Source organism: Boleophthalmus pectinirostris, unplaced genomic scaffold, assembly GCF_026225935.1.
Source record: "Boleophthalmus pectinirostris isolate CB_2022bp ecotype Guang Dong unplaced genomic scaffold, ASM2622593v1 HiC_scaffold_4, whole genome shotgun sequence".
NCBI classification, from domain to species: domain Eukaryota; kingdom Metazoa; phylum Chordata; class Actinopteri; order Gobiiformes; family Gobiidae; genus Boleophthalmus; species Boleophthalmus pectinirostris.
The window spans coordinates 6609612-6681700 of record NW_026571353.1 but is presented as its reverse complement, the minus strand read 5'-3'; the positions used below and the strand labels follow the sequence as shown (position 1 = coordinate 6681700).

General features: G+C 39.1%; 2 protein-coding genes across 4 annotated transcripts; both read right to left on the bottom strand.

Moving 5' to 3' along the window:
• Nucleotides 1-18955: 18955 nt before the first annotated feature.
• On the bottom strand, nt 18956-35160 carry zgc:64051 (leukocyte surface antigen CD53). Of its 3 annotated transcripts, XM_055161443.1 has the most exons (9): nt 34656-35160; nt 33786-33845; nt 33287-33372; nt 29625-29813; nt 27811-27885; nt 26836-26946; nt 24794-24901; nt 23044-23127; nt 18956-21392 (listed from the first exon to the last, which is right to left on the bottom strand). In XM_055161443.1, exons 3-9 carry the CDS (start codon nt 33347-33349, stop codon nt 21324-21326), a joined length of 699 nt encoding a protein of 232 aa, XP_055017418.1. In that variant the 5' UTR covers nt 33350-33372; nt 33786-33845; nt 34656-35160; the 3' UTR covers nt 18956-21323. The 3 variants fall into 3 exon arrangements, with proteins under 3 accessions (XP_055017418.1, XP_055017416.1, XP_020796459.2); XM_055161441.1 differs by having other exon boundaries at nt 33786-35116; XM_020940800.2 differs by lacking the exons at nt 33786-33845; nt 34656-35160 and adding an exon at nt 33463-33478.
• Nucleotides 35161-35244: 84 nt separating this feature from the next.
• On the bottom strand, nt 35245-58705 carry lman2lb (lectin, mannose-binding 2-like b). The gene is made up of 8 exons (XM_020940799.2): nt 58490-58705; nt 56546-56664; nt 53749-53866; nt 50591-50673; nt 45711-45872; nt 44821-44935; nt 43967-44080; nt 35245-40859 (listed from the first exon to the last, which is right to left on the bottom strand). Exons 1-8 carry the CDS (start codon nt 58686-58688, stop codon nt 40717-40719), a joined length of 1053 nt encoding a protein of 350 aa, XP_020796458.1. The 5' UTR covers nt 58689-58705; the 3' UTR covers nt 35245-40716.
• Between the last annotated feature and the right edge of the window lie 13384 nt (nt 58706-72089).

The following is a 72089-nucleotide window of genomic DNA, read 5'->3' as shown; positions in this document are numbered from 1 at the left end:
TAGCTGTATAAATTTTGATATTAATGGATGAATATAATCTCGGGCTCCAAGTCATAAAGGCACTCAGCACAGATAAACTTGTGAGAGTGACAAGGAGGAATTGGCTCTACATTTTAATGTTGAAAGTTAATAAACATGTTGCAGAGCGGTTAGCCTTTCAAAATGTCAGATAAAAGGAGTTAGAGCGTCTAGACTCTTGTGTTTATAGGAATTCTGCTGCTGAAAAAAAGGTTAACAAAATACAATCCAAACCCACAATGCAATGGCTTTTGATTTCTGTAGGTGATTTGGATCTTGGATAAAGGTGCACTGTGTAGCTTTTCTGGCTCCATGGAGATGCAACAATCTATCTCCATGCAAACAACTGGAATGCACCACCTGGCCAAGTTACAGTTCAGATCTGTGGATAGGCAGATCTTGTCAATGTATTATAATGTAGTTTAATCAATCAATCTAACTTTATTTCTATAGCACCTTCCAACGACTGAAGCCTACCAAAGTGCTGTACAACATTAAAACAAGATAAAAAACAATGAACATCATACAAACAGGTCAACAAAGCACATTACATCATTAAAATAAAGAAAGTGTCACAGGGCCACTAAGTGTTAAAAGTCATTCTAAATAAGTAGGTTTTAAGTTTGGCTTTGAACAGAGGCAGGTCAGGGATGAACCGTAACTCAATCGGCAGAGAGTTCCAGAGTTTTGGACCGGCTCCTGCAAAAGAACGATCACCCCACTGTTTGCACCGGGACCGGGGGAACCTCCAGCAGATGTTGCCCAGCAGATCGTAGAGCTCTGCTGGGTTGGTGAGGGGTCAAACTCTCACACAAGTAGGAAGGTGCAAGACCACTGAGTGCATTAAAAACAGTTATACAAATAGTTTGAGCAATGAAAACATCTTTAATTGAATAATGCAAGATAAACAAGTTCATTGCAAAGTGATCATATGTGGATCCTGTTTGGGGACTCTGCTCTGTTCCAGGACAAGTCTCTCTGCTCAATGTGCCTGGCTCCCCCTGCAGGTTGGTCACTGACTCACGGACCTGAGTCAGCGTATTTGGCTGGGGGAAAAAGTCCCATTGTCCAAGATAATCAGCTCAGGGAGTCCAGGGGGCTGTGTACTTTCCCCCCTGCTCTTCTCCCTGTTCATCAACTGCTGCACATCCAACCTGCGCTATAAAGCCGAAGTTTGCAGATTACTCCACCTACATCAGGCTCATCTCAGGCGGCAACCTGGAGCTGAATGCCCAGAAGACAGTGGAGAAAAGGAAAGTCACACTGTCCCACAAAGTCAAAAAACCTTAACTCACCAGAGTGTGAAACTGAGAAAAATTACTTCAAAGTTTCTGTTTTGTCCAGACAAAAGCTCCCAAAATTTGACAGCTAGTTGCTGTAATGATGAAATATTTGTATGTGAAAAATATTGTGCTCAAAATTGACCTTTGATCCTTATTTGTCAGTTGCTGTGCTCTGCCTTTGTATCATGAGTCAAAAATCATGCAGAGGCAAAAGGTAGTCACTGACATTATCATTATTTGCTTGATTTTGTCCAGATTTTTATCTATTAGAAGAACACCTCACCAATTTCAAGTCATCATAGAGTTTGTCTGAAATGATACAGAAGAGCTTTAGATTTCCTGTTTAGTTCTGATCAGGATCGTGCGGCGACACTTACACAGTTAAAGAGTTTGACACACAAGTGACTTTACAGTATAGTAATGTACAGTATGAATAAATACACCAAATACTTTCACATTAAGAATCATTTAAGTATATTTGAATACAAAGGTATTTTTATTTTATTTTTTATATTGTGTTAAGACCCTGTGCCAAGGCCTCAACAAAAAGAAGGAGGTGAGAGGTTGGATTTTAAAATAAAATCTATTTATGAACTAAATCACAAACTAAACACACACAGTTTCTGCCTTTTGTCTTCACACGACTCCTAAGTTTTGGTTCATGATACAAAGACAGAGAACAAGAACTGACAAATAAGGGTCAAAGGTCAATTTTGAGCTCATTATTTTTCACGATATTTATTCACATGATAAAGGAGATCTCAAATACAAACAAATGACATGAACTCATTTTTGATGTTTGAGTTCTGCCTTTGTCGGGCAGCACAGCCCTCCTGCCCCCTGACGCCCTGAGTAACACCCCCATCACCACCGTAGACTCCCACCACTTCCTCGCAGGGGTGGGGACTTGCAGGTCGTGACTTGGACTCGAGTCAGACTGGAGTCACTATTTTTAGGACTTGAGACTTGACTTGATCAAATGGAGTAACACTTGGAACTCAACTTGGACTTAAAGGTCAGTGACTTGGGACTTGACTCAGACTTGAGGCCTGTGACTTGAGAAGACTATAAGAACACTCTTAAATCTCAATTATTTCTGTTCTGACCGTAATGATTCACACTAATATCTTGTCAAGACATTTAAAAAGGAAAATATAAAAAAAAATAAAAAAAATAAATAAATAAATTCTATATATAATAACTATGCTATATTTGGTACTTTGGAAAGACTTGAAACTTGAAGCTCAAAGAACTTGAGGTCTCAAATTGACTTGAGACTTACGTGAGACTTGCAAAACGACGACTTGGTTCCACCTCTGCTTCTTAGGCACCACCGGGACCTCAAACTGGACCCCACCATCAGCTCCCTCATCAAGAAGGCCCGGCAGATGACGTACTTCTGTGGAGGCAGCTGAGAAAAGCCAAGCTGTCAGTCCTGATGACGGTGCAGTGCTACAAGTCCATCCTCACCTCCTCCATCTCCGTGTGAAACGCCGGGGACACAGGGACAGACACAGACTACAGCAGATCATCGTGGGTCTGCTGTGAAGGTGATCTGCTGCAACCTCCCATTTCTCCAAAACCCGTCTCCAGCTGACCCTTCTGAATCTGGACATGGGCTATTTGAGTCACTCCCTTTGGGCACGAGGCCGCGATCCATTTCTAATTCTGATTTCAGTTCTTCGGACGCAAAACACTGAGATGAAAATGCCCTTACTAATTTCGTCTTGAACCTAATCACAGCTCTGTATCCAAAATATTCCATTAAAATCTGTCCTGTTTTTATTGTAATCACTATTATACAACTACTTTGTGAAGTACAGTCCAATTATTTTAGAAACAAAAGAGAAAGAAAAGCCAAAAATCCATCAAAAGTTAAAACAAACCACACTAATTGTTAAGCCCAAGAATTACATTATGTGACCAGGTTCGGAACAGCTATACCCTTTTCTCTATTAATCTTAAAATAGATGTCCAAATGCGGCGAGGATGGCTAATACAATCCGCAAGTCCATTTGAGCATATCAGAACTCTGCAGCTCTGTGAAGCGATCAGCGTGTATCCAGGTCCGGACACATTTGGGTCTGCTGAAATTAGTGCAGCTCTGATTGGCTTTTGGAACTCCGAGGAGGTGATTATTGACCCATGCGTGCGTCACTGCCCCTGTCACACGTCTAAAAACAGAACCATCCTTTGCTGACCCCACCAGCGCCGGTCTGACCACAGCTCGGAGACGTCGTTAGGAGGGTTTTCAAATCGCAGAGATCGCCTAAAGCTAAAAACTGAAAATGAGAAGTAGCTCCAGGCTTTTTATAGATTTGGACTCTTAGGCGGTTTTAATGATGCTGCGCCCCAAAAGTGGAATATACTGTTCTCGGGGTTACACTGGCTCCACGGTTAAAGCTTTAGTCCACAAACCCCAAGGTGAAAGGTTTGATTCCCAGTCAGGCCAAGCTCTGTTGTTGTGGAAAAAATGATATATCTCTTGATGATAAATAATTAATCCATTTACAAATTTGATGAGTTTTTGAATCCGTGTGTCATTCATTCATTAGTTTTTATATATATAAAACCAAAAATAAGAAAATGAAAAAAACAACAATTTTCTTCATTATTTGTCTCCAAAACCAAAATGAAAAATGGATAACGATTAGTTTTTTTTTTTTTTTCAGTTTTCTATTTTGTGTTTAAATGAAGAATGTAAAAAACGAATAACGGCCATTTCCCGTTTTAGTGACTTCCGTGACTGCGATGCCGAACTTTTGCACTGCATATGGACTGAACCAGGACTGATCCAGGTCCAGGACCAGACCAGGACCAGAGTGGGACCAGAGAGGGACTGAGACCGAGACCAGACCGGGACCAGACTGGGACCAGAGCAGAGCGGGAGCAGAGTGGACTCTGAGCTTTGACACTGAGCCTCCGCGGGGTTCGAGCCTCAGCTTCGAGCTCTGACCCTGCTGTGGGCTCTGAGCCTCTGGTCTGATCCTTGACCTGGATCAGTCCTGGTTCAGTCTATATGAGGTGCAAAAGTTCGGCATCGCAGTCACGGAAGTCACGGAAACGGGAAACGGCCATTAACCGTTTGTTCCATTCTTCATTTAAACACAAAATCGTAAACTGAAAAAATGAATCGTTATCCGTTTTTCATTTTGGTTTTGAAGACAAATAATGAAGAAAACAGTTTTTTCATTTTCTTTTTGGTTTTATATTGAAAATAAACGAATAAACGAATGATACACAGATTTTTTTTGAATACAGACAAAGGTTTATTCGTGCTACAGCAGATATGGACAGGACCTAAACCTGCACCGGCCACAAAGCAACAATCTCTTCCTCCAGAGCATCTGAGCTCTCTGTCTCTACCACAAGTCTCTGCTTCAGAGCATTTGAGCTCTGAGTATTTATACAGAAATACAAGTTACGTACATATAAAAGCAGAGTGACTTGTTTCACAGACTTGTGCTAATCAACTCAACGTATGTTTGAAGACAGGTAAGGAGGAGACAGTTGTGTCTGCTGACCCTTTACACATGTTAATGACCGGTCTGGTTACGTCCACACGACAACGCTCCTGGATTTTTTTCTTTGCAGGCTGAAAAAAAATTTCGTCCACACATGTGCCAGATCAGTAAATATTCATGTCCACACGACAACGGAGCACTGAGTGAAAACAATGTAATACATATGCCACACCTGTACTGTATTTTCCGGGCTATTAGGCGCTCTGGATTATAAGAAGCACTGTCATTAAATGATCTATTTTCAAACTTTTTTCACAAATAAACCGCACTGGACTTTAAAAGAAACACAACAGTTGGATGGGTGAGTGAGACTTTGTTTGGTGCGTTCACGGTGACTCTGGGCTTTGTTCAGTTGTGGCGTGTAGGGAGGGTGCTGTCTGGGACCAACGGATTGTCGGCGTGTTCGCAGTGACTCAGTTGTTCAGTTGCGGCTCAGCGTGACACATTGGACTCCCTTTTTCGGTTCGTTCCTCCGTTCCGTTCCTCGTCTGCGTGGAGTGATGAGTGTGGCTGCGGATGTTTTTTGCTGTGCGGTCGCTGTCTGCTCCATGTGTGTTTGCGTGCGCTGTGGGTGGTGCGGCTTTGTAGTTTACTGAAGTCGTGCTGGGACACCCAAGTGGATTCGTGTATAGGGCGCTCTGGATTGTGGGGCGCGCGGTCATTTTTTGATGCGGTTAGAGGCTTAAGAGCGTGTCTAATATCCCGGAAAATATGGTATGTGGCGCTGTTAACAATGATAATAATATCTAATAATACATATGTCATCACCATTAAACTTTAAGGTAATTTAGCCTATTTTAGATGTATCCCAGAAATATAGCTGTTCTGTTTTGCAAAAGTTAAACATAAGTCACAGAAAGAACCCATATATTACACTGAGTCGTGTCCTTTAATCCGACAGAAGCTGAACCGCATCAGCGCACAATAGTGAGCTGTTTTTTGAGCTCCTAGTTTATGCAAATTAGCCATGTGGTTTTAAGTTTCATTTCTGTAAAAGGTAAACAAATATGTACAAAGTGTGTGTGTGGATAGGGAAGGATTGTGGACCCAGAAATTACGTGTCTGGACGCAGATCGTTTCTCATACGATGATACGCGGATTTGTTTCAGTGTAAATATAGTCTTTGTTATTGATCCGTGTGTGTAATTTGTGGTGCGTGTTGTTAGTATTGGTGCTAGCAGCATGTCTCGGGTGCTGGGTGATGTGAGCAGCTCCGTAGGCTACACCTGTCCCATTTTGTCAAAGCTCTTGCGTCTGTGGAGGCCAGTTCGAGGGCTGCAGGCTTCGCTCCCTGGCAATGACGGGATCGTGATGTCATCGTTTTCCAAAAGCTGCGGTTTGCTTGTCCACATGAAAACGCGGCGCCTGAGTTCTCCACTCTGGAACCTGTTCTCAAAAAACTCCCACCTAAAACGCCGGCTCCGTGTGGACAAAAGACCAAAAGGAATACAAACTTCTCCGTTTTGACCAAAAAACGTTGTCATGTGGATGGCCCCTAAGATAGAAATAACATTCATTTACACAAGGATAGATTGAGAGAAATCTTTCCACAGTATAAATTTCACAGTGTCCTTAGGTAAGACAGTGCACCTTGCCAGTATGAATGTGGTTTGTGAGTACTGATGGTTGTCTGAAGAACTGATGGCACAGATTAGCAGCATCGCTTCCATCAGTCTGTCCCAGGGCAGTGCTTGACAGGCCTGTAAAGCACAGTACAAGTATAAGGCATTATTATTATAAACATATACAACACTAGCAGCTATGCATTTGTCATAAATAAGAAATAAGGTGGACTCTTCCAGGAGAGCATCGAGCCAAAAACAGACAGCAAGTGTTTTTTATTAGATTTTCATAACCATTGTACTTCCGAAGGTAGTATGTTGACACCCTACTTTTACTTAATACTATATTTATTGAAGTAAGAATACACTGGGGAAAAAAACACAATATCTAGGAAAGTTAAAATGAATTTAAATTAAGAACATTTTACTTTATTTGAGCAGATTCAACTTGACAAGTATAATGATCTACCAGTGGAATGTGTGTTGAAGTGTGTTTTTCTTAATTCAAGCAACATTTGATTTTGTTACTTATTTTTAGAACCAAAAGTTGTTGTTTTTCATAAGCGTTAAGTATTTTTAAGTGTAGCAAGACATTTTGAAATTTTAAGAACAAAAATCTTATTCCACTGGTAGATGATTTTAGCATAATTCATGAGCCAGTTTCACTTTGTGGAAACCGTCTGACCTCGCAGCATTAGGATTCGTTCGCTCACCAGTATGCAGGTACTTTTTTAAATTTAATCAGTCGCTGCTATTTGGTCGTGATATATGTAATGCCCCGCTAACGGAGTTAATTGGTATATTATGCTTTTCCCAAATCCCATAGGAAGAAGGACAATAACGTCTTTCCCCTTAATAAAATTCACCAAATATTCTCTTTGTTCCAGCTTTAAATCCTCGACCTCGGTAATCGCCAACACAGAATATATGGCTCTTCACTAATTGGCTGGTGCCCGAACTCACACTTCTGGGTCTTGTCTTCTGGGTCCTTGTCTTCTCACACTTCTTGTCTTCTTCACACTTCTGGGGTTCTTGGGTTCGTCTAGTGCAAAACTCAGTCAAACTCATTTTGGTCCGGGGGCCGTATCTAACCTACTTTGATCCCAAAGGGACCGGATCAGAAAACTCATGACATATAAACCCCAAAAATAACAATAAGTTCAAATATTTGTGCAGAGAAACACAAATCTATTACAGAAATCTTTTTTCATTGATGAACTCTTTCCATCCATCCATCTATTTTCTTCCGCTTATCCGGGGTCGGGTCGCAGGGGTAACAGCCTGAGGAGGGCCTCCCAGACTTCCCTCTCCACACACTTCCTCCAGCTCTTCCGGGGGGATCCTGAGATCCCGATGAACTCTTTCTTTCACAAAATATTATAATATTATGAACAACCTGAAATTTTTAGAAAAATGCAATTTCAACACAATGTTTTAACATTAACTTGTATGCAAATAGGAATAAGTAAATTTTTCTTGAAAAATCTTGCACTCGGCTCCACTTTTCTCATGTTGGACATTTTGTTGATGAGGGTGTCACAGTCAACAGTCAAAACGATCGTCCTTTAAGAGTGTCTGGAAAGAGACAAGTCTTCATTAGTGCTGCTCTGGTGGGAGGGGCCACGTACAGAGACACTGGAGACGCTGCTGTGATAAACACCACAGAAAATTAACAATATTATAATAAAAAATGTAATTTAAATATTTCAGCAGAAAATCAGCCAAAGGCCAGATTAAAGGTCTTATGTCTTATGCCGTATGTTTGACACCCCTGATCTAGTGTATTTTGATTCCTGACCTAGTCACTGGAAAAAAATGAAATTGAGTGGAGGCACTAGGCTAGCTCTCTCCCCTTGACTTTAACAGCATACAGACATTTTTTACTGGATTCGTTTTTTAATTTACATTTTTAACAATAATCAAGGCACGGGACAGTACAATATCACGTGTACATGTATTTTTCCTGCCCGTGTTTGTCTCCATAGGTAAGTTTAATGTCATATTCCCATGGGGACAAGCAGGTCACAGATCTTCCCACAGAAAAGTTACATAGCGCAATTAAGTACAATATTTGGCTATTGTGCCCATCTGTATAATGCAGTACTTGAAACTGTGATACCCTGATTTGCAGTACAGATCATGTGCAGACTGAGCAGGGAGAAGAAAGGCAATCAGGCGGGATTCAGCGAGGATTGGAGTGGGTCACCGGAGTCATTGATTGAGTTTGTGTCAGAAGAAACGTGCGCGCTCTCCACATGTCACCGTTGGCATCGTTAGCGTGCGCAGACCTCCCACTGCCCTGACCTACTTTCCACCTGGGTACGCCGCATTATGTTTTATGTGAAAAATAATTAATTCAACAATTCGAGATGCGAGCTATACAGGAAGGAAGAACGTATTCTCATTTTGATTTGCAATGTACACCGGAGATATACTGAGAATTTTCACTTTACTTTTACTTTTACTTCACACTGTTTTACTTCTACGAGGTCTTAACTGCTGACACATGACATATTTAGATCCTGATGGTACTTTTTATTGTTTTGAAAATGCTGTATTTGCCGTAAACAAAGTATTAACATGTTTAATACGTTTCATTTAGTTTAAGTCCCTCAGGGGGTGAAGTGTCTTGCCTAAGGACACAATGAATGTTTTTGCCACCGGCGCCCCATTGCCATTTGCTCTTTGAGCTAAGTCACTCCCTCTTCAGAGCACTATCACGACACAGTCAGCATACATTGTGCTAATGAAGCTACTGCACATCACACCAGGTTTGTCAAGTTGTTGTGTACAGTTTTGGATCATGTTTTTGTATATTTATGGAGAATTGTTGTGTGGGAGCATGAGTGATGAAGGCACAGAATCTTACAGCTAAACATAAGGACGGTTTGAGTAGGGCCCGGGAGAGATCACTAAATTACTGAAACATGCATGAATGATGGTCATGAGCTCTGGGTAATGATCGAAATGACAAGATCGAAGACACAGGCGGTCAAAATGCGTTTCCTCTTGCAGGGTGGCTGGGGGCTCCCTTAGGGATAGGGTGAGGAGCTCAGTCACACGGGAGAAGCTCGGAGTAGAGCCACTGCTCCTCCACGTCGAGAGGAGCCAGCTGAGCAGGCTCGGGTATCTGTTCCGGATGCCTCCTTAGCGCCTCTCTTAGGCGGTGTTCTGGGCATGTCCCACCAGAAGGAGACCCAGAGAAAGACCAGGACACGCTAGAGGGATTATGTCTCTGGCTTGGGAACAACTTGGGGTCCCCTCGGAGGAGCAGGAGGAAGTGTCTGGGGTGAAGGAAGTCTGGGGGTCCCTGCTCAGACTGCTGCCCCTGTGACCTGGCTCTGGATAAGCGGAAGTAAATGGATGTATGAGTGGATGGGTGGATGGATGAATGACTGATCTGAAACCTCTTCCGACATGTTTTTGATGAGGAAACAAGGAACATAATCCCCCCTTTTTAAAGTGCCTTCATTTCTGTAAAACACAGTTAACATCACAATATTTAAGACACTACAAAATATCTTTCCTATTTTTTTTCTATTATATCTTTATAACTTTTTTTTTGGTGAAGTTGATTTGTTGATTAGTTATAATTTGATCAATAAAAATAAATATTATATTATATATATGGTTAAATGAAGGTTTAAACGGTCAGAAAAAAATGTGTATAAAGTGTCCACTACCACAACAACCACTACACTATATTTTCCAGCCTTTTGTTTTCTACTTTTCTTCACAAAAGGTACTATCCCACCAAACCAAGTCACAATTATATCAATGTATTTATCAAGAGTGCTTTTAAACTGGATGCCCTTCCAGATGAGACCAGCTACATTACTGTGATGGGAGTGGGCAAAGTGAATTAAGTGGCTCATCCAAGGACACAATAAAATGATGCACTTACAGAGAGTTGAACCGGCTCCTCTGTGGTTTAAAGGTGACTGCTTATCATGTATGCCACTGACAAGATTATGTTTCCATTATCAGGGGTGGAGTGATTATTCTCAGGTTCAATGGGCTCTGGTACAGTCGCTTTTCATTATCACTTTTCAATTTTTTTATTTCTACTGATTCTTTTGCTACTTTTATTTTTAACATTTGTATCTTTTACATCTTTATGTACGCACAGTTGAGTTGCTTATTACCATATTTTCCAGGCTATTAAACACGCTCTTAAGCCTCCAACCCCATCAAAAAACGACTGCGCACCCCACAATCCAGAGCGCCCTATACACGAATCCACTCGGGTGTCCCAGCACGACTTCAGTAAACTACAAAGCCGCACCACCCGCAGCGCACGCAAACACACACGGAGCAGACGGCGACCGCACAGCGAAAAACACCCACAGCCACACTCATCACTCCACACCGACGAGGAACGGAACGGAGGAACGAACCGAAAAAACGAGCGCAATGTGCCACTTCTAGACACGACTGAACAACTGAGTCACTGTGAACACACCGACAATCCGTTGGTCCCAGACACACCCTCCCTACACGCCACAACTGAACAAAGCCCAGAGTCACCGTGAACGCCACAAACAAAGTCCCACTGACCCATCCAACTGTTGTGTTTCGTTTAAAGTCCGGTGTGGTTTATTTGTGAAAAAAGTTTGAAAATAGACCATTTAATGATCTAATAGCACGGAAAATATGATATATGAAATGTGCTTTATTAAAGGTCCTATATTAAGCAAAATGGACTCTTGTGAGACTTAAGCCATGTTATAATGTTGTACTTCTTCAAAAACAGACCTGGAGTTGTGTTTGGAGTTGTGGCAGGTAAAAATATCAGCTCTAGGCTTACTTACTATAACAGAAGGGTGATTTCCAAGGCCCAACGAATGCAGAACCCTGATCATCTGCTCTGTGAGGAGTTTAATCTCCTTCCTTCTGGGCAGCGTCTGAGCATGTCCCAGATCAGGACTCAGAGAGCTCAGACTTCCTTTATTTCTGAAGCCATAACTAGGATGGATGCTCTTATAGCTTGGATCAGTCGTGGTGAAATGCGGTTACATGTCCTGTATCTGTTTTTAAGTGCATGTTTGTCTGTATTGTTGAGCTAAACTTGTGTATTATTGAATTGTTTTGTATGTCTGCTGTATGTCTGACACTGCTGCACAACAATTTCCCTCTGGGACAGTAACACAATTGAATGTTGAACGTTTTGTTTCTTTCACACATTTTTGAGCAATCCTTTATTATTAGTCTGTCTGCATCTCCAGTGTTCAAAATGCTCTGCTCCTTTTGATGTCATGAAGCGTTAGTTAGTCAAGTCCATTGTTTCCCAAAGACTGAATTGTGACCCTCAAGTGGTTCAACAAATGTTTTTTTATTTTTATTTTTTTGGGTTGCCTTGTCAAGATCTCCATGTAGGTCTGCAATATACAGTTCTGCCATACGCCTGATGTGCTGCTGCGCTCTCCTCCTGCACCCAGACTGGAACACACTACAAAAACACAGACAGGCCCACCTAGCTCATTAGAAATGTTAAGACATGTTTTGTATCATTTCTAATCTTTTTGTAATTATTTTACTGATTATTTTGATCCAATATTGCTGGTTCAGTTGAATGTTGCAAAGAAAAAGAAATGTTCTACATTTAACGTCCAAATAGGTGACTTATGAATCCTTTTATTGCTGATTCAGTGTTTCATTGTTTAAAACTTGAGTAATACTAATTGTTCAGCGACACGATCATTAATGTTGAATAATGGTCAAATCCAACTTTATTTTTTGATTTATGAATAATGTCTATTGACTTGGGCTGCAAAGGTTTGGGACTTAAAATATGGGTCCCCAGAAAAACAGTTTGGGAAACACTGGTCAAGTCAATAGCTGCTTTTTACCTTTAGTTCAGTAGAGATTGGAAATTCTCCAATAGAAAACTACTCAAATAACGGGAGAGCATTGCTGCTTGTAGCTGCCTCCAGTTGACGTAGTGGTCACTCAGTGGTACTTCAGCGAAAAAATCCCTTTGACTGAGAAATTATTTTTCTCATAGAGCACAATGTAATCACAAACTGCTCGTGTTCAGCTGACAGGGACCTACAACTTTCAAAACTGTCGGACTTGTTGGCGATTTTTAGATCATAAATTTTTTCTCGGCTCAAAATCCTCTTAAATAACACTTTATACTTGTTCGCTCCGGCTCCACTCTAGCTCCTCTCACTCTGATTGGTCAAAGCGATCACATGATACATGAGCCCGCGCTCCGTGCGTGTGCTCACGTGTGCCCGAGGGAGAAAAGACACTACTGCACATGCTCACTCGGCCCAGAGCTACAGGAAGTACCTTGCCGGGCTAAAGACTAATCTGAAATCATGCGCCAATGAGCTCGGCCCATTGCTTGAATGGGTGGCTATTTTGAAACCCCGGGGCTTGATTATATATATATATATATATATATATATATATATATATATATATATATATATATATATATATATATATATATATATATATATATATATAAATGTAAAATAAAATTTCCATGGCAACAAGAAAGTGTAGCTCCTCCTCCAAACTTCATTTGAGTCAGGTCCATGGAAGCTCTCACACAGGAATAATGTTTTTTCAGTGCACTGAAAACACTCAAACTGAAAACACTTTTTTGGCTAATTATCCACAAGTGCACTGTTAGCATTCTAGCTGTTGTTAGAATTAATGTGCCTGCAGTTGAGTTGTGAAAAGTGCTTACAAACTCATCATGGTGAATAATTAGAGTGCTCAGAATGCAGAAGGTAAGTGTAAAGTAACACTGGATCACTGCAGACCATTTAAAATGAACAAGTTCTGTTTTTTCACTTTTTTAAGACAGTAAAAATCAGGTACAGAGCATTTAACTGTAGGTACATGTGATCATAATGTTATGGCCGATCTCCACTGTGCTACATCCTGAATCTTGATCCACTTGCCGCAGTAAAACCAGCCTCATATCTCTGTATTACCCGCACGCTGCCACTGAACAGCCAATCACATGCTCCGATTCCCCTGCCCTTTGTTATAATGTCTCTGATCAATGTATAATAAAACTAAATCCAGGCTAAATGCGCTTTGAATCTATACAAATTGTAGAGTTTATTGCGTATTGATTTGGAGAAATGTTTTACGAGCAGGTCCAGCGGTGTTATTTTTAATCAAGATGTGATGCTCTGGTGGGTCTGTCTACGGCGCCGCGTCAACCAACTGGAAATATTCAGGGTATTAAAAAAGACAAAAGCAATCATGTTTTTGTTACTAGAATTTCAGCCATTCATTTAGCAAGTACTCTTTTTTTTTTTAAGTTATTCTCTGTGTCACTCTCACCAATCGAAAAACACGTCTACAAAATGAATAGAACTTAAAACATGGAAAGTAGAATTTGTAACTGAAAGTGTAATTTTGCACAACAAAAACACAGACGGGCCCAACGATCTTATTAGAAAAGTTGAAATGTTAAGACATGTTTTGTATAATTTCTAATCTTTTTGGAATTATTTTATTGACTATTTTGTTCTAATATTTCTGGTTCAATTGAATGTTGAGAAGAAAAAGAAATGGGCTACATTTAATGTCCTTTTATTGCTGCTTCAATGACTTGAGTAATAAAAATAATAAATAGAGTAAATAGTAGTAGTAGTAAGTAGTAATAGTAAATAGTAATAAAAACTTGAGTAATACTAATTGTTCAGAGACATGATCACACAGTCAACAATCAAATATCCTCATTAATGTTCAATAATGCTCAAATCCACCTTTATTTTGTGATTTATGAATAATGTCTATTGACTTGTGTCGCGAAGGTTTGTGACTTTTAAAATATGGGTGCCCAGAAAAAAAGTTTGGGAAACACTGGTGTAGTGGTTAGAGATGATGTTGTGTCGTTGTTGTGTCTGTGCACGTGAATGTTTGTCCTGTCCACTGTTGGGCAAGTTACTTCAAAACTGTAATGTGTTATTTATGACTTGTTACTGTCATTTCAAAGTCATTTGTTACATTACAATATTACTATATTTAAAATGTAAAACATTACACGACTATTGCAGCACTTTAAGTTACTCTCACCAAAATAACTGTGCGAAGATTTCAAACTTTTGTGCCGTGACTGAACCAGGACTAAACCAGGACTGAACCAGGTCTAAACCAGAGCGGAACCAGGACTGAACCAGGTCTAAACTAGAACTGAACCACAGGACGGAGATCGGGTCATTGGATCAGAAAACAACATGTTCAAACGCTAGATCAAGGAGGCCATTGAAATCAGGAAACGAGGCACTAATAGCATTAACCGTGATGATGGCGTGTTCCTTCTTTCACACACCTGGGACACCCTCCTCCAGAGAACACCGGGCGACGGGAGGCGTGGTCAGTCTGAGCGACCTGCAGGTCCATCAGGCTGACCACGCCTACAGGAAGTAACAACAGCTGATATACGACACATCACCACCAACACCGGGGACAGTTCTGAAGATGGCTTGCAGCTAGCAGCCGAAACATGTCAACAAGGTAAACACACTTTACTGGACTGTCTTTAAAAAAACCCAAGAAGTTAAAGTATATAAAAAGACAAAATTAACATCTTTGTCTTAGAACTGAACTAGGTTTAAACCAGGACTAAACCAGGTCTAAACCAGGACTAAACCAAGAACAAACCAGGACTAATCTTGGACTAGAACTTGGAATCTAGGACCGCAAGGCGCAATCAGGGGTCAGCTGCGATTAGCCCCATGGAGCGCGGAGTTCTGCGCCGGTCCTTTCAACCACTGTTACCTGACGGTCTACACGGGCACGTCTCCAGCGTTTCACCACTGCTGATATCGCGGTGATTTTAGCAAATTTGTATGAAGAAAAACAAAAAAAAACCCACCACTTCAATCCAGGTTAAAAATTCATTGTGATGCATGTTACTTGTACCAAGTAAAATATTAAATTTTTTCCCCTGTAATGCCACATTACTGTGTTACAGCAAAAAGCAACACAATACAGGAATTAGTTACTTTTATAACATGTTACTCCCAACACTGGTCCTGTCTTGTCTCCTCATGGGATAGAGAGAAACGTAATTTCAATTCCTTTGTATGTCAAGCAATAAAGATACTTTGAACTTTGCACTTTGAGAAATTGGCAATTCCAGGGCTGAAATGATCCACATGATCCTAGTAAAGGTGTGTGGAGTGGAAAAACACAGTGGAGCATTACCTGTGTGAGAGAAAAATATCCAGTTAAACACGTGTGAATGAAACAAAACACAACTCCAGGTCTATTTTTGATGAGGATACACCATTAGAACAGATCAGAAAATACTCCGGGCCCTTCCCTTTAGTGAACAGGTCCAGAGCCAGACGCATTACACCAGACCTGGACTTTTGGGACACATTCGGCCCTCGGCTTGTTTTAACGCAGCTGCAGCCCCTCGCAACTTTTTGGTGATGATTATTATAGTGAAATAATGGATTCTAGTGGCCACATGCCTGGATCCAGATATGACCCTGAGGAAAAATAACTGCTCACGTCTGAATTAAAGAGTCAGTGTTAGGGGAAGACTACGCTAACAGTACATTTAATATACTGTTCTGAATTTTTGCAGTAGTATACTAAAATTTCAAACTTGATTTCAATACGACGGAAAAGGTTCGATACTCGGATAGCATAGTGATATTAAAAACAATCTTTTAGTTGGAAGGAAAGTATCCCGTCCACTCATTCACTATTCCTCAACAACAAATAAAAAGAGATCCAATTTAAAATTTTACACAGGCAGCACAGACACCGGTTTTCCTGAGCAAGATAGACCCCAGTAGATCACCTTTGTGTCTTAAATGTAAGGCAACAGATGGAACTTACAGTGGTCTCTTGTTTATCGCGGGGGTTACATTCTAAAAATAACCCGTGATAGGTGAAATCTGTGAAGTAGTCAACGTTATATTTTACAATGCTTATATCTGTTTTAAGGCTGTAAAACCCCTCAGCACACACTTTATAGGCTACACTTTTCTCAGACAGGACACTTAATTCTTTTTGCATCCTTCTTAAAACGTATTGCTGCTATCGTACTTTGTTATTTTCCTCTTTTATGTAACGAACTGAAGATTCATTTATTCCATAATGGAGTCCTACAGCGCAGAGTCCTGCACAGGTCCATTTTTTGGAGATCCGCACCTAAGCATTGCAACACCGCACCCGCCCGTTAACCCGAGATTATATCAAACTTTTGCGCTGCATACGCCACTGACTGAACCAAGATTAAACCAGGACTAACCCAGGACTAACCTAGGACTGATTCCAGGACTAAAGAGAAGGACTAAACCAGGACTGAACTAGGACTAAAACAGGACTAAACCAGAACTGAACCAGGACTCACTGTCGGGACAGGCTCGGAGGTGACCGCAGGAGAAAGGACCGACGGAGAGCTCCACACCTCACGGTAAGCGCGGCTATTGCCTGATCGCGCTGCACTTCAGAATCACACTGCTAGAGATTGAACATTTATGTAAATTTGTCAAGCTGAACACATTTTGTACTGTACAGGAGACACAGCACGGAGGAGATTGATTGACAGTGGGCTACAGTCCCTTAGCCAATCAGAAGGCAGAGGGAGGAACACAATACGCTGCAAAAACATGCAAAATTGCACTAAAAAAATCCGCAAAACAGCGAGACCGCGAAAGCTGAACTGCGATATAGCGAGGGACGACTGTATTTACACTGTCTGTGGACTTCAACAAAAATCTCCAAATTCTGGTTCTGTATAACTAAAGAAATAAGCAGCATAGTGATATATAAACTAGGGAAGGATCTGGGTTGGTTTCTGTTCGGGCTGCCACCTTTAAACAAAATGACAGACAAAAGTAAATAAAAATCGGTGACTAAATTATTTCTATTTCTAATAACTACTTCTGGCACGGTAATGTGAGCTGTTTAACTGGACACATGAGAAGCCACCGATTGTCACCCAGTGGTATAAAGAAATGTTTAGAGTCTTACCCGTGGAAAGAGTCAGTGCAAAATTGAAAGGTAATGACGATTTCTTTATGTCAGTGTCATTATACAGAGAGGTACAGGCTCAGTGTCGGAGCAGCTGTTGGTTTGCCTGTTTGACCACTTTGGTGTGTCTCACTTAATTGATTAAGATTTATGTAATGAAGAAAACTCAAACATGTGTTCAGACTGCTCTGTGTTTTGTGTGTTGCAGGGATGTCAAACTCAAATTCACAGAGGGACAAAATAAAAAACTTGGACTATGGCTACGTTTATATGATGACGGTCTGAAAAGAAGACACAAAAGTGGCGTCGCGTCTTCACTTTTTATTCTGAGATTAGACGAGCGTTTTCAGGAGGAAATCTGCGTGCATACGGTGACGCTAAAGTGTGTGGAATTCGACTGGGTATGCATGCCAGGTTTGTTTACTGTATGTATGTGACGTAAACACGCATGCAACGTGAGCAGATCTGACCAGAGTTTTGCGTCTTGGGCAGTGTAGACAGAAACGTTACGGTGGAGCGTTTTCAACTTTTCCACTCTGGAGGGTGGTTTCAGATTTTTGCATTTTTAAGTGCCAAAAACGCTGTCACCGTCTAAACAAAAGGTACTTCCCATAAAATATTTAGTTGTTTTTACCTGCAAGCGTTCTGGTGCAAACAGGCCCCAAGTCGTGGGCCAGACTAAATATTTATTGAAAAATTTCAACAGCATCTGCATGTTTTTCTCTTCTTTCGAGATATGAATGTTAAACCTTTTCTTATTAAGATAAATGTTTAATAATAGTTTTGCTTAAACATTGAATCCAGAACAAGCAGAATATAAAATAATAAACACATTTAAAATAAATAATGTCTCTATAATCTGTCTGTAGCCGGCGGGCAGCTCTAATACATGATCTCGCGGGCCCCTGAGCCTGAGGTTGACATATCTGTGTTAAAGTGTTGAAAACTTAATAAAATATGTAAAATAAAATAAAAAAAAAAAAAAAAAACTTTAACAGACACTATTTTGTCATTAGAATCATTTTAATTTTCAGCATTAAATCATAGTACTTTCTTTTCTATTCCCATGTGGCCTTATATCTGTGTAATCCCTCAGTAGTCCAGGTATCAGAAGGAACTACATAGACCATGATCCTTTGCTCCTTTTCTATACTAGTCTATGTTCTCTTATACTTGTTCTGATTCGGCTCTAGATCATTCTAAAACTATTCAGGAAAGGTTCATTTCTGTCCTGTGAATGTGACATTTTTAGTATCGATACCTGCTCAAATGAGTATTTATTTTCGATACTGGTTTTAATATCGATTGGTATCAGATTGTCGATACTTTTGTCAGACAAATATGTGTACTCTAGTCTTGTGTTATGGTGCAGTGTGTGAATTAAACCAAACGATGCAGTTCAGCCATTCAAATTCTCATACAACAGCTCCATCTAGTGGCATGTTCAAGTCACTGCCTCACACTAGCAGGAGCAATGTTAAAATCAAATTGACAATAATTCATACTACTTCTATTCAAGACAAGTACTTCTTATGATTTTGTATATTTATTTATTTATGTATACATTCATTATATTAAAGATGCTTTGTGTAACTTTTCGGGTAGAAAGTCTATCACCTGTTTGTCTCATTAAAATGTTATTTCTTTGCCTTAATGTTTCACAGCATGTAATTAAATTTATCAATCTCCATGGAGAAAAGCAATTGGCACACCACCAGGTACAGGTAAAATCTGTGGAGAGGCGAGCCCACTCAGTAACAGTTTTTCAATGTATTTTTGATGCTATTTTCTGTAATAATGCCGTTTTCTCCTCACAAACAGACCTGGAGTTGTGTTGTTTTATTCACATATCGTTGACGCACAAACTCTGCATATTTATGGTTTAGAGTTCTTCTCTCAAACAGAAAATCTTGTGATGTCATGTGGTGATACAAGAAGTACGGAAGCCAAGAGGGGTCACAACAAACGCAAACGCCGCAATATATACAAGTGCGACAACACAACAAAAAGCCACAACAAACCAAAAAAAGCCACAACGGAAATGACCGCGGGACTCTATTTTAATGCAAACGCCGCAACAAATACAAACGCCACAACACAAACACAAATGCCGCAACACATTAAAAAGCCACAACACATTAAAAAGCCACAACGGAAGTGACCACGGGACTCTGTTTTCTGACGGACCGATCAAGCGGCAAGTGAAGAAGAAGAACTACAACATGAAAAGTAAAGGAACGGAGAAGTTGGAAACATAAGTAAAAGTAATTTATTGTTTTATCATTATTCGTTTCACGTTGTAGTAAAAAAACATAAACATAATAAAACATAATTACTGATCATCTACAAATCCACATGTATAATTTGGACCATGTAGGAGCTGGTTCATGTCTGTTGTTCAAGTTTACTGTAAATACATGTAGTTGGGAGCTCGCTTCAGCCTTCTACATGTGTTTTCCTGCTTACAGGGGACTGATGAGCTGCGTGCATGGAGAAACATATAACAAGGATTTGTATTTTTCTTTCATTTGTGCAGAACCACCAGTAAATGAGTATCCAGTGGTCACCAGTGTCTCATAGTCCTTCCTTCAGCCAGCGCAGTACTCAAAAACACAACGCAGATATAAACTGAGGGTTAATGGATGTGCATCAAGACTAGGGATGGGTATGATTAATCGATTAATCGATAATTGATCATTAAGAATTTCCTTGATTACGTTAATTTTAATCGACAAACCGAATGTAGGTTGCTGTGTGTAGTGTGACCAAACAGGTCTGTACATGTGTCTCTCTGCACTCAGAAGGAGCGAGACACAAACAGTGGGTCAGTCTGCAACGTGCCGAAGCACAAATGCTTGTTTAACGATGACTTGTACAAGAAATTTCTGTTTCCGCTTTCCGTTGCGTTCGGGACAAGTGTGAGTCCATGTGCACAGTGTACAAAGCAGCACATATTTTTCAGTGTCCAGTGGGAAAAAGCTTTGCCAGGTGAGAGTCGTGCAATGTCGATAACGAGTCCCTCCCTCCCCCCGTACAGTGTTCTGGTTTTGACAAACGCAAATCTGGTCACACTAACCTGTATTCACCTGAGTCATGTCTTTTAATCCGACAGAAATTGACTGCATCAGCGACACAAGAGCTGTAGTTTTATCTTCGCTTAGTTTATGCAAATTAGCGATGCGGTTTTAAGTTTTGTTTCTGTGAGAGTTGCGCAAAACTGAATTAAACACATTATAATGTCAAACGAGCTGATGTGGCTCTAGAGTGGTTACGGTTTATATGTCGTAAAGTTGAATTTATTTATACAGATTAGTAGTGCAGATAGTAATAATAATGATCATTTTAATATAAAAACGTTAATGAATTAATTAATCGATAATCGATCGTTAATTCTTCCGACGATCGATTAAGAAAATTTCATCGAATGCCCATCCCTAATCAAGACATTAAACTCTTAATGAACAGACACACACCCATTACATAAGGGACTAAAAAGGAAGCGGATAACTTGAAAACTACCACTACATGACATCATAAGGTGGAAAAGACCATTTTGAGCTTTGGAAATGTAAACAGACTAATAATAAAGAGTTACTCAAACAGGTGTGAACGAAACAAAACACAACTCCTGGGTCTGTGTTTGAGGAGGTAACAACATTATAACATCACTTAAAGATCACAAGAGTCAATTTTGTGTAATATAGGACCTTTAAAAAATAAAACCACCTGTAACTGAAATAAATAAATCCAAGATCTTATCAGAAAAGTTACACAATTTAACATTTAATTACAATTTCTTACCATTACAGACACACGTCTATCTACAACATTGCTGAATTATTAGAAATGGTTTTATAAATGGGTTTATTAATGATATACAATGTTTAATTAGTTATAAAGTGCTATTAGGGAAACGGTTACGTACAAATCCATACACGGAACATTTGCAGGTTACACAAGAGCGTTAGTTTTCACTGGTAACCAAGGCCCTGTCGACTGAAGTGGCAGAAGAGAGGCACACTTATGCACATGGAAATGAACTGCAAATAAAAAGAAGAGATTCAAAATAAACATAAGGAGAATATCAATAGGAAAAACATGTGCGTACAAAGAATGATTTTAAAATGCATTGTGTAATTTTTCAGGTGGAGGGTCTGTCAAATGCTTTACTCCGTGGAGATGTTATTGCTTTGTCTGGAATGTTTCACAGTATGGCATTAAACCTTTCTATCTAGACCAAACCAGATCAAGTTACAGGTCAGATCTGTGGAGAGGCGACCCTGTTCACAGTCACAATTCCTGTTTTTCTAGGTATTTTTGAGCTATAAAACCACTTGTAATTTGATAATTGTAAGATAGATCTGTTTAATGTCATACTGTGGAACATTCCAGGCAGAGCAAACATTTGACGGACCCTCCAACGCAAAAGTTACATAATGCACCTTTAACAAACCTATGAATTTTAACACAAAATAATACTGACCGATTAAAAAGCAAGATTAAAAACATATTATCACTTTTATTATGAATTATTTGTACTTGGCTGGGTAGATGTTAGGGGTGTAACGGTACACAGAAATCATGGTTGGGTACGTACCTCGGGTTTGAGGTCACGGTTCGTTCATTTTCGGTACAGTATGGGAACAAAATGCAAAACCATTTGCGATTCGGAAGGCAAAAGTGAGGAGTTTTACGAGGATTCACGTGGTTCAGAGGGGGCTGTTGCTGTCAAGGTGGCCGCACTAACTATAAAGCGCTGTGGGAAACACTGCCACCCCAATCACGGATGAGTTCCCTTGTGAATATTAAAGAGCTGAGCCTCCGTGTAGCTGCACATGTAGACCCCGTCCACACTAGTACGTATTTGAATCGTTTCGTTGTGGATGCAGTGTTCGTCCACACTAATCTGACTGAAAACGGCTCCAGAGACGGAACGATCTGGTGCCACCAGCTCCCACGAATTCATCTGAGTACAGATCTGATCCGGCACTGTGTGGACGCCTGAAAACGCTGATACGCTGATGTAGGTCTATGCAGAGGCTAGCATATATTCATATATACGGTCCATGTGTATGACCTGCAGACATATAATCTCTGAAAGGTTTCACATGAACCATCTCCAACGTGATAGAAGCACAGAACAGACTCATCATCAGCAGAACACCCCTCTGTCACAGAAAGAACACACATAATCCACTGAGTTGTGTCATTTAGTCCAACAGAAGCTGAACTGCATCAGCGCACAACAGCGAGCTGTTTTGAGCGCTCAGTTTATGTTAATTAGCCATGTGGGGTCGTAGTGGCAGAAACAAATTGCACAAACTGCGCAAATTCACTCATGCACAGTCCTGCACCAAACTGAACGTACTGCACCGAAACAGTTTGGCACATATACATGTACCATTACACCCTGAGTAGATGGGTTTCATTCTAGAACAATTTCATATTTTTCTAAAGTTGCACTATGTATTCTCATGGAAACAGGCCCTCAGGTATAGAGAGATCTTCAAAAAGCCCTGAACACTCACCTGTTCAAAATTGCCTTTAAATAACTGCATCTGCTTATCTGTTTCTTTCATTTGTGTTCGTGTGTGTTCTGATCTATGTGAATTGTCTGAGTGTCACAAATGCTCCATAGAAGTGTTAAGTATTATTATGATTATTATTATAAATACCAGTTGTAGTTAGTACCTGGATAATGAACATAGTGACCACTCCAGCTCCGGTACTGCGATAGTTGTGAGCAAACCAGTCCCTCAGTTTCACCACACAGCCCTAAAGAGAAGCAGAATGAATGAATGAAAATGAAGCTTAAAATGCAGGTTTCTGTTTTATACACTGAGTTCTTGGGTCTTGTTACTAAAAGAATGGAATATGCATTTACCTTTTGTGTATTTCATGACAAAGTACAACTAATCAGAAGGAAATTCCAGCTCACATTACATTCTAAAACATGAAAACTACCAATATATCAGAGATTATTTCAGGTTTTAATGGCTTTGTGTGACAACATCCATCCCTGAAACTTGGACTGGACCAGGACAAAACCAGAACTAGAAAAGTACCATACCATCTTTATTTTAGAAGTAACCAAGGCGTGTGAACAAATCCTTATAATATTGTAAGTAAATAACTTTTAACCTATTTAGGGACAATTTTACTCTTATTGTGAGAAGAGAAATCACAATTATAAAGGTGGCTTGTTTAAGTTTTCTAGTGGAGGGTCCGTCAAATGCTTGTCTCCATGGAGATGTTATTGCTTTCTCGAGAATGTTTCACTATTGGTATTAAACCTTATTATCTTCATGGAGACCAGACCAAACCAACTTACAGGTCAGATCTGTGGAGAGGCAGCCCTGCTCACAGTCAGAATACCTGTATTTCTTGGTATTTTTGAGCAGTAAAAACCTGTAATTGAATAAATATAAAGTAGAACTAACAAGAAAGTCACAGACCCCCAACTGAAAAGTTACACAGTGCTCATTTAATATATTTCAATTATTGACACTATGACCAAACAATAATGAAACCCAGATTTTCATTTTGGATCACATTGCTGAACACTTTAAAGGTGCACAACTTTTTTGGTGAGGGTCTGTCAGAGGTTGGGACTTGCAAGTCGTGAAAGTCGTGACTTGGACTTTGAGTCAGACTGGAGTCACTATTTTTAGGACTTGAGACTTGACTTGAGAAAATAGACTTGGACTTGAAGGTCAGTGACTTGGGTGGTGACTCAGACTTGAGCCCTGTGACATTTAAAAAGGAAAATTAGCCTTTCAATAACTCTTGTATAAATACTCATATATCATGACTTTTTAAGTACAATTTAGCTTAAAAGTCATATAAATTACAAAAGACTTCAAATGACTCAAAGCTCAAAACAGACGACTTGGACTTGACTTGGACTTATGAGCCAGTGACTCGAGACTCTACTTGGACTTGCCTGTATTTGACTTTGGACTTGACTAGGAGTAAAGGTTAAAGACTTGAGACTTACCTAAGACTCACAAAACGACTTGAGCCCACCTCTGGGGTCTGTCACTTGCTTGTCGCCATGGAGATGTGATTGTTTTGCCTAGAGTTTTATACAGTGTACCAGTAAACTTACCAACTTGCATGAATTAATTTACACTTATTTATTATGAACAAAAATACCTATACAAAATATCTATATAAAAATAACCTATAACTTGACTTGATATCACCATGATTGATGCGTTTAATGTTTAATGTCGTACTACAGAACACTCCACCCAAAGCACTAACATCTCCATTGAGAAAAGCATCCAACCGGAAAAGTTACACAATGCAACTTTAATACTTCTGAAAGCATGTGACCAGATTTGTGATTGAATGATAAAAGTTTATTACATTTCGGTGTATATATATATATTTTTGTTATTATATTGGGACGTTTTGGAGATGCCATAAGATCCAGTACCTCGTCCCAGGTGGTGAAGTTGACAGCGTTACATGGGTCTGAAGTGCAGCAGGAGATTGGGACGTTATCTCCCCAGTCGGCCGATCCATGCACTCCACAGCACTTAAACTGAAAAAAACAGATAAAAGTATATTTAAAAATAAAGTGCAGCAAATGCACAATTAGCAAACACATCCAAAAAAGTTTTAGAAATGTGTGAAAATTCAAGAAAAAATACAACATTTACAGCTGCACACACTGAAAAGTATCAATACAATATACACTAAGTGTGTGTATAACAAAAAGTGTGTATATGCTGCAATTGTTTATTGTTAAAGGTGCACTGTGTAACTTTTTGTTTGCAGGCTGGTCCTGCTTGTTTCTATTATATGGATATGTCATTACTGTACCTGAAATGTTCCACAGTATGACATTAAACAGTTCTATGTTACATTTATTCCATTACAGGTGGTTTTATAGCTCAAAAATATCTACAAAAACAGGGATTTTGACAGTGAGCGGGGCCAACTCTCCATAGATCTGACCTGTATCCTGGTCTGGTTTAATCTCCATGACGACAGAAAGATTTAATACTCTGCAATAACATCTCCATGGATAAACACTTTTGACGGATCCTCTACCAGAAAAGTTACACAGTGCATCTTTGATACTGGTCTGGAATTAAATTTTTTTGAATAATTGCAAGTAAAGAGTAATGGGAGGAGAGAGGGGGTAGGTGAAAACAGCAGATTTTAGAGCACTGTATAGGATAGGGTAGGCTCATTCTGACTTAGACTTAGACAAACTAGGAAATTAGGGGCAGCATTAGTAAATTTGTATAACTCTATAAATCGCACCAGATCTGATGTACTGTGTAGAAAGTTGCTGCTCAACGTGTAAAACTTACCTACAGTCTTTATTTATTTTACAAAAAAGAGCCTTGAGCATTATCACCAACAGTCACTGTAGAGAGACATCCAACCCATTATTTGTTGAACTTAGTGTTGAAAATGCAGGATATTGTTGACTTAAATCTCCTCAAAGTCATGTATAAAGCAAAGTGCAATGTGTTACCTGTAAGTATTCAAAGACTGTTTGAGACGAGAACAAAACACTACAAATTAAAAGGAACCGACATGCTTAAAAAACTCAAATTCAGAACCAAGGTTAATGAGCAAAGCATCGCTCTGAAAGGAGTTCATTTATGGAATAGTCTTGACAAAGAAATAAAAGAATCAAGTACAATGACGGCATTTAAAAACACTTAATCGAATGCAATGTGTGTGTATGAAAAAGAAAGTTGTTGTGAGTAATAGTGAAGATTTCTGTTTATAATTGATTAATAATTGTGCCTGAACTGAAATGTACTGATCTGAAATGTTTTAAAGTAACTATCAGTGTCGATGTTTTGTCTTGAAAAGGGAAAAGTGGACAGATAACATAAGATGACTCTTCTTTCTGCTCCTTTTCATTTATTTCTTGTATGTTTGATGTTGTGACACTGCTTGATGTCTTTTTATACTTTATGAATGAAATAAATAAACAAAGAATAATAATAACTAGAAAAGCACTCAGAGAGCGCAGACCTCCGCCAAGGACTACAGTCCCCCTCATATTAATTGTGTTTTCCATAAATATTTGTCTCGTATCTTTCAATTTGGAATATGAAAGAGGATCCCATTGTCCATCCCTGAGTCAAATTTCATGGGGTTTGGTCAATAATTAACCGAGATATTGAGAAACTAAATTTTTGGCCCCATTTACCACAATGTTAACTAAAATTTCAAAGTGATCCAGAATCCAGAATTTCTTCCGGATCACCCCCAAAATGAAATCAGTTCTTCCTTTTCACATTTCCAACAAATCCTGAAAATTTCATCAAAATCGGTCCATAACTTTTTGAGTTATGTTGCAAACAGACAAACAAACAAACAAACAAACAAACAAACAGACAAACGCCGGCAAAAACATAACCTCCTTGGCGGAGGTAATTATGATTATCTGGGCAAGACTGAGTTACTGTATAAGATTGAGTTATATCAATGGGTTTTTAAAGAGTTTACCAGGGACTGAACAGCGTCAAAGTCATCGATGAGTTTCTTGGTGGCCTCTGGAGTGCCGTCTCTGTAGCTCACGAGGCTCTTCATCAGGTCATCTTCAAAATAAGTGTTAATCTGGAAAGAAAGACATTTTCTAAGGGACCATATTACATTATTTTCTGATCTGTTATCAGTGTTGGGAAGGTGACTTTTAAAATGTATTCCCCTACAGATTACAGATTACATACCCCAAAATGTAGTTTGTAACGTAATCCATTAAATTACTTAAAGTGAGTAACGTAATCTGAATACTTTCGATTACTTGATATTGTCATGGTTTTTAAAACGGCATGAATGAAGCAACCACATCCTGAAAATTCTTTCTCTTCAAATTGTCTGTTGAGCCCAAGTCTCCATGAATAACCAACTGTTTACTGTAGAGAAGCAAAGACCAGGAAATCTTACCATAAGAATGTTTTGTTTTGTCTGTTAAAAGACAATAAAAAGTCCAGTCTTTACTTAACCATATTGAAAATATTATTGATAGAGAAATTATTTTTTTATAAGATCACTGCTGCCTTAAATTATGTTCACTCTACTGTTAGTGTCATATTGTTTAGTGCTGATTTAGTCCTGGTTTTAGACCTGGTTTTAGTCCTAGTTTTAGTCCTGCTTTTAGTCCTGGTTTAGTCCTGATTTAGCCCAAAATGTGAAAACAGGAAAATCCCACCCTGTAATCCAATTATTTCAACAAAGTAACTGTAATCCAATTACCACTCACTGAAACAGTAACTGTAACTGAATCCAGTTACTCATAATTTGTACTCTGATTACGTAATCCCGGTACATGTAATCTGTTACTCCCCTACACTGTCTGTTATAATGCAGTTTCCTCATTACAAACACTGCATATTTTTGATGAGGTAACAACATTATAACATGACAAAAACCTCACATGAGTAAGTTTTGTGTAATGGAGGACCTTTAATGTGCATGTACCTTGGTGCTGTAGACGAGGAAGACACAAGCCATGGCCAACTCCACCAACATGAGGACGAAGAGCAAGAAGAAGAACTGAAAGAGAATGTTTTATGGTAGTTTGTATAAAAGCATATTCATGATAGTTAAAGGTGCATGGTGTCACTTTTCTGGTGGATATGTCATTGCTTTGCTTGGAACGTTACATGGTATGACATTAAACATCTCTACCGTACATTTATTCAATTACAGGTGGTTTCATAGCAAAAAATAAATACATAAAAAAACTAGAAAAACAGGCATTCTGACTCTCCACAGATCTGACCTGTAACTTAACCCGCTTTGGTCTCCATGAAGACAGAAAGGTATGACTTTCTCTTCCTGTCTCTCCCTCCCTCTCTCTCGTTGTGTCCCTTCCTCTCTCCCTTCCCCTCCCTCCTTTTCCCACTCACTCTCTGCCTCCCTTGTTTTGTCTCCTTCCCCTCTTTCTTTCTCCATCTCTCTCTCTGCCTCCTCTCTCCTCCTCTCTTTCTCTGACAGCCTCCTCTTTCTCCCTCTTTTTCTCTCTCAGCCTCCCTCTTTTTCACTCACTCTCCATCTGCTGCCTTCCCCGTCTCTCATCCTCCCTCTCTCCTGTTCCTGTCTCTCTCCGTTTTCCCTCTCTCACTCACTCTCTGCATCCCCTGTCTCTTTCTTTACACCACTTCCTTTTTCTCTTCATCGTTCTATCTCTTTATTTTATCTCTCTCTTCATTTCTCCCTCTATTCACCCTCTTTGTCTCTCTCTTCCTCTCTTTCTCACTCACTCTCTATCTGCTGCCTCCCTGCTCTCTCCCTCTCTCTTCCTTTACACCGCCTGCTCTTTTTCTTCATCTTTCTACACCTTCTGTCTCTCTCTCTCTGTATCTCTCTCTCTTTCTCTCACTGTCTTTCCCTCCCCCTCTCTCCTCGTCTCCCTCCCTTCCCCTCCCTCCTTTTGCCTCCTTCCCCTCTTTCTTTCTCTGTCTCTCTTTCTCTCTCTCTTCCCCCTTTTCTCTATATCCCCTCTTTTTCTCTCACTGCCTCCTCTTTCTTCCTCTTTCTCTCTCACCCTCCCTCTTTTTCACTCACTCTCCCTCTGCTGCCTTCTCCGTCTCTCATCCTCCCTCTCTCCTCTTTCTCCTCTTTCACCTGTTTTTCTCTTCATCGTTCTATCTCTTTATTTTATCTCTCTCTCTTTATGTCTCCCTCTATCCACCCTCTTTGTCTCTCTCTTCCTCTCTTTCCCACTCACTCTCTATCTGCTGCCTCCCTGCTCTCTCCCTCCTCTCTCACTCTCTTTACACCGCCTGCTCTCTTTCTTTATCTTTCTACACCCTCTGTCTCTCTCTCTCTTTCTCTCACCGTCTCTCCCTCCCTCTCTTAGTCTCCCTCCCTTCCCCTCCCTCCTTTTCTCACTCACTCTCTGCCTCCCCTCTTTTCTCCTTCCCCTCTCTCTTTCTCGTTCTCTCTCTTTTTGCCTCCTCTCTCTTCCCCCTTTTCTCTCTACTCTCTCTTCTCCTCCCTCTTTTTCTCTCCCCGTCTTTTCTCCTCTGTAACACCCTCTCTCCCTCTCTCCCTGTGAAACATTCCAGATAAACCAATGACATCATTTAATATAAAATCAATTAAATAATTTGACGGATCCCCCACCTAAAAAGTTACACCACCACAAAATATTGCAATAAATATAATACTGTGAGATGTATATTGTTGCTAAGTACTAATGGATTACTTGTATCATACTTTATTACGGCCAGGTTTAGTTTTGGTCACAGTGTGGTCCTGAATACATTCCTGACATAATCCATACTCACACTGATGAGCATACAGCGATTCTCCTTAAATGAGCCCAGTATTCCCAGGTAGCACACACAGGTCACGATGGTCCCAGTCACCACCAGAGTGTTCGCCGGAAAAATGGGCCAGAACGACGTGACTAAAGACATGAACTTTGAATGCATCATCTGGAACTCTCCGAAGGCCACCACGAACGCACCACAGAGCTGAAACAGACGGATAACTCTCACTTACTCTGACAATCTTGTTTAGTGTCTGATAAACAGTGTTGGGAGTAACGCATTATAAAAGTAATGTATTACAGTAATGCGTTGATTTTTGCTGTAATGCAGTAATGTAAGGCATTACAGGGGAAAAAATTTAAATATTTTACTCGGTACAAATGTGAGTAACGCGCGTTACAATGCTTTTTTAACCTGGATTGAAGTGGTGGGTTTTTCTTCATAGAAATTTGCTAAAATCACCATGAAATCAGCCAGCGGTGAAATGCCGGAGACGCGGCCGGATAAACCTTCAGTTAACCGCGGGTGAAAGGACCAACCCGCTGTTTAGACCTGGGTCACTTCTGGTTTAGACCTGGTTTAGACCTGAGTCACTTCTGGTTTAGACCTGGTTTACAGTCGTCCCTCGCTCTAACGCGGTTCACTTTTCGCGGTCTCGCTGTTTCGCTGTTTGTTGTTTTTTGTTTGTTTGTTTGTTTGTTTTTTGTTTTGTTTTGTGCAATTTTGCATGCCTTTTGTTTTTACAGTGTATGAACACGTATTGCGTTCCTCCTGCTGTGTCCTGATCGGCTAAGGGACTCCTGTCTCCTCTACAGTACAGAATGTGTTCAGCTGCCAAATTTAAATAAATGTTCAATCTGTAGCAGTGTGATTCTGAAGTGCTGTACGGTTGCAAGTTTTCTCTCCGACAAAATCCACAACGTCGATGAAACGTTCTGCACTGACAAAGACTCCTGCACTCGCACCCAAAAGACAGAGGATGATGCAAACCATCACACAAAAAGTTGGACTTCTGGACACGTTGAAGGAAGGTAGAAGTTACGCGCTGTAGCAGAATCTTGCACCGGGTCTTGTACCCGCAAATAGTTGCTGAAATCAGGACCGCGAGCCCGAGCAGCAGGGTCCATAAAGCGCGATCAGGCGACAGCCGCTCTTACCTCCGTGAGGTACGAGCAGAAGCCGCTCCTTTCTCCTGCGGTCACCTTCGAGCCTGTCCTGACAGTGAGTCCTGTTTTAGTCCTAGTTCAGTTCTGGTTTAGTCCTCCTCTTCAGTCCTGGAATCAGTCTGAGGTTAGTCCTGTTATAGTCCTGGTTCAGCTCTGGTTTAGTCCTGGTTTAGACCTTGTTTAGTCCTGGTTCAGTCCATACACGGCTCAAAAGTTCAGCTTTTTCGCAGTTATTTTGGTGAGAGTAACTTAAAGTAATGCAATAGTAATGTAATGCCTTACATTTTAAATGCAGTAATATTGTAATGTAACGAATTACTTTGAAATGATAGTAATAAGTAATAAATAACCCATTACAGTTTTAAAGTAACTTTCCCAACAGTGCTGATAAAGAAGCCATTATGCATTTCACTAACAAATTCTATTGAAACCAATAACGGCAAAAGGAGAAATTCAATTTGTCGATTGGACAAAAATGTATTTTGGTCGTGTACGTTTGGTAGCTCATCCAAGCTGCTGATTGTCAGGGAATTTACCCTAAGACATCAAATTACATTAAATAAGACACACCAAAACGAGACGGTTAAAATTAATACTTGCGCAAGGAAAGAGAGCTGTCAGAGCCTGTCCGTACCCCTGGCTGACCCTCCTCTACTCTGCCAGCTCTCTCCCCAACAGCAGGTGTTATTGAAGTCATTTCACAGATAACAATACAGTACATTATGTTATATCACACGATGTTTACAATGATCACATGCCAACAATCTTTAGGCTAAACCACCGCCCCATTTCACACTTGATTACAGGCTCCAGGTGATAAACAATTAGGTCAGTTTTCTTCCAAAAACTTATCTTAATGAGTCAGAAGACACATCAGCAAGATCACCTGATACAGCTTGAACACAACAAAACAAGACAAAACTAAAAAGCCAATGTTGCTTTTGTCAGAACGGAAAAACCCAAAAACGCAATAGTTGATAACTTTAATCACACACACAAATGATTAGGATTTTAAATGATTCATAATATTTAAAATAACACAGAAATTCTTTCACAGTGATGAACACTTCCTTATATCTGTCTGAAGGGAGGAGCTAACTACACTGAAACTACTCACACACCTACATGTGTACAGTTTCTGTTTGTTAACCAGGGATATTGAACTTGCACTGAGTGTGGGGTCAAATGAGCAACAACCATTCAGGGCCATGATGAAGAAGCAGCTTGGATGAAGCGTAGAACTGATTCGACGAAAATAAACTTTTGTCCAGTTGACAAATTGAATTTCTCCTTTTGCCATGGACTCTACCTGATCGATGACTGAGGGATTTTACACACATCTTGAGTAAAACCAATCATGTAAATGTACAGTTACTTTAATTCTTCCCCAGTTTTATATTTAGGGGAATAGTAGGCAGCATTGCAATTATCACTTTAGTAGTATTTGTAGCAGTAGCAGGAGTACTAGTTGTCCTTTAAAGCCACACTATGGAACTTTTCTGTTGTCTCTCTGGAGATTAATTATTTAATGCTTTGTCAGGGGTGTTCCACAGTATGGCATTAAACTTTATTCCAGATCTGGGCATTGTCCAGCTCCCGAGTCACATACGGCCCTTTGTTTGACTCTGACCGGCCCGTTTAAGCTCATTTGGAATTACAAAATAAACATATTTTATCATTTTACCTCATGCATGGACTAAAGCTGCATTGCTTTTATTTTAGAGGTGTTTTTTAAAATGACATTTAAATTACATTTGTAAGACAACCTCATTTTTTCATTGCTTACTCATAACATAAACTCTTTCCAGTCTGACCAGCTTGTCAAAACAATATGATATGATATGCTATTTACTGCTTTTTATAAAGAAATACAATTAATATTATGCAGAATTGAATTAAGCATTTTGGCCTCCACAATATTTTCTGTTTCTCATGTGGTCCCATGGAAAAAAAAATTGCCCACCCCTGCTTTACTCAATAACAAGTATTTTATTGCTTAAAAAAATGCATTATTTACTGGCTCGCCTCTCCACAGATTAAACCTGTAACAGTTGGAACGAAGATTTTATACATTTAACCAGTTAAAATGCTAAATCTTGACTATGTGGAAATGTAACAGTAATGAGCAAAATCATTTCTGTTGGGAGGTTTAATAGCAGTAGTTGTAGTAGTACCAGTATTGATTACGTTCTGTGTTATATTATTCAATACTGTAACTGTTATATCAGTGTTAAAGTTCCTATATTATGCAAAATTGACTCTTGTGAGCTTTAAGACATGTTAGAATGCTGTTGCGTCATCAAAAACATACTTGGAGTTGTGTTTTGTTTCGTTCACATATGTTTGAGTAATCCTGCATTTTTAGTCTGTTTACATCTCCAACGCTCAAAATGCTCTGTTCTACCTTGTGATTTTACGTAGTGGCAGTTTTCAAGTTAACAGCTACCTTTTACCTTTTAGTTTAGTAGAAACTGTCAATTCCAGGGCTGAAAACACCCACATTTTACTTACCCAACACAGGAAGTTAAGAAAGAGAATGAAGGACTTGAGACAGTTGACACACGATCGATCCATCTTGATTATATCCTCAATGGAACCTGGTAAAACATGTAAAATTAACTTAAACCAGAATACAGAAAATGACACGTACTAGTCACAGAAGTACTTCGACTAGACTGAGTACTCACAGACACATCGAGTACTCACTGGTCCTTCTGTTTATACTGTATGTAGAACAGTGTTTGGTATGGCAACAAAACGGCCACTTCTGACCTATTCACATTTATTTGTTGTTGATGTTACATTTTGAAAAGACAATCAGCTTTTAAAGATACTTCTCTTTTTGGTCATTACTTTATGTGTGTTTTAAAAGGAACCGTTATGTAAGATTTAGTTCTTAAATTCGATAAACTTGACTTAACTATACAGCATGATCTTGGGTCTAGTCACTGATAGAAATGATCAGGCTCCATTTGGGAATTTACCTTTCCGATATTTAAATCGTACTCACTTTTTTCACGTTTTTCTGTAAAGTCCCAGTGGAAGTTGGCTTAAAGAAGGGGTTCTCAAACTGTGGGTGAGGTACAAAAAGGGGTGCAGAGTGTTTAAGTGGAGCACAGTTTGCGAAGTCTAAATTAACATTAATCAGGTAAAATGGAGAGAACATTGATACAGTATATATGTGCCAAAATAAGGGTAAAATCTAAATAAATACACAAATTAACAAAGATGGTCTTGATTTGGTCTCAAGGGGCCATGGTTTTGGTCTTGTCTCAGTCTCGAGCTTTAAAAGTCTTGGTCTTGTCTCGGTCTTGACCCTCATTGGTCTTGTATCGGTCTCGATCCTCAGAGGTCTTGGACTTGTCTCCGGCTCAGTCCTCAAGAGGTCTTGTTATTGTCTTGGTCTTGTCTGGGCCCCAACCCTCAGAGGTCTTAGTCTCATCTCAGTCTCAATCCTCAGAGGTCTTGGTCTTGTCTTGGTCTCAGTCTCGAGCTTTAAGAGTCTTGTTCTTGTCTCGGTCTCGATTCTCAGACGTCTTGGTCTTGTCTCGGTTTTGTCTTGGTCTCGACCCTCAGAGGTCTTGGCCTCGTCTCGGTCTTGACCCTCAGAGGTCTTGGTCTTGGACTTGTCTTGGTCTAGATTCTCAGAGGTCTTGGTCTCGTCTCAGTCTCGATCCTCAGAGGTTTTGGTCTTGTCTCAGTGGTGTTCCTCAAAGGTCTTAGTCTTGTCTCGGTCTCGATCCTAACCCTCAGAGGTCTTGGTCTTGTCTCGGTCTCGATCCTAACCCTCAGAGGTCTTGGTCTTGTCTCGGTCTCGGGACCCTGTGGCCTCGGACAGGTGTTGACTACAACAATAGATTTTTCATGGCGAAGTACCCACCCATCTAGGAGTACGGCATCATCACATTCTAGAATCTGAAAACCACAAAATCAAATGATATTTTTACTGATAAGAATAAATCAGCATTACAGTTGTTAATTAGAAAAATATTGGACATGATGGACAATCTGCTGAAGTTAAAATGAAGTGTTTTTCTTCTGTAGATGATTTATCCAGTCAGAAAGCAGAATGAGCCTTACACGAGTCTCTCATTTGGGTTCCAGTTTCAATGCTGAAATCCTTAAAATGCCTCTCTGAACCATGAATCAGTGCTAGTGCAGCCTCTGCAGCTCAGCGAGTGTGTGTTAAAAATGTGTGAATGAAACAAAACACAACTCCAAGCCTGCCTGTGACAAGGAAACATTACAACATAGATCAGAAAATAGCGTCATATGGGCCCTTTATCCAAAACCTGAATCCTCTCTACTTTTGTTAAGGCACAGAATTTGTCTTTACTTCCTTTAAGTCACTTAGGAGACGACAAAAATAAGAAATTGTACTGAGCTTTCCCACGAGGAATGAAAAAAAAAAAAACACCACCAAACTTTCTAGCAATTTAAATAGTACTTAAACCACAAAACCAAGAAAGATCATGTAAGAAACATTTATTTAGGAAAAATCGTTCACAATTGTCTTTTTAATTTAATAATTGCCTAGAGGTTGAGTTTGTTGGTTAAAGAGCTTTCACACATTCAACAGTACTAACTACACAGACATTTGCAAGAAATAACACACATCTAAAAGACAACTGACAATCAAATGCGCTTCAGTGGCTCTGTTCACACTTATATCACAAAACCGGAAGACGTTTGGAAACATGCGGATGACGAATTCCTTCGGGATCTTTTGGTGATAGTAACTGACAAAATCTGAGAAAATGGCCCGTTTTATTTTCATCTAGATGTCACTGTATGCTTTCTTTTTTTCCTTTTATAAACTGCCCATTAATTTGCGTGTTATAATTTGTGGAACTTCATTTAAAATGTCATTGTAGCGTTCTGTTATGTTCGGCAGATCAACAGTTCCAACCAGCTGCCTGTAAGCGACGTCGAAGCTGCAATTAGAGTCCCGTCCCCCGTGGCAGGTTGTGGATACGCTGCTGCTGAATCCACGGTGACGGTAACTACACCGGAAGTCGTCATCCGCATGTTTCCAGACGTCTTCAGGCAAGCGTGAACAGAGCCTATTAGGGATGGGACAAGATCTTGCGAGACAAAATTGCCAAAAGATCGCGCGCACACGAGAAAAACGATCCCACGAGATTTTTTTTCCCCCTTTGAATTTACCTTTGGCTCGGACTAAAAAGACTTAAGAGCCGGTGGGTTATGCAGTTTGAGAAGCTGCGGTTCCAAAAAACAGCAGATCACTAAAGCGTTTAATAAAATAAATTAAGTGAAATGAAATGTAAAACGGATGCACAACTTATTTATCACAAATTATGTCAAAATCTCGTCTTGTCTCGTTCTCGTGGACCCAATCTCGTCTCGCAAAAATTGTGAAAATCGTCCCAACCCTAGCTTCAATAGTGGTTTATGAAAGTGTCAGAAAAAAAATGTAAATGATTTGACTCAGAGTTATGAAAATACTTATCTCAATGGCTCAATTTGATAGAAAATGTATACAAAATGTCATTCGCTGGTGATACAGTAGACATGGACATTAAAAGTATGTTTCATGATTGAGATGAGCAGTCACACAGACATATTTCAAAACATTATCGGGCAGTATAGGCTACAGCAAGAGATTTGTTCAAACACAAAACTACAAATACACAACAATTAAGTTGAAGGTGCACTGTGGAACTTTTCTGGTGGAGGGTCCGTCAAATAATGCTATTCTCTGCGAAGATGTTTCACAAAATGGTATTAAACCTTTTTATCTTCATGGAGATCAAACCAGACCCCCGTTCACAGTCAGAATTCCGTTTTTTCTAGGTATTTTTGAGTTATAAAACCACCTGTAATTCAATAAATGTAAAGTAGAGCTGTTTAATGTCGTACTGTGGAACATTCCAGACAGAGCGAATGACCATAAATCCATCGAAACAAGCAGGTGACGGACCCTCCGCGAGAAAAGTTACACAATGCGTCTTCAAAATTGCGTGAAAAAAGTGGCATCGTAACATGTATGGATATTGAGTTTTTGAGATTTAAAGGCGCAATACGTAACTTTTTCTGGAATTACTGTGCACGCCACTCGCTTGTATCCACGGAGATGTTATTGCCCGGCACGATCCACGATATGATATTAAATCACCAATCAGATCTGTGGAGAGCTGATCTTGCTCACCGTAAGGCATTTTTGAGTAATAAAAAATACCTATAATGAACAAGTTTAATGCCATAATGTGGAAAATTATAGGCAAAGTGGTAATATCTCCATGGAGACGAGCAGACAACATACTCTTTCTCTCGCAGAGTAGTTACATAGTGCACTGTATTTTTTACTATTTCTATTTATTTATTTATAGTTTGTTAGTTAAGATTGAAATATCAGATTAAAAGTTGGAACACTATAGTTACCGGGCAGAATTTAAAAAAAAAAAGGAGATTCGAAAAAGGTAACATTTAGAGAACTTTTTCACATTTTTATTTTTATTTTTTTTGCCTTTGTACCCCTGAATGCAGCTTGAATTTTTTTTTTTTTTTCATTTTGGGAATCTAACCCACAACCTCACTGCATTACTGAGAGGCAGGAGACCACAGTAACACAGGGAGAACATGCAAACTCCACTCAGCTATTGTGTGTCAACTGGGGAATGTGGGGAATTGAACCCACGACTTCCTCGTTAACTTTTGAGGTACGTCCAGTGGACATCAGCAGTAAAGGCACAATCTGAAAAAACAATAAAGGCACACTGTGTAACTTTATCTCTATGGAGTCGGTATTGCTCTGCCTGGAATGTTCCACACTTTGGCATTAAACATCTTCCCTTTATTCAATCACACATGTATTTATTTCCTCAATAATAACTTGAAAATCAGCTCGCCTCTTCACAGATTTGACCCGGAACTTCGCCCAATTGCCTCGTTTAACTGTCTCCATGGAGTAAACAGTATCAACCTTTCGAGCTGGATGTCCGTCACCATGGAGACGCTATTGCTTTGCCTGTAATGTTCCACAATATGGTTTTAAACTGCATTATTTTGGGTGTTTTTAATGCCCAAAAATACCTTTAAAAACATGGATTCTAACTGTGAGTGGGGTCGCCTCTTCACGGATCTCGCCTGTAAGTCGGCTTGGTGGTGTCTTGATATGTTTAATGCCATATTTTGGTACATTGCAGACAAAGGAATAACAACATCTCCATGGGAAAGCCGTAATGCACCTCTACGTAGATTTCATGCTAAACTCTGAAATATTCCAGCAAGGCAATTTTATCTCCATGGAGACAAGCAAGAGAAAAGAAAAGTTACAGAGTGCTCCTTTATTACACCAGCTTCACTTCAACAAACTGCGATTTTGTTCAGATTTCCAGTTTATTCAACCACAAAAGATTCACAGTGCGAGAGAAAAGGCCAAAAAAAAAAAAAAAAAAAAGTTGAAATGCAGGATACAGATTGAAATATAGTTTAGAGGAAAAAGTTTAAAGGTGTGATGTGTAAGTTTTCTAGGAGAGGGTCTGTCACTTGCTTGTTTCTATGGATATGTCATCGCCCTGCCTGGAATGTTCTAGCCTGATTCATTAGCCGGTTTCACTTCGTTTCAATTCATACAAACCGTCTGACCTCACAGTGTTAGATTTCGTTCGCTCGACTGTAGACAGGTACTTTTTTTCATTTAAGCAATCGCTGTTATTTGGTCGTGACGTATGTAATGCGCCGCTAATGGGACTAACTTGTATATTAAGCTTTTCCCAAATCCCGTGGGAAGAAAGATAATAACGTCTTTCCTCGATCTCAGGAATCATTGACAACACTGAACACATCACTCTTCGCTGATTGGCTGGTGTCCGAGCTTGCACTTCTGGGATTCTTGCAAATCGTCTAGTGTATTTTGATTCCTGACCTAGTTGCTGGAGAGAAGTGAAATTGAGCAGAGGCACTAGGCCAGGCTGACTAGAAATGTTCAACAGTATGACATTAAACAGCTCTACTTCATATTTATCCAATTATAGGTGGTTTATAGCTCATAAAATACCTACAAAAACAGGCATCCTGACTGTGAGTGGGGTCGCCTCTACACCAGGGGTCCACAACCTTTTTTTCCTCCAGAGAACCATATTTATAAATCAAAAAGACCACAGAGCTAGTCATTTTAACGGTTGCAAGAAATTGAGGTGATTATAAGATAGAGGGCAAACCTTAGTACAGTTAGATGCCTATTAAAAAATATACCATTGTCCATTTATTATTGAAGAAAGTTGGGCTTCAAAATGATACATTTACAATAGCAATAGGCTAATAAGGTGGAGACCTTCTGATAGCTCACCACCAGTAGTCTGGTTTTAGTCTCCACAGAGATAGAAAGGTTTAATACCATACTGTGAAACATTCCAGACAATAAGATTTCCATAAAAAAAGCATTTGACGGACCCTCCACCAGAAAACTTACACAATGCAGCTTTAAATTTCGACGAGCAGTGTCAAATTAAACATAAATTGACTTTTCAGTGCATGGATTTTTTAATCTATTTTTTTTTTAAATTTCATTTATTTTTACTTTTTTGAGAAGTTGTATGTAAATATTTGGTTTGCGTTTGTAAATGGCCACCACTCCATACACCACTATGTAAAATTCTCAATCAGAAAGTACATACAGTAGATGCTACATAAGAATGATTCACAGTGCTTTGCTTGGCTACGAAAAATTCTGCATTTTGAAAATAATTCAATTTGACTATAAAGAAATTTGATTTAGAATTCTATCATTTCTTTTCACAATTCAAAAATGCATTAGTAATCTAAAATATTTTCAAATTTTAGTATGCAAATTCTAACTAAATAAATTTCAGTGAAAATCTAGACATTTTTTAGTATATATTTTCTTCGCTTGTTCATTTGTTCATTGTTCGTATTCAGCGTTACCAGCCAGATGCACAAATTTCAGTTATTCCATTTTACCCTGTTGGCCCACGGACTTGTTTTTGTTTTTCTTTTTTTTTGTCATATGTTTCTCTCTTTTTTTTTTTTTTTTTTCTATTTTGTATAAAATTTGTGTTACATGTTATCAGTGCTCATTTGTAAATTTGTAATTGTGTTTTATGAATGAAGTTACTTCACTACAGCCACATTTGGGCATAACCCTTTAAAGATCCACTGTGTAACTTATCAGTTGGTGGTCTGTCACCTTCTTGTTTCTATGGAGATGTCATCACTCTACTTAGAATGTTCCACAGTATGACATTAAACAGACCTGCCTTACATTTATTCAATTACAGGTGGTTTAATTGCTCAAAAAATACCTAGAAAAACAGGTATTTTGACTGTGAGAGGGGTCGCCTCTCCACAGATCTGACCTGTAACTTGGTCTAGTTTGATCTCCATGAAGATAGAAAGGTTTAATACCATACTGTGGAACATTCCAGATAAAGCACTAATATAATCTCTATGGAGTAAAGCATTTGACGGACCCTCCACCAGAAAAGTTACACAATGCATCTTAAAATTTCAGAGCAGCTTTCCGTTGTTTTTTGAAAAATACTAAAAACATGTTCACATCCGTTTACAGCAAATAGGCAGAGTTCTTGTCATACCATTATATTGTTATGTTATTGGGCCATTTGTTCAAAATTGAGCTGGACGTCAGTTAAGAATTCAAAGGCAGTATTTGCATCGAATTTTTTATTTTTTTTGGAAAATATATCTGACAAAGTATGACATCTTTATCAGAAAAAATAAGACAAAAAGGATTTATTTTGTCACTATTGTATCAAGAAGTGGACCAAATCATAGAATTTCTGAATTTTCTTCTTTTTTTACTACACCTCCATCTGAGTTTTTTATGTAAAATTCTAAAATGTAAACACGCCCCATTTTGTTTACAACAGCCTCGAGACCCATCGCTTTGAATATAATATTATTTGAGTTGGTGTTATGTAAAATACCAAACTGATTTAGTATCAATAGAATCTCTTGCGCTTGTTTTCCTTCCAGCGTCCGTAGAGTATGAGTCCGACCACGCCCAGCACCCCGAGGCCCATGGCGGAGAAGAGGAAGGTGATAAAGATCTGGACCCCAGTCATGCCCTCCTCCTGGACGTCCACTGCAAACACAGACATGAACAGTTAGGGCTGATTCGCAACTAATCATTCAAATAAGCTGACATAATGATCAACAAATTACCGTATTTTCGGGGCTATTAGACGCGCTCTTAAGCCTCTAACCCCATCAAAAAACGACTGCGCGCCCCACAACCCAGAGCGCCCTATACACGAATCCACTCGGGTGTCCCAGCACGACTTCAGTAAACTACAAAGCCGCACCACCCACAGCGCACGCAAACACGCATGGAGCAGACAGCGAAACACATGCAGCCACACTCATCACTCCACACGGACGAGGAACGGAACGGAGGAACGAACCGAAAAAGCGAGTGCAATGTGCCACTTCTAGACACAACTGAACAACTGAGTCACTGCGAACACGCCGACAATCCAGCGGTCCCAGACAGCACCCTCCCTACACGCCACAACTGAACAAAGCCCAGAGTCACCGTGAACGCCACAAACAAACAAAACCACTCACCCATCACACTGTTGTGTTTTGTTTAAAATCCGGTGCGGTTTATTTGGGAAAAAAGTTCAAAAATAGACCATTTAATGACAATGTATATATTCCAGAGCGCCTAATAGCCCGGAAAATATGGTAGATATTTCAGTAATGGTTATCTGGGCTACACAAAGACTGCAAAATATTCCATGTGCTGAAAGAAGAGGTTAGAACTCGGTAAATGTATTAAAAAAAGAAAGCAAATCCATAAATTAGGTCTTGTAATGAACACTCTATCAAGATGCCTGAAAGCAACATCACTTTAGCTTAATTTGGTGGCCTGGGGTTGACACAAGCAAATCAACCGCCCAGAGTGCCACCAGTCTCTCAAACACTAACCACATTTATTCTGAGGTGGATGAAGTGTTTTGCTCAAGGGCACAGTGATAGCGCTGGTATGAGCAAGGGAATGGTGGGCGAATAGTTAAAACCATGAGCCACAGCAGGTACCAGTCCAAATTAGGATTGAAAGAATTTTCTCAAGTGTATCCCCATTTAACAATACATTTTGACAATTAAAAGAAGCACATGATGATGTAATTGTTAAGTTGTTGCAAAGTGATATTTCACATCAGGGCTGTCCAAACTATGGCTCGGGGGCCAAATGCGGACCTCAGACTAATTTTTATCAGCCCTCAGGCTTACTACTGATTTGGCCTATATTAATAAAAGTAGCACTATTTACTGAAAAAGTAACAAATACTTTGATACAGACTAGAGCCCCGCAAAACAGTGCGGCATGGGACACATTTTGAAAGCTCACTGCGGGAGTAGGCGGGAGTGGGACTACACAACGTGGGAGCGGGTGGGAGGGATGACAAACTTCAGTCCCGCAAACTAAATATGAGTGCAAAGTAAAATTTACAAACGATGAATGTAAGCATATCATACATAATTTGTGCTGGATATTTTATTTGGCATTAATAAAAACATTTTAAGCAGCATGCCGTCCCCCCTCCCGTATGCTGCACGGAGAGTCCCCGTCCATACGCCGTGCAGACTGACCCACCCGTCCCGTACGCAGCGCAGACAGGACAGTCCCTCCTTCCGTACGTCGCACGGGCTGCGTCACTAAACTTATCACTCAGAACTAAACCAGGAACTAAACCAGGTCTAAAAACAGGTCTAAACCAGGACTAAAACAGGACAAAAACAAGACTTAGCCAGGACTTAACCATGCCGATGGACCGCCCACCACGCCTCCTCCCATACGCAGCCCAATTCTTTCGCTTCTCCTTGTTTGATAGAATTTAAGAAAGCAAAAGTTCCCATCCTGCGGGACTTGCGGGAGGGCGCAGGACAAAATATTGCAGATGTGGGCGGGAGCGGGACTGAAAATTACAATTCTTTGCGGGAGCAGGCAGGAGCAGGACTGCACAGTGTGGGAGCGGGCGGAACTGAAAATTCTGTCCCGCACAGACCTCTAATACAGACCTAACATACCGGAGTTTCCGGACTATAAGCCGCTACTTTTTTCTCACACTTTGAACCCTGTGGCTAATATATGGATGGATTCTTTGTTTGGCACATTGTCCATTCATATATACGGTCTATGGTTTGGCAACAGCATGGATGCGTCGCAGCCTGAGTGTGTCTGTGCAGTTACACATGGATCTAGGGTTCACATGAAGTTGCAACACTAGCTCGTGATATTGTCAGTGCACTCAAATAGTTTATCACCGTTGGATAAAATAAATTATGATGCTAAATGAACATTAGTGAGGGGGACATGTCTTACCCGCATGTGTACACGAAGAAACATCTCAAATTTCAGTAGCCGGATACCCACTCATACCTGATTGAAAGAACTATCCCCGCCCCCGAGAGAGTTTGAAATCTGCTGAAATCCTCAAAGACTCTGACGTGATACAGACAAGACTGACACTCTTTCTGCAGGAGACATGTGCAGTAGAGTGCGGGGAAAGACGGGAGTGATGTGCTGAGGAAGATTTGTTTGATTGTGTTTTGAACAGTTATTTTGCACTTCATACACACACCCTCCTCATGGAAAACACACGAAGAAATGCAGAGGATGCAGCTTTTACGTTAAAGGAGATTGATGTGGCTGTTGAAGAAGGAAACAGAGCTGCTGCACGTGAGCTCGACATCAGTGAGTCGGTGGTGAGATTTTGGTGACGGCAATGTGACGAACTGACTCAACCCAAAAAGACGACAAAAGACTTCAGAAGCGATAAAAGCAGACGACCTGAACTTGAAAACATCCTTGAAGACATGGACACCTGTGGCTTATATTTAGGTGCGGTCTATATATGTAGAATTGTAAAATTTTGTTAAAATTTAGTTGATGCAGCTTATATTCAGGTGTTCTCAATAGTCTGGAAAATACAGTAAATGATCCAACCTTTATTTAAGATTTGGAGGCTCAGTCAAACCTACATCATTTCAATATGTGTCCCTCTGTGAAAAAGTTTGGATATCCCTGTTTTAGATAAAAATATGTTTGATTCAAATTTTTAAAGCCACTGTTGCAATGGATTCAGCTCTCACCCACCAACCAGAAGGTGTCCAGTTCAACTCTATCCCCCGTTTGTCATTTCAGATTTGCATTCGTGTGTGTGTGACAGTATATACATTATGTACCGTGAAATTGGTCCATGTTGTCCACTCTGGGCAGCAGCACCTCCTCGTCCTCCTCCCCGGGCTCCCTCTCCACAGTCAGCTGGTACACCTTCAGCGAGATCAGGTCATGGTTGTCTACGGCAACAACAAAAGGCAGCAAGTTAAACGTTTTTCAAGTTTCAAGTATGTATCCTTCTACAATTGTCTCTGTTCACAACGGCTCCCGGTAACCGCACTGTCAGCCTCACTACTTCCTGTCCACTTGTGTATTTATGGGAGTCTATGGAGTCGTGCTAAAATGTATAAATATTTAAAGATAAGACAGTGAACAGTAGGGCTGGGTATCATTAAGAAGTTGCCGATATGTTACAAAGGTCACATCTCGATACAGGGAGTTTTCAATTTGATACGATATATTTCAAATTGATTTGATACAGTTCAATAATAAAATAATGTCTAAATCATGGCTGTGATACTAAAAGTCTTTGTTAAATCACTTTTTGTGCAAAGTTCATATGAGACACAAACATTTTAATCATCAAAACAGTGAAAATGTCAAATGTGTCACATGAACGACTTTCCTTCCACTAAACAACTAACAAAACTGTAGTGCTGTAACAAAATAATTTAGTAAAATATACCAAAAAATACTCTTGGTGATATATCGATACAGCAGCCCACGATATCAATACTCATCACATTAAACGGTGCGATATATTGATATTTCGATCTTTTTTGCACACCCCTAGTGAACAGGGAGCTGTGGGTGGATGTGTCATTAAGTATGCAAATAAAATGTATTCTTCAGCGGAGGACACTTCTGCTTTTAAAATGGTAGTACAAAATGTCAGTACTCTATTTAAACTCCCTTGTACCTGTCAGATCTCCAGTGGCAGAGGAGGCTCCAAGGTAGTATCCCAGAGGCAGCCTCAGTCCTGATATAGAGGCACAGTCTTTGAACGTCTGTTTACCGTCAACATCAGTCATCAGCTGCAAAATACAGAGATATAACATAGATGCAACACATACATACATACACATACACACATATTTTATATATATATATATATATATATATATATATATATATATATATATATATTATATATAATGTTCAGTCTATGCCTGGGATAAGGTACTGCTGAAGTTGGACAGCAGACGGCGCTGTTGTCCTACTGCTCCAAGTAGGACAAAAGCATCAAAATCTGTTTAAATCAGCTGAACATACGTGTCACAGCAACATCACTGACATAGCTAGAAGACAAAAAACAGGTCTGATCATAAAAATCTCTAAATCAAACATGCAAATGAGCCAACGAGCCCAGACAGAACTGTAAAAAGGTTAAAAATGCGGTGTCATATTTTTTAAAGGTGCATTTTGTAACTTTTCTGAAGGAGGGTCTGTCAAATGCTTTTCTACATCTACATATTTCACGGTATGGTATTAAACCTTTCTATCTTCATGACCAGAACAAACCAGACCAAGTTACAGGTCAGATCTGTGGAGAGGCGACCCTTTTTGGAGGTATTTTTGGGCTGTAAACTACCTGTAACTGAATAATTGTAAAGTAGAACTGTTTAATGTGATACTGTGGAACATTCCAGGCAGAGCAATGACATATCCAAAGAAAAAAGAAGACGACGGACACCCGACCGAAATGTTACACAGTGCACCTTTAAGCACTACATTTTATAGATAAGAAATAAGTGTAGCTTGTTGCCACATTAGTCTCTTCCACTGCTGAAAACACTGGTGTATAAATACCGTGAGCTGATTGCGCGTGTATCTGATGAGCAGGAAGGAGTCGTGGAGGGAGTTTCGGATCATGGCGGTGCAGCCTCCCAGTTCGGTGGAGCGGCCGTCTTTGTCGTGGTCATACTCCAGGGTACCGTTCCCCAGCATCACCGACACGTACGGGAACGCCCTCTGAGTACGGAAAACAAAAGGATTTCAATTTCAAGTCATCATTCACAGCAGAACCAGAAGCACAATCACAGTTTTACAATGGCGTGATGGGTCAAGCATAACGTCACATACGAGGCTCAGAGGTGACTGGGTAATGATTAGAATTTGCTTTGTGATTAAAAGGAGACATATTATGCAAGAGTCACCTTTTGTGAGCTTTTACAATGTTATAAAAAGGTATGTAGGGTATGTAATTTCAGTCGAGAATCAATAATAATCAATGATCAGCCAATTCTCTGTCAATTTGGAGCAGAGGTCAAACTTTGAAGGACGAAACGTGGGTGTTTTGGGGGTACAATGGCAATAATTAAAAGTCTGTATTAGGGATGGGCGATATATAACGGTTCAAATATCGGTATCAGCTGATATCGATACAGAACTGTCCATATGGCATCATCGGATATTGATATTCAGTACAGATATTGTTTTGGCACTGCCCCGGTCTCTGTGTGCGTTCATGTGTCATTCCCAGATTGACCTCAGAGCATCGGACTCAGGAGGAAACTTGAAAATAAAAGTGTTATATGCAGGAGTGAGCAAAAATATTGAAATATTGATTTATATTGTATTGTTTAATTTGATGATACAGTATTGATATCATGGGCTGCCGTAACGATATAGTGCCAAGAGTATTTTTTTTGTATATTTTACCAAATTATTTTGTGAAAGAGCTATAGTTGTGTTGCTTGTTTGGAGAAAGGAAACTTTTTTATGCAAAACGTTTTCACTTTTTTGGGCAAAATGGGTGTTTTTCAAATTTACTTTGAACAAAATTAGTAGTTTAACAAAGACTTTTTAGTAACATAGCCAAGACATTTAGTATCACAGCCATGATTTAGTCTTTGAAATATATCATCAGGGTATCCCCGGGTTTGACTACCCCAAAATTAAGATATTAAGACCTTTTTAACACCACTTAAATGAATATTTACCCATTACGCGGGCGAAAATAATGACCAAATAACTACCGATACTATACCTAGAATCTAAGGCTACGTTTATATGATGACGGTCTGAACAGAAGACACAAAAGTGGCATTGCGTGTTCACTTTTTATTCCGTGTTTAGACGAGCATTTTCGGGAGGAAATCTGCGTGCATATGGTGACACAAAAGTGTGTGGAATTGAATTGTCAATGTATGTCAGGTGGTGACGCCAGGTTGTGATGTATGTGGCATAAACGCGTACACGACGTGAGCAGATCTGACCAGAGTTTTGCGTCTTTAGCAGTGTAGACGGAACCAAAACCCAAAATATTGTTAGCGCATTCTCCAAATTAGACATTCACGTTGTTGGTTTTTTTTCACCCTCCCTCCATTTAACATTGCACTGCAGCCTGGTTGAGTTTACAAAAAGACAGGCTAATGAAATTTAAGACCTTTGTGAAAAAAATAAGACTTGGACAACAGGATTTAAGGCCTTAATTTAGGAACATGAAATTTAAGACCTTTTTCAGACTTTTAAGACCTCACGGCTACCCTGATCATATTGAATCAAATTGAATCAAAAGTGCACTGTATCGAAAAACATATCGTGGCCTATGTATCGAAGTATGTATTGTCTCGACTTCTTAATGGTATCAAGCCCTAGTTATACATCTACACAATCATGTAACAAATAATTTTATATAAATACATTTTCTTATTGTTTTTAGAAAATTCTATTTGCAATCTTTACCTAAACTTAAAAGGTGCATTGTGTATCTTTTCTGGTGGATGGTCTGTCACCTGCTTGTTTCCATGGAGATGTCATTGTCATCTCTGCCTGAAATGTTCCACAGTATGACATTAAACAGCTCTATTTGGCAAATATTCAATTAGAGGGGATTTTATTGCTCTGAAATAAGAAAAACAGGTATTCTGACTGTGAGTGGGGTCGCATCTCCACAGATCTGACCTGTAACTTGGTCTGGTTTGGTCTCCATGAAGATAGAAAGGTTTAATGCCATACTGTGAAACATTTGACGAACCCTCCACCGCAAAAGTTACACAATGCCCTTTTAAGATAAATTGCTATGGATTTAAAATGTTAAATATTGGAACAGGCAAATATGGGTTATTGGCACAGCAGCAGGCAAAATATCAGATATTGAAGTGACTTCAGAAAAAAAAAAAAAAATCATATTGGTCCATCCCTTGTTCATGTTCAGGGTATTAATATTGTAACTAGTTTATCAGATTTTTTAAAAGGTCCTATACTAATGAACCTTTTACTGTTACCTTGTCAAGAAAACAAACCTGGAGTTGTGTTTTGTTTCATTCACATGTTTGAGTAATCTTTTATTATTAATCTGACATCCCCAAATTTGCTCTGTTCCACTTTGCGATGTCATGTAGTGGCAGTTCTGAAAATAACAGCTACCTTTGACCTTTGGTTCAGTAGAGATTGGCTTTTCCAGAGCTGAAATGAACCAAATGATTCTAGTGAAGGTGTGTGGAGTTTAAAAACACAGTGGAGCACTTCCTGTATCACCACATGACCTCACAAGGTGGAAATGGAGAGTTGTTTTTTTTGTAGTTTGAGAAAAGAACTCAGCCTAAATCTGCAGGGTTTATGTGTTAAACATGTATGAATGAAAGAAAACACAACTCCAGGTCTGTTTTTGATGAGTACAGATTATTACACGGATCAGAAAATAGCGTAATATAGGCCCTTTAAAAAGAAGAAACTGAACATTGAGATCGTTCAGTGAAGGGGATATGACGTTTTGGCACATTGCCCAACCCTAATGGTAAATGATAAAGAGAAACTGCCGCATTTATAGCTCCTTTATCTCCATTATGAGCTTAATCACATTACAGCAAAGAACAGCTATTCATACACCAATAGTCAACACCAGAGACAATGTCGGCTTAGTGTCTTGCCCAAGCAAAACAAACGTCGTTTTCATATAGTCTTATATTTTGAGTGATTCATGTGTGTGTGGGTAGTCTTATATTGTCCTGTATTTGATTACGCATTGATGTAATATTTGTTTGCAATGTTTACACAAAAGTCAATAGAGCGTTATAGTATTTTTAATAAGAGATAAGGGCCTATATTGAACTGTTTTATGATCTGTTTAATCATGTTTCCTCATCAAAAACAGACCTGCAGTTGTGTTTTGTTTCACTCACATGTTTAACACACAAATCTTGTTCTTCTCTCAAACTGAAAACACTCTGTTCCAACTTGTGATGCCATGTGGTGATACAGGAAGAGCGCCACAATGTTTTAAAACTCCATACACCTTCACTAGAATCATTTGGATCATATCAGCCCTGGAATTGCCAACCTCTACTGAACAGTAAAAGTAAAAAGTAGCTGTTAACTTGAAAACTACCGCTTCATGACATCATAAGGTGGAACAAAGAATTTTTAGCTTTAGAAAGGTAGACATCCTAATAATCCAGGATTGTCTAAAAACAGAACTCCCCAAAGAACACTTGGACTCGGACCCCCTCCAACTCAACCCAAAAAAAATGTCTTGTGCCTTGCTCTATATGCACTATATGTAAGGGTGTAACGATATAAGTCTCACAATACGATATCGTCACGGTATGAACCTCATGTTACGATATTTATTGCGATATCATGGGAAAACTCACGATATGGTGGGGAGGCTCACGATTAGAGATGTAACAATATCCAAATCTCTCAGTACGATATTTTCACAATATACATCTCAAGGTAAAACATTTACTGCGATATTTTGTGGAGACTAACAAAACTGTTACTATGCTACTTTTTCCTCTTAAAATGCCTTGACAAAGAACTAAGAAGTGTTATCTCTTCATGTAGTCTACTATTCTGAAATGGAGCAAAGGATCATGGTCTATGTAGTTCCCTCTGTCTTTTTTTTTTAGCTATTGCTGCACCTTAACTATTAATTTAAGCAAAGAGAGTTGTAATTCAATATATTGTGATGGTCCACGATATTATTGTGAGAACTTTGACGATACAATATCACAGTATTTTGGTTATTGTTACATCCCTAACTATATGCCTTTTGCACTATGTATCATTTGCACTATTTACCAATTTTGACTTGATCTGACTTGAACTGCACTGTACTGTACCCTAGTGTTTTTAGCTTAATATTTTTTTTTGTCCACGCATGGGACAGAGAGAAACATAATTTTGATTCCTTTGTATGTCTAGTACAATAAACTGACAATAAAGCGAACTTTAAACTTTACTTAAACGTGTGAATGAAACAAAACAGAACTCCAGGTCTGTTACAACATTAACAACAACATGGCTAAAAGCTCACATAAGTCAATTTTGCATAATATAGGACCTTTAAGACATAGTTTACAAGAAAATAAAACGCAAAAAATAATGATAGACTTTAGTAACAAATTACCATTAAACGAGACAAATGCATATGTCTACTTAAATTGCATGCTTTTTTTTTTTGCACATGTGGAATCAGTCACTTCTTCACAGATAAACATAAAAAAAGAAAGACAGTAAAGAAAAAATATACATAAATGAGATGAACACAAGACAGTGAACATGCTGTGTCCATCCATGTAGTAGTGATTCTACCTGAGCCCCAATCTGAAGCTTCTGCTCAAAAGTCACGATGCAGTAATGAAAATAAAAGTCCAGATGTATGTTTTAACACTATATAACTTTATTTCAATATTTAGATTCTTTGATTGTATTTTTAGAACAAAGTGGCTGCTGATACTCACGTCGTGTTGCTTCTCGGCGTTGGGGTAGGTGTCCACAAAAATACCCAGTCCAGTGAATTTGTTCATGTTGCCAAATACAGGACCTATAGGTAATATATAAAAGAAAATATCTATTAGATAGTATATTTACACATTCATTCGGGCAAGGAAATGTAGGTATATAGTAAGGCTGCATGATTAATCGCAATTAAATCGAAATTGCAGTTTGAATGCACTTTTTCCAGTACCATAATTTCCTTCACAAACAATAAAAGTTATCTTATCTTCCTCCACTGGCTGCCTGTGCACTTTAGGATCTATTTTAAACTGCTTTTATTTGTTTTAAGTGTTTGAAAAGTGCCGCCCCCCTGTATTTGTTCACGTTGGCTTTTGACAAAGTTGGAGATGCTGATATTTTATTAGATTCTGTTTTTATCCATGTGTTGTTTTACTGTTTTTTAGTGATGTTACGAGATGTGCCGAGGCTTTGAAGCGCGTTTCGAGTAATGAAGGGGGTGTTTCCATGAAGCGCGTATTGAGGTTTGCTTCATTTTTTTGGGGGGGGGTCGCTTCAGGAAGTGGTTCAGATTTTGCCATGAGCTCTTACAGCGATATAGACCCTCAGTCTCCATCCAAAATATGGTTGTTTGTAGGAGAGCTGCGGTCAGTTGAGAGTTTGGAGAGAGTTTGGAGAGAGTTTGGAGAGTTTGGATACTAGAGTTTGGATAGAGTTTATATCTCCAAGGTCAGAGAGATTGTGTCAAAAAAAAAAGAAATTGTTCAAAACCAAAAATTATTGAGAAACTCTTGTTTCTGAATAAAAATAAATAAAATTTCCCCAGTCCTGTACATCATCGTGCAAGTTACACAACCATAATCTGTGCCCTTTTCCTATTTCCACAAGCACTTTCACTGTCCTTTACCTGATTACACCCTTGCCATATTATGACATTCTCATTTTGGGAAAATTTACACACACAGAATACAAAATGTATTTAACACATATGTGATCATATATGTAGAGAAATTATTTGGTCATACATTTTTTGTAATTCATAGTCATTCCTAACAGACATAACAGACAGAAACATTCAATGCATCACACATGTTGTGGTTCAGATCCAGCTGCCTGTGATTACACTTTTGGCCAGTAGGTGGTGTCGTGTGCACATGAAGCTTCAAGAAATTAACCCTTTCTAGAACCAATTGGCTCAAGTGGTTCAATGCCTCATGAGGCTTCATCTCTCCATCACTACTGCTTTTACTCCTTTATTTGTGTTCTGTAGCACTTTGGTCAACCTGTCTGGTTTTTTAAAGTGTGTTATAAATAAAGTTGTAGTGCATTCATGTTTTTTTGTTTTTTCTTTTGCATGGAACTCTACCTGAATACCTTTTTCTCTAAACTAATGGTTTGGAGAAAAACATAAAGCACTGATTATAAGAAACAGGCAGTGTGTGTGTGCGTGTGTGTGTGTGTGCGCGTGTGTGTGTACTACATCTTGTCACAGCAGAAGTTTCTTTCCACAGGCACTGATCACTTTAAGACTGCAGCAGGTACTTCATATTTATTTGTTTATGAACTTGTCTCATCTATCTTATCTATTATCTTGACTAAATGATGTTTTAATGGTGTCTTTTGCTTGTGTTCATATTCTGTGGATTGTGTTTTTAATTTGTTTGAATTTGTCTGTTTGCTGTGCACTCCGAGGTTCTTGCACCTCTTTCTCCAGTGTGGTTGCTATACTGTACTGCAAGTGTCAAATAAACTGAACAGAACTGTGTGTGTGTCTGTTTTTGGTGTCTTTGTTTTCAATAACTGTGATACATATATTTTTAGAACTGCATTACATTTATTCAGTTCTATTTTTCATAAGTTGGGCATTTCTGTTGTCTGTAGATAAGATCTGCGGTTACGCTGTTCCCAGCTGCTCAGGGTTGTCTACTTCCTGTTAACCTACTAACATGTAGCACAACTGCAATGATAAGAATGCAAAACATGCAAGATAAGGGTGCACTATGTAACTTTTTGGTTGGGGGCCCATCACCTCAATCAATCAATCAAACTTTATTTATAAAGCGCTTTTCACACAAAAATGTAACACAAAGTGCTTTAAAGTGATTAAAAACGATCCCACATTTCCATCCACCCACCAACCCAACCCCCACAGCTGCCTGACCCCACACTATCAAACAACCCAGACACACACACACACACACGCGCGGTAAAATACATAAAATTCCCTATAGTAATATGTGAGGCTGAATACAGGCAAACTAGTTGAGAAAGCACCATCAGAGGAGCCGTCTACACCAGGAGCAGAGAGACGTCCACCACCACCAGGAACCACCACAGGGTCCAGGGGAGAGATGAAGCCCAAGCACCAACTCTCCACCAGGAGCCCACGGGACAGACCCCGGCAGCCACAGCCGAACTCTGCTCCTGATGCAGAGGCTCCTACCGAGGAAACACTGGAAATCCTAAAAATATGCCTAAAATAAATAAATATAATAAAATGTGTGCAATAAAAACAAGTAAAAGTATAAGATTTTAATCAAAAGCTAAGCTAAAAAGGTGGGTCTTGAGCCTACTCTTAAAAACATGAACGTTCTCTGCAGCCCCGAGGTCCTGCTTGTTTCTATGGACATGCCATTGCTCTACCTAGAATGTTCCACAGTGTGACATTAAACAGCTCTACCTTACATGTATTCAATTACAGGGGTTTTATAGCTCAAAAATACCTAGACAAACAGACTGACTGTGAGCGGGGTCGCCTCTCCACAGATCTGGCTCTGGATTGGTCTCCATGAAGATAGATAGGTTCCAAATCATATTGTGAAACATTCCAGATAAAGCAATATCTCCATACAGAAAAGCATTTGACAGACCCTCCACCAGAAAAGTTACACAATGCACCTTTAACCATCTCTCCTTATTCTGGTTATTAGCTTTAATTCCTGGTTTACTAAAACAAATACTTAAATTCATAAATCTAGATTCTAGGCTTGGAGTTACAATTAGTGCAACTACTAATAATGATATTAGTGGTTTTAGAATGAGCATTTTTTTAATGTATTTATTCACTGGTTGATTAGTCAAACTTTTATTTCTAGTGTACATGCAGTTTTTTGTGAATATGTTTAAATCAGTAAAATGGTAGAATAGCTGTAGCATCACTCACCAGTCAGCATTCGCTCCTTTGTCAACCAAATCGCCAGACCATCACCATTGAAATTCTTCTTTCCTTGTCCATGGACTTTAAAATGCACTTTTAGCTCCCAGTCAGTCAAGTAAAAAGGCTACAAAAAAATAGGGAAAAACTGATTATTTATGTTAAAGAAAAAGGGTTCATATCTCTGAGATTTTAGTGAACTGCCTGAAGCGTACGTGTGAGGCAGATATGTTGGTATGTAGAAAACCAGCATTTCAAAACCAGCATTTCAAAAGGAGAATGCATGATATTTCAGCATTAGTATGTCACGTATGTAGTGCTGTAGTTTCAGTGTCTTTCCATTACACAAATTGAAGGCACCATACCTGATTTTTACTTAAAAAAAACGTGAAAAACAAAAAGTCCAAAGTTATTCCTCACTTAACTTATCCATTCCAAGGCTCCCAATTATTCACCACGATGAATTTAGGAGAGCTTTTCACAACTTTCGAAGGCCAGAGCGGAGTTTGTGTTGAAGTAGTGGACTTATTTTGACCTTTAGACCTGCTTATAAAACTTATTTGTACTGGGGCAAGACAGACTTGGCTGGAATACATGGGAAAAATTGGGTACATGGAGAGCCAACAATCATTAAAAATAGTCTACAATGTCTGCTGCATGGAATTGTGGCACCCTGTCAAATACAGAGGCTTGGTTTATTAAGATTTTGTTGAAAAAAAAACAAAAAAAAAAAAATATTCTGCCTTCCTAATCAAGCTGGTTAAGTACAGAAACAAATAGTATTAAAATCAGTAATAAAGTAGTGTTTGAGTTTAAATTAAAATCATAATTATTTGGGAGACTATTCGTGTGCTGTCAAAAAATTTGCTTTAGACAAAAAAATATGTCCATAAATTTTTGTTTCTTTAGTTAAATGCCCTCTTGAGTTCAAAATATGTCCAGTGTGTACTGTCTCCATCTAATTACAAGGCATTTTATTGTCAGATGATCAGGAAATGTGTGTTAGGATGCTGGTTGTTGCTTTATCGTGATGGCAAAACATGACAGTGCTCTGGTCTTTGAAAGTTGTGAAAAGTGCTTATAAACTCATTGTGGTGGGACGCTCAGAATGCGTAAGTAAAGCGAGGATCAATTTTGGACCACTGCAAACTCTTTAAAATCAACTCGTTCTGTTTTTCACGTTTTTAAGACAGTATAAATCAAGTCTTTAAATTCATTTGTAATAGAGCTTTAAAACGGGATTCTGCAGAGACAGTTCCAATTTACATGTTTGATTTTTATCTTAAAAGGCACACTGCACAACTTTTCCGGTGACGGGTCCGCCACCTCTTTGACTCCATGGAGATGTCATATTGCTTTGTCTGGAATGTTCCATGATGTGACATAAAAAAATTCCATGTAGAATTTATTCATTCAGAAATACAATAATTCCTTCTATGAATGGGGATGACTCTCCACAGATCTGAACTGTAATGTAGCGTAATGCAGTAACCCGTTGTCTCCCTTGTCATAAGATAGACTTACTGTATTTTCTGCACTAAAGGGCGCACTTAAAAGCCTTTAATTTGATTTTTTTTTTAAACTGCGTGTCTTATAATCCAGAGCGCCTTATATATGAATTTATTGGGGTGTCTTAGTATGACTTTAGTAAAACTACAAAGCCGCACTGCAGCATTACGGCTACCGTAGTCAGGAGCATCGTGGAGTAATACAGACTGTGATTCCTTTTAATATCAAAAAAAGGAATGAAAATGCAGACACGCTTACAACGCCCACTTTAAACTCAAGGCTGTTATAAAGTTAAAGTGTGAGCTGCGTGGGATCAGTGGATGAGAGAAGGCGAACACACATTCACCAAGGCAGGCAGACAGCGCTGAGCGACTTACGCCATGATCTGCCAACGGATCGTGGACGCCTGGGCTAAGGATCCGTATCAACTGTGGTCCGAGCTTTCACCAAGACCAGAATCATCACTGAACTGCCAGGGAACATTAACCACACTGACTAGGATAATGACAAGAGGGATGTGGGCGTGCTGGACGCTGTAATCGCCCAACTGTTTGAACAATTATGAGTTATTGTGAATACACTAACAATTTAGTGTCTCAGGACAGGATTTTTATTATGTGTTACAAATGAACAAAGTTGAGTTATTGTGAATGCGTTACATAAAGTTTGATTAACTTATCTAACTGCTGTGTTTCATTTAATGCGCCTTCTTGTCCGGTGTGGTTTATTTGTGAAAAAAGTTTGAAAATAGACCATTCAATGACAGTGCGCCTTATAGTATGGAAAACACGGTAATCTATTATGTGTAACATTCTAGACCAGGTCTGGGCATTGTACAGCTCCTGGGCCACATACGGCCCTTTGGCTTCAACTCTGACTGGCCCCTTCACGCTCATTTGGAATTACAAATTACAATATTTATTTTATTTTTGTTCATCAGCCTCAATTTTTCATTGCTTAACCACAACATGAAATGCTTACCAGTCTGACCAAAACAATGACATTTACTGTTTGTGTGTTTTTTGTTTTTGTTTTTTTTTTAATATAAAGAAATACAATTAATATTACGCAGAATTGAGTTAAGCATTTTGGTCTGACCCTCCACAATATTTTCTGTTTTTCGTGGCCCCACAGAAAAAAGAATTGCCCACCCTTGTTCTAGACAAAGCAATAACATTTCTCTGGAGACAAACAAAGTGGCAGGCCCTCCACTAGAAATGTTACACAGCGCACCTTTACCTTGATGTTATTGACTAAAATGGTTTTATAGTATTTGCCCATTTTCCTAAACACTTACAATTCTGCTCCACACTGCCCCCTGTCTGCTCTGGGAGTCCGGGGTCAGTCTGATATAGTCGGGCGTGACCACTGCAGTCCCCATCAGGTCCCATTGTGAAGAGCTGGAGAAACCTAAACCTGCACAACAACAATACAGTATGGTGCAACGTTATAACATGACTAAACAATGACTAACTTATTTCTTAAGTGAGTCAAGGGAGAAAGATGAGAGGTTGGGAAGGGAAAAAAGACAGGTGCAATGACGTAAATGTGTAGTACAGTACAGGTATGGGTATTGTTTGTTTATTTTATTTAATGAGACAGGGACAGCGCACAATTTTGACATGAACCTTAACAGGAGAGATACATTGTACCAGGTTGCAGCACCAGTGCTAATTTCCACCTGTAGTCCCTGGGCACGTTCATTGATTGATTGTATTTATCTGACCTTGGCTATCAACTGTTCTTCCTGGAGACCTGTAGCATGGTTTGGGTTCATATCATGAGGTTACTTATGAGGATGACAAATGAAAATACATATACAAAATACACTTGAATTCATAGGTTGCAGGCTGGAGAGTTATTCAGTGTGTTATAATCACGGCTGTAATAAAATATTATTTTATTATTAGACAAATTTATTAAATTTCAAACTCAAAATTCGATACTAAGGAAAAGACTCGATTTCTGATACCATGATGATAGTAAAAAAAAAATAAATTCATTAATTAGACTGTAGAATATAATTTTCAACATAAAATTTTACTTTTCTTTTTATACTTTTTTTTTTTAAGTTTCCAGGTAGGTTCCATAGTGGTCCATGGGCATATACTAGTCTATGTGCTCTTATACTTGTTCTGATACAGCTCAAGATCATTCTAAAGACATTCAGGAAAGGTTCATTTCTGTCCTGTGAGTGCGACCTTTTTAGTATTGATGCTCCGGATCAAAACTCAGAGAGCTCGGACTTCCTTTATTTCACTAGAATGGTGAAATGTGGTTACATTTCCTGTTCCTTTTTGCCTATTTTTAAAGGAATGTTTGTCTGCATTACTGAGCAAAACTTAAGCTGTAATGAATTGTGTTATTGAATTGTATTGTATGTCTACTGTGTGGCTGACACGCTACACAACAATTTCCCTTTGGGACGATAATAAAGTTGAAAGTTGAAAGTTGAAACTTGAAACTTGTTCAAATGAGTATCTAGTTTCAGTACTTATTTTATTATCATTAGTATCAGATTTTGTATTATACTTTGGCCAACCCTAAAAGCGATATTATTAGCGATTAGCGATATATATGTATATTTTTTATACAATTAGTCTAAGAATTTATTTTATTGCACATTGAACTTTTAAAAATAAAATTCTAATCAATTAAAAGTAAAAAATAAAATGGTGATTGAAAGCTTCTAGACACAGAATATTTACAAATGAATAAAAATCACGAATCCTACTGCATGCCATTTTGAATTTAAATTTTATATTACTGCCATATTGTTATAAAAGAGTATTTTGACATGTTTTAGAGTCTGTATAGTCCAGATAACAATTCTGATTATTAAAATAGTCAGTGATCACATCAGTAGTCGAGTAGTCAAGATTATTCCAATTAATTGTTGCAGCTCTAGTTACAATAAAATCAGTGCATCTAAGAGAACAGCTAATTTAAATGGTATAATAAAGTTATAAATGAAACAAAACGAATTACTCATTTTTTTTATTTTTACGAAACTGAGAATATTCACAAATTTGAATATTTAAATTTAAAGGAGCTTTGATTTCTCGTATTGTTTAATTAGCTGGAAAAGGCAAAGTTCCTCGTGGTTAATAATTACCCTACACACTAACAGACAATAGCCTAAATGTAAATATGTGGAAATTATTCGAGCGATCACAATGTATTTCTAACATTAAAAGGGCACAAATGAGGCTAATTACCCAAGTCCCACACAGGTACTTACCTCGATAGGGCTTGATCAGCGAATATTCTCGTTTCAAAAACTCCTCCTGCTCGTATTCGTCCGCTAGCGATGGTCGAGTCGTAATACACACGATAATAAACAGATATGTACATTTACGAAGGATTTCCAGACGCGACATGCTGCTTAAAAACTGTAAACTTGTGATCCGATTCATACAACAGAGTACGGAGGCGTCCATCTTTACGTCTGCAGCTTCAAACCTGTCACGTGACACGGGGCGACAGCTACACTTCCGGTGCAGTGTTTCAAAATAAAACGGCTAAAGTGAAGCTAAAAACAAAAACAAAAAACTAATAAATAAATAAAATCTTTACTCAACTCAAAAAGAATTGGAATTTAAGTACTACTACTACTACTACTACTACTACTACTACTACTACTACTACTACTAATAATAATAATAATAATAATAATAATATACATCCTTATTTATAAAACACTTTTAAAAACAAGGTGTACAAGTAGCAAAGAACAACAAAAATAGCATTCAGAAAGCACACAAAATCAGACAATGAAGCAATCAATTCAGTTAATTATAATAAATAAGTTAATAAAATAGAATAAAAATAAATAAAAGATAAAATCTAGCTAAAACCTGTTAAAGGAAGGCCAACTGATAAAAATAGATTTTAGAACAGTACATAGATGCCTTCTTAATTTTTTTTTATTATTATTTTTTTTTAATCAAAGTGACAAATCAAAGTGACAATACAAATTACTTCACATAATGGAATAATTAAAGCAGCATCATATAAAATAAATAAATTAAATAAAAGAGAAACACTATACAAGGACATCATCCAACGTAAACAAATAATTTTTCAGTTAGTTTGAAGGCACCATTGCATTTAAGTAATTTCAAAGTGTTACACTACTATTACTAGTAGTAACTAATACTTTAAGAAATCTATATTTGTGTATATAAAATTTGCCAGTAAGAATGAAAACTGTCCTATGTAGAATATACAAATGAATAATGCTATATATTTTGGCATGACAGGTTGTTTTTCTTTATATTTTTGATTATAATAAGTCCATGTTTAGAATATTTACAAATTAAACATCTGTGAAAGCTAGTAAATTTATATGATTTATTGTAACAACCAAATTCTAACCATTTTCATCCATATGTTCAATGTTAACAGGAGGGAAAAAGCTGTAGTTTTATTTTGACAAGTTACAGGCTGTACTTCTTTTCTCGCCCAAATGAATGTAACTTTCTGACATCACTTGTTGTCATTCTCTGATTGGTTGAAAGAGGTTGCCAGATTTATCAATATTTACTTGGCCTCTTAGTTCACTGTAGGCTATCCCAGGAAGGACTTTTTTCAGAAATTCAAGGTCAAAAACAAACATTACACTGAGACAACTCACTGCCCCCTGATAGAAATTCACATCCTAGTTATCTCTAATATTAGTACACCACTACAGGCTTCATTTGACTTATTTTTTTGTTAATTTACTATACAGTGTAATACTATTAAAGGTCCTATATCACATAAATTGACTTCTGGGAGCTTTTGGGCTTGTTATAACGTTGTTTCCTCATCACAAACAGACCTGGAGTTGTGTTTTGTTTCATTCACACATGTTTGAGTAACTCTTTATTATTAGATCCCAAATAAATTTCCAAGGCTCAAAATGCTATGTTCCACCTTGTGATGTCATGAAGCAGTAGTTTTCAAGTTAACAGCTCCTCTTATCTTTAGATCAGTAGAGGCTGGCAACTCCAGAGCTGAAATCATTCAAATAATTCTAGTGACAGTGCATGGAGTTTAAAACATGGATCTATTAAATAACTTGATAGCGTATTGCTGCTTGTACCTGCCTTCAGTTGATGTAGTGGCCGCTCATTGGTACTTCAGCAGAAAAAAATCCCCTCGGCTGAGACAAGATTTTTCTCATAGTGCGCAATGTAATCACAAACCGCTTGTGTTCGGCTGACAGGGACCTGCAACTTTCAAAAATATCGTATTTTGTGGCGATTTGTACCTATTTTTAGATCATAAAACCTTTTTCTCAGCTTGAAACCTTTCAGTTGTCTTAAAGGGCCCATCTCATTCAAAATCAACTTTTCAGAGTTTTCTACCTCCTAAGAGTGATGTGTGGGCCAAAGTGGTTTTTAGATTGATCCGGTGTTTTTTTAAACAAATTGTAGCATATTTCCGCGACACTCCCACATGACAACGAACTAAAGCTGCTACAATGATGACGCAGCCAGCTACACCTATGGCATGTTTGACGTAACAGTTATTTTAACAGATCCATGCTTCGCACCCGCACCCCTCCCCAGCTCTACCGCCTCTGCCCCGTCTCCACCCCACATCGTCTGACAATTCCCACATGAACACCTAAACAAAAGCGACAGCATAAGCTAATTATTCTACACTGCAGTGTTCACGATATAATAAATTTATCTACTAGTGTTTATTAATACTTTACCAATCAGTAATGTTCAGCTGATGTCGATGTGGTGCTTGAGCTTCGTGCACCTTAAAGTCCTCGTCTGATTCCAGGTCCAACACATGTGGCTGAACGCGCTGTATCTCCATGATGAATAAAAGTTTATTCCTACCACTATCAGGGTGCACGTCTGTCTCCCCCTCCCTCCATGAGATGGGCGGAGGAAGGGCGGCTCACTCAGAGCCTGCGACACGTTTGGAGGGCGGAACCTGTGCTTTCTCAGGACGGGCGGGGGGATGAGCAATAGTTGGTCTTTCATAGTTCCTGGTCTGTGACTGCCTCCAACAAATCAGATCTGGAGTCATGTGCTATTGAGCTCGGCCCACTGACTTGAATGAGTGGCCATTTTTAGACCCTGTGGCTTGGTTTTAAAACACAGTGGAGCACTTTCTGTATTACCACATGAAATCACAAGGTGGAACAGAGTGTTTTCAGTTTGGCAGAAGAACTCAGCCTAAATATGCAGGGTTTGTCCAACGAGGCTCATTTGGTCTTCCCATAATTTATGTTATTGTTTGTTTGTTTTTCAGACTGAGAGTTTGTTTTCATACCTGACAGTTTGGACTGCTCATTCGCGGTCTTTCTCAGAGTGATCACGTGATGTTGGATTATAAACTGGGATGAGGGGGATTTTTTTACACTCACACACCTGGGATACTGTCCTGAGGAAGTGGGACTGCAGATGGCGCTGTCGTCCTGCCTCCACCGGAAAGAAAACAGCGCCAAAACCTGTTTAAATCAGCTGACCGGACACGTCACAGAAACATCATGTGACCACTCTGAGGAAGACCGCGAGTGAGCAGTCCAAACTGTCAGATATGAAAACAAACTCTTGGTCTGAAGAAAGAACCTACTAACATATATGCAGGGTTTTTGTGTTAATGTGTGAATACAAAACACAACTTCATGTACGTTTTTGATGAGGAAATAACACAAAAACAGCATAATATGGGCCCTTTAACATATATTTTTTCAATTTGTTGTCTCACAAACTAAAGAAAACCACAAAACTCACACTGTATAACATGACAGAGCTGGAAAAATACCACTTTCATATACTACACTTTAGGGACTGGACCAGCGCAAACACAACGGCGTATATGAAAACCCTAAGACCTCTTTAACTCTTTTATTTGTCCCCTGAGAAACATATCACTCACTTACACTCACAAAACCACAAATCTGAGCCGAAACTGGATCCGTCTGGCACCCCTCCGCCCTCGCGTCTGTGCCCAGGCTGGGGGCGCGTTGAGCGGGGCAGGGCTGGCTCTCGCTGGGGCAGATGAGCAGGGTAATCCGGGTTTGCAAGGTCACGGGATATTTTAATAACTACGTTCAACGGGATGGGCGAATAAAGCCGAGCGCACCTGTTTTAGTGTAAACAAGTGGAAAAGTCAGTGCCTCCCCTGGGTAACAGAGGGGGAGGAGGGCTGGGTTTATGCTCAGTGTGGTGCAGTGGGGCTGGGATACTGTATGACTGTGTTTTTTTGGTTTTTGTTTTCTGAAAAATATGGATATATGATAAATTTTTACAGTTAAAGGTGCACTACGCAACTTTCCCAGTGTAGTCTGCAACCTACTTGTTTCCATGGAGATCTTATTGCACATCTCCTCCATTTTTGGCCAGTCAGAAATACAGAAATCAAATGTTTACAGCCAGAAAACACAAACTACCCCAAATCTCTTATTAACATAGACCATCCACACTAGTATGTATTCGAGTAATTTTCGTTGCGGATGCAGTGTTCGTCCACACTTATCCGATGGAAAATAGAGAACGGAGAAATGGAGAACTATGGAGGATAATTTGTTTCATCAGATTTTGAATTTTAAATGCTGTTGAATTTCTCACTTTGAATTTTTAAACTTTTTATTAATTTTTATTATGAATTTTAGTTGCTGAATTTTTAAGTCTACATTGAAGGCTGTAACAAATAATAAAGTGTCGTGAGTGTACTACATGCATATATTAAATACTGAAATCATATATTTGTTTAAATACTGTTAATGAAGTCACACAATTAATAATGCCTAGCCACTGAAATCTGATATATATGTTTAAAGGTACCACTGTGTGAAAACATATATGTTTTTAAGGGATTCCCTTTGCAGAGATGAAGGTTGTGTCTTTTTAAGGACATTCTTTACAGAGCAGCTGATGTGGGGTCATCCTGGCTGGCACCAAACCTAAATAGATCTGGTCATTCCCATAAACAGAGAGGCTTCAAGGAGGATCCAAGGCGTGTACCTGCTCAACATATCATTTGCATATTTCTGTGAATGTGTATATACTGGGTGAAGGGACAGACACAGGCGTCAGAATACCTGATTGTAAGTCCTGTGTAGAATAGGCCATCAGGGACAGTGGTTTGACCCAGAGCTCTGTATTAGAATTGTATTGAATAGGGAATAAATTTTTGTGATTTCAGTCGATCGATTCCAGTCATTATTTTCTACAATTGGAACACGCTGACAACATTTTCAAAGTTTTTAAAATTCAATATATAAAAAAAAAAATCATCTACCACAATATTCAGCACAAATATTTTCAAGCCTTCAAATTCAACAGTCAAAATTCAGAGTGTAAAATTCGCAACAAAAAAATTCACAGGAAAGCTCTAAGATGCCAAGGCCTAAGCAATCGATCCAAAGTGATCCGATCTAACTTAGTAACAAACGGCAAATGTTGCAGTGACGTGATCTGATCGGTCAGAATTAGCCTCATCGAAACCTCATCTCTTTGATTTCTTAATCTAAACCCCGCTCAAAGATGAGAACAGCCTAATTTTTCACTGCAAATTTTACGCTCTGAATTTCGACTGTTGAATTTGAGGGCTTGAAAATATCTGTGGTGATTTTTTTTTATTTTGAATTGAAAGTAATCTTCAAATTTCAGCCACTAAAATTCCGAATAAAAATAATTCAATCATCTTTTTTTAGAGTTAAAAAATTCAAAGTGAGAAATTCAGTGGTATTTAAAATTCAAAATATGATGGAACAAATGATCTTTTATAGAGAACGATGTGGTGCTGCCAGCTCCCATGAATTCATCTAAGTACGGACCTGATCTTGCACTACCCATATGGAAAAAAACAGGGAAAAAAAAAGAATTTACCACTGTCTTTGTAGTAAATCTTTATATACGGTTTATATGTGTCATGTATGATTTACTCCTGAAAGTGGCACCTTTTGCATTTTTCTCATACAACTATATTATGAAAAACATTTTGCATGACATTTACATGTAATGTGCATGGTGAACTACATTTTCTTTATATGTTCCATGTAATGTTTGTATTCTTTAATTATATGTTGCAGTTAAAAAAAACTAGAAATCTGAGTCAGAAGCGGAATCTGAACGCTGGTTGCCCTTGTGAAAGTCCAGCGCCTTACTAGTTGAGCTAATCAACTACAACCTATGGAGGGAACTATAGCAGGTGTAGAGGACAGTTACAAGTACCTTGGTATTCCACAAGTAAATGGCAACCTTGAAGAGGCAACAAGGAAAGCGGCTACAGGATTTTGCAGAGTAAACATCTTTATACAGCATGTATGTTCACTGTAATATCAGTGGAAGAGTGATATGTCTTATGTTTTTTAAGGTTGTAATGCAATATTTGCATTACTGTGTTTACCCCCATGCTGCCCAACACAACCCCACACCCCCACACACAAACACACACACACACGCACACACAAACACACACACACATACAAACACACACACGCACACAGACACACACTGTGATAATTTTCTTTCTCACTCTCATATACACACAACACAGCAATCGAGGAAACAATCATCATTTCACTTGTTTTTCTATGATTCTGTGGTAAAAATGACCTTTGTCCAACACTTGTGAGGATATTGTGTGTGGGATTAGTGTCATATTCAGTCCTTGCAGGTTACAAAGTTTGATATGTTTCATGCTGCACATATTCACCAAAGATCTTATAACTGTTTTCACTGTCATATACAAATCTTTTAGGATTCATATGAAACATGTTAAAATGGTGTATGATTTGTCTATATCTTTTCCATATGGGTGAGCAGAATGTGCAGTCTGAAAACGTCGATCATTGTGACTTGCACCTTCCTGATTCACTGGGTTCGTGTCCACGGTCATCCACACTCTGAGCTGCCACGCTCGTCTTAAAATCCACGCTTGCCATCTTCCTCGGCTCGAAATCGGCTGCTGCAGCTTCAGACACGGTGCTCCACTTCCTTGTTTTACCGCCCATGAGACTGCGTGATGTCGTGACACCAGCCTAGTCATGTGATTAGTGTTTCAGGCAGTTTCGTGTTACTGTGTGGGTAGGGAAGGCTTTGATTGCAACACAGAAACAACACGTCTGGATGCAAATCATTTCCGATACGGTGATTCGTTTCAGTGTATAAACATAAACATTGGCCATTTATTTTCATATTTTCCTTAAAACCTTGAAAAATAAAATTGACAAATTTGCTATAAGGCTGACGATATTATTTCCCCCAATATATTCACAATGATATGACATCCCCTTGGCGTTCACCTGTCTAACTGTCTCCTCGCTCTATGCAGAGTGTAAAACAGTGTATGTTTGAATAATGAGGAGGCCTAATGCTTCCTCTGCAGGACGAGCCGTGTCTGGACAGCACTTAGAGGAGCTCGTAAATGTCTCTGGGATCAGGCGAATAGGACACATAAATATTCACAGTGTTAAAGGCGCCGCAGTGAGACAATACGAGCACAGCCTCACATTCTGTCAGCGACGGTTAGATCCACTACTTTAACAAGCTCTTTCACTGTTTGTGCTGACGCAAGGGAAACACATGAGATGAATTAAAACACTCAAACAATGTGTTAAGTGGACACTTTCAACAGAAAATGGCAAAGACAATGATTTATTAAAGGTGCACTGACTGACTGTTAGCCGCTTGAGTCCATGTTTAGATTTGCCTGCAGTGTTCCAGTATGGGCGCTTTTCACATTCTAAACTGTGATCATGTTATACTCCTGATGGGGGCAAAGGACAGTTTTTTCCTTTTGATGACATTATGCTTTGCCATAAAATATCTAACAGGTGAATTCACAATTGCTGAACCTGATGTTTCTGTTAGTGACTAGACCCAAGAAGTCACTGTATTACAACAAATGTCAGCACTTGAAACTATTAGTTTTAGCTGCCCCACATCTGGGAGTTTAATAATATCATTTCATTTCATAATATTGACCTGTAGAATGTTGGGATGTCATCTGAAACACAGCTATAGCATTATTTATTTATTTGTTTGTTTGTTTGTTTGAGACAGGGACAGTACACAATTTTTTATTTTTTTTTCAATGCATTGTACCAGGTTGAAGTATTAGTGCTAATTTCCACCTGTCGTCCCTGGACAGATTCATTGATTGATTGTATTTAACTGACCTTGACTATCAACTGTTCTGGAGACCTGTAGCATGTTTTGGGTTGACGGGGGAAACTGGAGTACCCGGAGGAAACCCATCCAAACACGGGGAGAAACATGCAAAATCCACATGTTTCTCCCTGTGCAAAATGCACAGCAACCCGGGGATTGAACCCGGAACCTTCTTGCTGTGAGACATGAGTGCTAGCCTCTCAACCACCATGCCACCGAAATATTAAACTTATCGTGCATTTATTCTTTTGAGTTCTGTTGTCCAAAAACCTTGAAAACCAAGATTCATACTGTCAGTGAGGTAGCCTCTCCATGGATCTGATTGGTAACTTCGCATCATCTGCTTTTCTCCTCTAAAGATAGATTATTAATGCCATACTAAACACTCGTCTCCATGGAGACCACTGAGCAGGTGGCACAGTGGCAAAGTGGTTATCATCTTACAGCCCAAAGATTCGAGGTTGGCAATACAGTGTCTGAGAGTGTGGCTACACTTACACTTCAGAGCAAGAAGGTTCTGGGTTCAATTCCTGGGTCACCTGGGACTTTGTTTGGAGTTTGCATGTTCTCCCTGTGTCTGGGTGGGTTTCTTCTGGGCACTCTAGTTTCCTAGTCAGGCTGGCAATTTAATTTCTCTCCAGCAACTAGGTCAGGAATCAGAATAAACTAGACGGTTTGCAAGAATCCCGGAATTGCGAGTCGATGGTCCTGAGACCAATTCTTGATCCCGAGATCAAGAATTTAAAGCTGGAACAAAGAGAATGTTTGGTGAATTTTATCAAGGGGAAAGATGTTATTGGGATTTGGGAAAAGCTTAATAAACCAGTTAGCCCCATTAGTGGCTCATTACGTACATCACGACCAAATAGCAGGTGAAATTTAAAAAAGTACCCGCCTATCGTTGAGTGAACAAATCCTAATGCTGTGAGGTCAGACAGTTTCCACGAAGTGAAACCATGTGATGAATCAGTCTACTGGTTTCCTCCATCAAGCCAAAACATGCACCATAGGTCAAATCGTCCAGCTAAGGTCCTGACCAAGAGTAGCTCGAGATCTGGAGATGAGCCCCTGAGCTCTGCATGGTGATGCCCACTGCTCTTGAGGAGATGCCCCAGTGACACTGAAGGATGGGTCAAATGCAGAGGACAAATTCCTCTACACAATGTGTATATTAACAATCCTCAGACTGGCGCTGAAGACTGCGCTGCATTTCAGTTCATCTTTGTTTAAGTGAAAATTGAAATGACATTTGGGTGCAGATTTGTTGTTCTCCATGAGTCAAAAAATCGTCCTTACTCCTTTACGAAGTGCAGAGTTATGAACGCTCCTGGAAGGATGAGGAATTACAAAGACATATTACAATAGTTTTATATTTTATAGACTGCACCTTGAATAAAAATGTGACAATGTAAATAAATAAAATGAGTTTGCATACTCCCCGTGACAAACAGGCTGGAGATAACAGAGTGTTTGTGCTTGTTTGAAGTGTGAAGCTGATGGATGGATGTCTGTTCTCTAAACTCGTCTTCCTCACTCAGCCCAAACCGCACACAGCACTTTACAGCTAATTTACTGACGCTGGCACAGGTATCTCATTTTCTCAAGTACTTTTTCACTGCTCTAAAAAGTCAATATTTTTAGGAAGTTAAATCAGTCTTTAGAAAATTGTTTACAGTTTTTGGCCAGATACACAGTGGATCAGCGTAAATGCCGTTTGGGCTTGAACAATACGACAATGGATGGATTTCTTGGCCAGCGCACGTAATTTAATCTTGTGCACTGTAAATATCTGTGTCTCTTTCCTACTAGTGTTTTCTCTCGCACCAAGGCCCATGTATTGAGTGTGTGTGTGAGTGTGTGTGTGTGCATGTGAGTGTGAAGCATTGGTAAATCAAACTATGGTACTTAACACCATCAGATGTAATTGTAGGTTTAATGTAATTGTCATGAGCATAAATTGTAGATATATGTATACTCAGTGTTGGGAAGGTGACTTTTAAAATGTAATCCCCTACAGATTACAGATTACATCCCCCAAAATGTAGTTTGTAACGTAATCTATTACATTACTTAAGGTGAGTAACGTAATCTGAATACTTTGGATTACTTGATATTGTCATGCTTTTTAAAACTACATGAATGTAGCAGCCACAACCTTGTTCTCTTCAAATCGGCTGTTGAGCCCAAGTCTCCATGAACAGACTTTTGTTTTACTGTAAAGAAGCAAAGACGAGGAAATCTTAACATAAGAAGTTTTATCTGACAAAAGACAATAAAAAGCCCAGACTTTCCTTAACCAGATTAAAAATATTATTGACAGAGAAATTATTTTTATATGAGATCACTGCTGCCTTAAAGTATGTCCACCTACTGTGAGTGTCACATTGTTTAGACCTGGTCTTAGACTTTGTTTTAGTCCTGGATTTAGTTCTAGTTTAGTCCCGGTTTAGTCCTGGTTTTAGTCCTGGTTTAGTCCTGGTTTTAGTCCTGGTTTAGTCCTGGTTTTAGTCATCTTGGTTTTAGCCCTGGTCTAGTCCTGGGTTTAATCCTGGTTTTAGTTCTAGTTTAGTCCTGGTTTAGCCCAAAATGTAAAAACAGGAAAATATCACTGTGTAAACCATTTATTTCAACAAAGTAACTGTAATCCAATTACCACTCACTGAAACAGTAACTGTAACTGAATACAGTTACTCATAATTTGTACTCTGATTACGTAACTCAGGTACATGTAATCTGTTACTCCCCAACACTGTGTATACTGTATAAGCAGCTGTTGAGGTCAAAATTATAAAGCATTTTATTGTCTGATAATCAGGCAGTGTGTGTTAGCATGCTAGTTGTGGTTTTAACATTACTTTATTTGGAATTTCAAAGTGGAAAAACATATAAAGGCTGGTCCTGGCGCAGATCTGAACTGTACAACCCTCTGCGGAGCTGATCAGGGTCCAGGTGCATCATGGGAATCCAAACTATTTAATTAGCACTCGGTATTTGCTATTTTTTTACTGTGACAATAAACATTCACATGCATCAAATTGCAGACATTTCTGTGCCAGCCTTCATCTGTTCTGAGCAGTTTTTGATCAGTTGTCATTAGACTCAGGCCGGGGGCCAAATTTGGCCGGCAATATAATTATATCTGGCCCACAAGATCATATCAAACATGTATTAGAGCTGCCCACCGGCTACAGATAGACTATAGAGACATTATTTATTTAAAATGTTGTTATTATTTTATATTCTGCTTGTTCTGGATTCAATGTTTAAGCAAAATTATTATTAAACATTTATTTTAATATGAAAAGGTTTAACATTACATATCTCGAAAGACTAGAAAACATGCAGATGTTGTTGAAATTTTTCAATAAATATTTAGTTTGGCCCACGACTTAGGGCCTGTTTACATGAGAACACTTGCGGGTAAAAACAACAAAATATTTTATGGGAAGTGCCTTTCGTTTAAACGGTGAGTGTTTTTTGGGGTTTAAAAACGCAAAAATCTGAAACCACCCTCCAGTCTGGAAAAGTTGAATACACTCCGCCATGGCGTTTCCGTCTACACTGCCCAAGACGTAAAACTCTGGTCAGATCTGCTCATGCACACATTTATGTCACATACATACAGTACACACAAACCTGGCATGCATACACAATCCAATTCCACACACTTTTGCTCGGAATACACGGAATAAAATGTGAAGATGCAACCCCACTTTTGTGTCTTCTGTTCAGATTGTCATCATATGAATGTAGCCTTAGTCCCAGTTTTTATTTTTGTCCTCTGTGAGTTTGACACCCCTGCCATATAGTCTTTGTGGATCAACCAATCACAGCCCTTGCGTTCGGCAGAAACTCAACGTGTAGTAACTTTTTAGGTGAGGAGCACGTACAAGGCACACACCGCCAGCTCCCTGATTGGCTCTCATGTGCATCAGGAAGCTCTGCAGCACATCCACGTAGATTTGACGCTGGACCATAAACCTAAACCCGACTTAATTCAGGTGAAATTTACATTTCACTTGTAGGAAAAATCACTGTTATGTTTGGGAGACGTCAACTGCTCATGTGGCAGACAGACCCCTGAACCTGAAGGTCACCTGTGCCAACTGTGCCAAAGGAAACATGTCTGCTCACTGTGAGTACATAATTTGAATTGGCCGACCTCTAGTTGATGGGCAAACACTCAGCCCACTGCAGTGTAATGCATAACCTACAGTTAAAAGTCCTGTACAGTGGTCTCTCATTTATCACGAGTGTTACGTTCTAAAAATAACCTGTCATTATTATATCTGTTTTAAGTCTGTAAAACCCCTCACCACACATTTTTACACTTTTCTCACACAGGACAGTTACAACTCTTTTTGAATCCTTTTTAAAAACTTATTGCTGCTGTCGTCCTTTTGTTATTTTTCCTCCTTCTTTATGTAACAAACTGAAGATTAATTACCTGGTTCCCAAAGGGTTGACCAGGTTTTGTATTCACCCTGTGTGCGTGTGTCTGTGTGTGTCTGTCCACCCATGATAATTTCCCTATTTATGGACCAATTCTCACCAAATTTAGTATGTGGGTCAAGCCCCCGTGCTCAATGCCACAAAAAAAGTTTAGTGACGATCCAAGGTCATTTGAGGTCACACGGGTCAATTGAAAGGTCACACCATTATAAAGGATCAGCAATTCCTGAACCATCTGTGGCCTAAAATATTCACCCAATCATCACACAAGTTGGCACACACATAACTGGAGTACACTGGATGTAACAGGTTGAAAACAGTCAAGGTCACTTGAAGGTCAAGGTAACCAGGATCAAATATGTGTTTTTGGTCATAACTCCACGAAAGGATTGAGCTGGAGCAACAGGAGTGATCTCAAAATCTCAGAATAAAGTCTGTCTTCTCAATATTCACTTATGATGATATCAGTTAGAAATGGAAATTATAACAGTTCCTTTCTCTTTTAGTGTATCCTGTTAAAATTCTAATTGGAATGAAAATAATTTCCATTTCTTCTTTTTCTGGTGATACACAACACATTGATCTACAGTCACACAACTAACATACACACAACTCATAAAAAATGACATTTTGGTTCCACACTAGTAAACACAGACATTCTCATGTGTGACCAATATCACACTAATGTTCATGGGCCTGTACAGATACACACATTACATTGTGGATATAATGATCATGTAATATGGGCTGGACTCCTCATAAACTGCTTCTGTGGTGATGAAATGACCCCACTGACGCCTCATGGGGACCAGGTTGCTGTCTTTGACTGCGCTTGTTGCTACTTATGTTATTTTCCTCCTTCTTTATGTAATGAACCAAAGATTAATTAAAGATTAATTTATTCTGTAACGGCGCTCTACAGCCGTGTAACTTCTCCCTTCATTCAGCTTGTCGAGAAGTCCAACTTTTTGTGCGATGGTTAGCATCTTTTTCTGCCTTTTGGGTGTGACTACAGGAGTCTTTGTCGGTGTAGAACGTTTCGTCAACATTGTGAGTTTTGTCGGGGAGAAAACTTGCAAACATACAGCACTTCGGAATCACACTGCTAGAGATCCAACATTTATGTAAATTTGGCAGCTGAACACATTCTGTACTGTACAAGAGACACGACAAGGGTCTACAGTCCCTTAGCCAATCAGGATGCAGGAACGGAGGGCGGAGGAACACAACACACGTTTAGACACTGTAAAAAACAAAACAAAA

What these genes read in the sequence shown, in the direction of transcription:
- zgc:64051 (XM_055161443.1), bottom strand. Translation starts at nt 33,349, where the DNA reads ATGGATCGATCGTGTGTCAACTGTCTCAAGTCCTTCATTCTCTTTCTT. An exon ending in ACTTCACCACCTGGGACGAG is followed by an intron (nt 23,128 to 24,793) that starts GTACTGGATCTT and finishes GCTTCTCTTTAG; the next exon opens with GGCTGTGTGGTGAAACTGAG. An exon ending in TCACTATGTTCATTATCCAG is followed by an intron (nt 21,393 to 23,043) that starts GTACTAACTACA and finishes TTTTATTTGCAG; the next exon opens with TTCATTTCCATGTGCATAAG.
- lman2lb (XM_020940799.2), bottom strand. Translation starts at nt 58,688, where the DNA reads ATGGACGCCTCCGTACTCTGTTGTATGAATCGGATCACAAGTTTACAG. An exon ending in AAAGGAGCGAATGCTGACTG is followed by an intron (nt 50,674 to 53,748) that starts GTGAGTGATGCT and finishes TATTACCTATAG; the next exon opens with GTCCTGTATTTGGCAACATG. An exon ending in TGCCACTGGAGATCTGACAG is followed by an intron (nt 44,081 to 44,820) that starts GTACAAGGGAGT and finishes TTGTTGCCGTAG; the next exon opens with ACAACCATGACCTGATCTCG.